The sequence below is a fragment of the Lepus europaeus genome, unplaced genomic scaffold, assembly GCF_033115175.1.
Source record: "Lepus europaeus isolate LE1 unplaced genomic scaffold, mLepTim1.pri SCAFFOLD_3_1, whole genome shotgun sequence".
NCBI lineage: Eukaryota > Metazoa > Chordata > Mammalia > Lagomorpha > Leporidae > Lepus > Lepus europaeus.
Window position 1 is genome coordinate 4,992,380 of NW_026909276.1, and position 72,089 is coordinate 5,064,468.

General features: G+C 40.0%; 1 protein-coding gene and 1 pseudogene across 1 annotated transcript; one reads left to right on the forward strand and one right to left on the reverse strand.

Annotated features, from left to right (window-relative positions):
* Positions 1-11,171: 11,171 nt before the first annotated feature.
* Positions 11,172-21,143, reverse strand: LOC133755047 (vacuolar protein sorting-associated protein VTA1 homolog; annotated as a pseudogene).
* An 18,021-nt stretch (positions 21,144-39,164) lies between these two features.
* Positions 39,165-47,029, forward strand: LOC133755333 (zinc finger protein 665-like). The gene is made up of 3 exons (XM_062185470.1): positions 39,165-39,300; positions 39,545-39,637; positions 43,044-47,029. Exons 1-3 carry the CDS (start codon positions 39,165-39,167, stop codon positions 45,671-45,673), a joined length of 2,859 nt encoding a protein of 952 aa, XP_062041454.1. The 3' UTR covers positions 45,674-47,029.
* Positions 47,030-72,089: the final 25,060 nt, after the last annotated feature.

The following is a 72,089-nucleotide window of genomic DNA, read 5'->3' on the forward strand; positions in this document are numbered from 1 at the left end:
ATGTGAGGAAGCAGTCTGATGTGTCCTTTCATCTTCCCATTAATAACTCATTGATGTCTAGCACAGGGTGGCAGAAAGCAATCCTCCTTCTGAATTGCATCAAGCCAGGAGGATTCATCTACAGTTCATCTGAGCTTTCTTTGTATGAGGGAATAACCAAAATACAACATTGTATAGGTTTTTTTTTTTTTTTATTCATTTTATTTACTTGAACAGCAGATTTACAGAGAGATGGAGAGACAGAGAGAGGTCTTCCATCCGTTGGTTCACTCCTCAAATGGCCACAATGACTTGGGCTGGGCCAGGCTAAAATGAGAAGCTAGGAGCTTCTTCTGGTTCTCACACTTGATTTCAGGGGCCCAAACATTTGGACCATCATCCTTTGCTTTCCCAGGTGAATTAGGGAGCTATATTGGAAATGAAGTAGCCAGGTCTTGAACCAGTGCCCATGTGGGGTGCTGGCACTGCCAGGGTCTGCTTAACCTACTACACCAGTCCCATGTGCATTTTTCAAAGGGGGGGAGGGGTTAAATTTTGTCTAATATGACTCTCAAAGATTATAATTTCTGGGCCGGCACCATGGCTCAACAGGCTAATCCTCTGCCTTGCGGTGCCGGCACACCGGGTTCTAGTCCTGGTCGGGGCACTGGATTCTGTCCTGGTTGCCCCTCTTCCAGGCCAGCTCTCTGCTGTGGCCAGGGAGTGCAGTGGAGGATGGCCCAAGTGCTTGGGCTCTGCACCCCATGGGAGACCAGGAGAAGCACCTGGCTCCTGCCTTTGTATCAGCGCAGCGCACCGGCCGTGGCGGCCATTGGAGGGTGAACCAATGGCAAAAGGAAGACGGTTCTCTCTGTCTCTCTCTCCCACTGTCCACTCTGCCTGTCAAAAAAAAAAAAAAATTATAATTTGTAGTAGATGATGATTTTGGTTATATTTTGAGTTTCATTACATTTCTATATTTTTTAAGTTAATGAGTACTAGTAGTTACCTTATTTTTTTTAAAGATTTATTTATTTTACTTGAAAGTCAGAGTTGAACACAGAGAGGAGGAGAGGCAGAGAGAGATAAGTCTTCATTTGCTGGTTCACTCCCCAGTTGGCTACAGTGGTCGGAGCTGTGCCAATCCAAAGCCAGGAGCCAGGAGCTTCTTCTGTGTAGTAGTTATGTTATGTTATGTTATCCTTGCTTTGGATAAACAAACTCTCTCCCATCCCTCATTTAAAATGCTTTTTAAAATAGGTTTATTTTGAGGGCTGGCACTGTGGCATGGCAGGTGAGGCCACCACCTGCAGTGCTGGCATCCCGTATGGGTGCTGGTTTGAGATCCAGCTTCCTGCTGTCTCCTGGGAAAGCAGTGGAAGATGGCCCAAGTTCTTGAGTTCTGCACTGCATGGCAGACCTAACAGAAGCTTCTGGCTCCTGGCTTCAGATAGATCCAGTTCTGGCCATTGCAGCCATTTTCAGAGTGAATCAGTGCATGGAAGACTTCTCTTTGTGCCCTGCCTCTCTGTAACTCTGCCTTTTAAATAAATAAATAAATTTTTACATGCTACACCATGGAGCTGGCCCCAAGACCTAACAGGTTTTCTGGGTGCTTATCCTGGGGTTCACTTTGAGCACTAAGCACAGTTATTCTGTGTGACTGAATATTTCATGTTTCTTATCGAAAAGTTTTTCTCATGTTCTGAGTGATTCGGCTACATCTGCCCGTAGTGGAAACTAAAACTTAATTTGGCATTTGAACACCCAGAGTGCTGATTCCTGTAATCTTCTGAATTTAATCAGAAAATGTGTTTTGAAACATTTGGTTTATGGGTAGACACGGCAGTTTTCCTGGATCCCTGTGAGAATTGATGAACTGATGGTGTGTTTCTACCCCACATTATATTCTGAAATTTACTTCCTTTTATTTTCTTAAAATAACTATATTTGAAATTTGCTCCCCCCTTCTGAAATGTTTGTGCTTCTGTCCTCCTTATAACCATGGACATGAGTAGCCCTTTTCCTTCCCTTTATGATGCTATAAGAGCAATAGGACATTGTCTCCCCTGTCAGCACATCTTCCTCAGTATATCTCTTTGAATTAGACCCTGGGTTAACTTGGCTGCACAAAAGGCATATACCTAAACCCAGTGTACCTAATGGATGAAAGTCATCATAAAATCAATATGCCTTGTAAACCTCTCATCTCTTGTTTTGAAATGTGTTTTGAATGTGTCTTATGTCAGTGTCTGTAAGCCAGAGACTTCCCACTTAAGGCAGAAGGCTGCTGAGGGACAGCACAACCGTAGCTTTGCTCTGTTACTTTACTGTGGCTACTCTCTCACCCTTTCTCTTTATTTTATTAAGATTTAAAAATTTTTATTTTAAAGCAGAGTTACAGAGAAAGAGGCAGAGACAGTAGGATGAGCATCTTGCATCTGCTGGTTCACTCAAGAGCCTGCAATGAATAATCCTGGCCCAGCCTGGAAGTCCAACTCAGTGTCCCATGTTGGTGCAAGGACCCAAGTACTTGTGCCATCTGTTTCTGCTTCCCCAGTTGTGTTAGCAGGGAGCTGGATCAGAAGCGGAACAGCTGTGACTCAAACTGGCACTCATGGGGCTGGCATTGTGGCACAATGGGAAAAGCCACCATCTGCAATGCCAGCTTCCCAGATGAGCAGCAGTTCATGTCCCAGTTGCTCCACTTCTAACCTAGCTCCCTGCTGATGGCCTGAGAAAAGCAGCAGCAGATGACTCAACTGTTTGGGCCATTATAACCCATGTGTGAGACCCAGATGAAATGCCTGGCTCCTGGTTTCTGTGTGGTTCAGCCCTGGCCATTGCAGCCATCTCAGATGGAAGATCTCTCTCTTTTTTAGCATTTATTTATTTATTTTCAAGGCAGAGATAGAGAAAGGGAGAGAATGAGAAACAGATTTTCCATCTGCTGGTGTACTCCCTAGATGGCTGCAATGGCCAAGACTGGGCCAGGCCCAAGCCAGGCACCAAGAGCTTCATCCAGGTCTCCCACTTGGGTGTCAAGGACCCAGGTATTGGATCATCTTTTACTTTTCCAGGGATACTAGCAGAGAACTGGATCAGAAGTGGAGCAGCCAGGGCATGAACTTGTACTTATAGCAGATGCCAGCACTGCAGACAGCAGCTTTACCTGCTAGTCCACAATGCCATCCCATCTGACTCTCCTTCCTCTCCATAATTCTGACATTTTTAAAAGGTTTATTTTATTTATTTGACAGAGTTATTGATAGAGATAGAGACAGATAGAGAGGTCTTAAGTCTGTTGGTTCACTCCCCAAATGGCCACAGTGGCCAGATCTGAGCTGATTTGAAGCCAGGAGCCAGTAGCTTCTTCTGGATCTCCCACATAGATATAGGGGACCAAGGACTTGGGCCATACTGTGCCACTTTCCCAAGCACATTAGCAGGCAGCTGGATTGGAAGTGGAACAGCCAAGATCCAAACCAGTGACCATATGGGATGCAGGCCAGTGTCTCAACCAGCTGTGCCACATCACCTGCCCCCAAAACTCTGACTTTCAAATAAATCTTTTTTAAAGGGTGGACACACATATTGGATCCCAGTATTTCATTTGGTGGTGGCTTAATCCACTGTGCCACAAAGCCAGCCCCACCCTTTATGCTGTGTGTCAGGATCTTGGTAATATCTGCTGAACAAATGTTGGTATTATGTTAGACTCCTGTTTTATTTTGGTTCTCATTTGTTGAGTTCATTTTGGCTGCCACTTTTGGGTAGCAAGCTGTGATGTCATCAATGGCTAAAGCTGCCATGTGTTAGGCTGGCACACATTCTACCTTTCCATTTCTTCAAATAGAAGTGGAAAATGAAATCCTCTCAAAACTAACATGCTACAAAGTAACTACTGGAAATCAAGCTTCCTTTCTTCTCACCTAACAGACCCAACTGGTCTCTGTGTTTCTCATTTTAGCCCAAACCTATATCAGATTCATAGAGCAGAAGGAAGCTTATTTTTCAAGGCAGAATTCATAGATGTGGTTGTCCATTCACCTCTGAGAATTAAAGCCATCACTCTGCTTTTTGACTGGTTTTCAGTCTGTGGAGGTACCATCCTTCACAGGAAGACAGATTCCTCACAGAAGAATACACCTAGGTGGAGAAAACTTTATGGAGTGGGCTTTCCAAAGTGAAATGGAATTCTGGCCTGGACATCCTTGAGATCATGATCAGCAGAGTGGGGAAATTCTTAGCTATGTCCATTCACATACTTTCCTTTTCGTTCAATGTATTCCTCCCTTACATAGTGCTCTGTGCTCTCCTTCTGTTGCACAACACAAGGAGTGTCTGTGATTGAGGCTGCTTGTGTACCGCTGCAGTATCTGGAGTTGCCTTTGTCTCCATCTCTAACCAGAAACTCAGATGCAGAGTGAGGAGGAGACTGCCAGCCTGCCACACAGGGTTTGGGCCCCTTGCTCCTTTACTTTTCTTCAGTGCAGGAGCAGCCTTAAACAGAGCTGTACTGGGTAGTATTGTTTCTTTTAGATTCGAGTGCTCGGATAGCAAAAGAAATACATATTTTTTTCTTATAGAACAGATTGAGGAGGCACTACATAAAGTCAGCAGCAACGTTCTTGGCTCTTGTTACATGTCAAGATGAGTCAGAATATATAGGGCCATTTGTTAAATTTTTTAAAAAATTAAAAATATTTATTTATTTGAAAGGCAGAGTTACAAAGAGAGAGAGAGACGTAAATCATTTATCCACTGGTTCACACCCCTATTGGCCACAACAGCTGCAGTTGGACTGGATTAAAGTCAGGAGCCAGTATCTTCCAAATTTCCCATGTGGGATTAGGAGCACAAGCACCATCTTTTGTAGCTTTCCTAGGCACATGAAGGAGCTGGATCAGTAGTAGACAGTTGGGACATAAATTCATGCACAATATGGAATACCAGCATCACAGGCAATGGCTTTCCCAGTATGCTCTACTGTCTGTTTTTATTATTATTATTTTTATTTGAAAGGCAGAGTTAGAGAAGCAGAGGCAGAGAGAGAGAGAGAGAGGGAGAAAGGCCTTCCATCTTCTGGTTTACTCCCAGATGGCTGCAATGGCTGGAACTACCCTGAATTGAAGCCAAGAGCTGAGAGCCTCTTGCAGTTATCCCACATGGGTGTAGGGGCCCAAGACTTGGGCCATCTTCTACTGCTTCCCCAGACCTTAGAAGAGAGCTGGATCAGAAATGGAGCAGCTGAGACTCAAAGCAGCGCCCACATAGGTTGGCGGCAGTGCAGGCAGCAGCTTCCCTGCTGGGACACAGTACCAGCCCCTCTATCATCTATTTTATGGAAATATATATTTAAGGGACATTAGAAGGCCATTCAGGCCCTTCCTACAAAACATTTTGAAATAATGATTGACAGTTTACAAGACTGCTTCCAAAGGGAGAGAGCTGCAGGAACAGAGAGGGCAGTGATATTGAAAGGGTATGAGGAACAAGGGAAGGTAAGAAGGCCAGAAGAAATCTTGAAAAGTATTCCAAAGGATAAAGTAATAGGGCACAGGTCATTTGTGAGGATTTCTATTATAGGGTTTTCCTTTTTTTTTTTTTTTTAAATTAAAGATAATTTCTAACATAATTTGTGATATACTTGACTCACTTTTCAGTTTTCTTCTTACAGATAAGATATGCTTATAAGATGTAGAGGGGCTGGTACTGTGGCTTTGTAGTTTATTCCTCTGCCTGTGGCACTGGCATCCTATATGGGCACCGGTTCTAGTCCCATCTGCTTCTCTTCTGATCCAGCTCTCAGCTATGACTATGACCTGGGAAAACAATAGAAGATGGCTCAAGTGCTTAGGCCCCTGCACCCAAGGAGGGGACAGAGAAGAAACTCCTGGCTCCTGGCTTCAGATCAGTGCAGCTCCATCTGTTATAGCCATTTGGGGAGTGACCCAGCAGATGGTATAACTTTATCTCTGTCTCTTCCTCTCACTGTCTATAATTCATCCTCTCAAATAAATAAAATCTTAAAAAATAAGATGTAGAGAAGTACTGGAATTAAATGCAATAGTATACTCCTAAATATGCAGTTAGCATTAAATTTTTGTTGAGAAAGGGATGAGCTTGGCTTTATGTGTCTTGCTTAGAGCAGAATTTTTATGACTGAATTTGAGATAATTAAAAATCAGTTTTATAATTGAAACATTGACCATTTTTACTGCTGCAGCCTCCCCCTCACTCTGTATCCCTATGCAGATAGTCCACATGAAGGTACAACAGAAAGAGAGGCCTGCATATCTGGAGTAATGCAAATATGCTCTTTGATTAAACCAGGGGATTGATTGACTGGAGTTCTTTGTGATTCAGTTTGTGTTTTTCTGTAGAGTGAAATATAGTGATTTGGGTAAAGTATCTTGTCTTCTAGTTGATGATTCCAATTGGCTTTCTTATCCATCTACCTGGTATCACAGGTGATTCCCAAGACAGGTGTTGGACTCTATGGAAAAAAAAAAAAAAGTAGCCTCTTCAGAGTTGATGTATTTCTCCTGGAAAATTGGAGAAATATTTTGTAAGAAGCAGTTCATGGAGGATGTATACTTCCCTAGAAATGAAACTGAAGTGATTCCCTTTAATTGCCCCTCCCTGAGCTAGTTCCTGAGGCTTATTGATCAGGGTAAGAATGCTAATATTTATAGGCCAATTATGAATGATCCATGTTTGTCTTACACATGAGATGTCTACAGATCTGTTTCTCAAGGCCTTTAAGATAAAATAAGAAAACTTTGCAACAAAAGAGAAGGTTGGCATTGCCTGTTGCCTTGCTCTAGGATCTGTGCATTTATTACCCACTTAGTACTCTGACTCCTATTGTGCGCATCTCCTGATGGTTCTTTTTTGGCCATTCCTGTGTCCAGATTCCTTAATGGGTGACAATCTTTGTCCAGATTTCCAGTCTGATAACTCAGCCCAAATTGAGTTGGACTAGTTTGTGTACCCACTTCAGGATTAAGGTGGTCCAAAACTGCCAGTGCCCAATGACTTGGCTGCCTTTATGCTCACTCAAGAGATAAGACTCTGGGCACGTGTTCCAAGTGGCTTTGCTTGGTCCTCTTCCCTTGATCTCCCTGGTGACAAGCTGATTCTCAGGTAGGCAGGGAACTTGTTGGCTCACAGAAGTCTCCAGATTTCTGCTTTGCACTCATCTGCAAAATATTTGAGTTTTCTCTTGGATCTCAAAAGTCCTGAGTAGAGAGTTTTATTTTGTATTGAGGTGTGTCTTTATAAAGACAGGTGTCACTGAATACTGTGTGTCCTCATAATTAACTGAACTCACCCAGGCCTGCATGGAGTTCTGGGATCCTGGCTTCAGGCTGAACATTGCCTGCTGTTAAAAAGTGCAAGAATTAAAAATTGTTATTATTTTATGCTCTTATAAAGCTGCAAAAGCATTAACATTGTGCATTTCTGGGTGATTTGAAAATTCTAAATTTGGGCCTGCACCGTGGCTTAACAGGCTAATGCTCTGCCTTGCGGCGCCGGCACACCAGGTTCTAGTCCCGGTTGGGGCGCCGGATTCTGTCCCAGTTGCCCCTCTTCCAGGCCAGCTCTCTGCTATGGCCCGGGAAGGCAGTGGAGGATGGCCCAAGTCCTTGGGCCTTGCACCCTCATGGGAGACCAGAAGTACCTGGCTCCTGGCTTCAGATCAGCAAGATGCACTGGCCGCAGCGGCCATTGGAGGGTGAACCAATGGCAAAAAAAAGGAAGACCTTTCTCTCTGTCTCTCTCTCTCACTATCCACTCTGCCTGTCAAAAAAAAAAAAAAAAAAAAGAAAATTCTAAATTTGAAATCAATTGTGTTGACTGGCTTTGCAGAGTAGGAAGAAAATAATTGGTTTATTAATTATTTATAAAGAGAGATTATGAAAGAAGCTATTCATTGGTACCAATTGTCTAAGCTTTAGTATTTATGAAACTATGATTTATTTATTTATTTGTTTGTTTATTTATGTTTGACAGGTAGAGTTATAGACAGTGAGAGAGACAGAGAGAAAGGTCTTCCTTCCATTGGTTCACTCCCCTAATGGCTGCTATGGCCAGTGCTCTGCTGATCTGAAGCCCGGAGCAGAGTACTTCCTCCAGGTATCCCATGCAGGTGCAGAGACCCAAGCACTTGGGCCATCCTCCACTGCCCTCCTGGGCCCAGCAGAGAGCTGGACTGGAAGAGGAACAAACAGGACTAGTACCCGGCACCCCAACTGGGACTAGAACCTGGGGTGCTGGTGCCACAGGCAGAGGATTAGCCAAGTGAGCCATGGCATCAACCTATGAATTATTTTATTTTATGAGCTATGTCCACTTGAAGTTGTGAAAGAAAACATACAATGATGGTTGTAATTCACTTTAAGAGACTTTTTGAAAGATTTTATTTATTTCTTTGAGAGGCAGAGTTACAGACAGTGAGAGGTAGAGACAGAGAGAAAGGTCTTCCATCCATTGGTTCACTCCCCAAATGGCCACAACAGCTGGAGCTGCTTGATCCAAAGCCAGGAGCCAGGTGCTTCTTCCCAGTTGCCCATGGGTGCAGGGGCCCAAGCACTTGGGCCATATTTTACTTCTTTCCCAGGCCATAGCAGAGAGCTGTAGTGAAAGAGGAGTAGCTGGGACTAGAACCAGTGCCCATATGGGATGCCAGTGCCACAGGTGAAAGATTAACTTACTGCGTCATGGTGCCAGCCCCACAATTCTCTTGAAAACAGAAATATTTATTCCTGAGTCTTTTGATGAGTTAGGCCAATGAAGTCCTGACAGGGCACATATGTCTCTAGAATTAGAGGAGTGCTCATCATTCTCATACTGTGTTCTGTTGCTGTTCAGCCTGTGACAGTGAGACATATAAATAAAAAAAGATATTCAGCATGTGGTTACCCCACAAGGAGGCTTATCTTGTCTGCATCTGAATAATTTTGATAGTGAGGTGTTTTTAAGTTGCTAAATATTCTCCTAATTTGTATTTATTTAAAGACTATTAACTTAGTACCATAATTTTTGTTATAATAATTTGATTGCTGATAAGGAATTTACAAAATCATACCTTGACTAGAAGTTTTACTTTGTAACAATCACAGACTAGTAGAAGTCATAAACCATTAACCCTCATTTTTCTAAAATAAGAGGTTGTAATTAATATGAATATATAAAGAATATATTTTTTAAGATTTTATTTATTTATTTGAGAGGTAGAATTACAGACAGAGAGAGGGAGAGACAGAGAGAAAGGTCTTCCTTCCATTGGTTCACTCCCCAGGTGGCTGCAATGGCCAGAGCTGCACAGATCTAAAGCCAGGAGCCAGCTGCTTCTTCCTGGTCTCCCATGTGGGTGCAGGGGCCCAAGCACTTGGGCCATCTTCCACTGCTTTTCCAGGCCATAGCAGAGAACTGGACTGGAAGAGGGGCAACTGGGACTAGAACTGGCACCCATAAAGGATGCCAGCACCACAGGCAGAGGATTAGCCTTTGCATCACATCACCAGCCCGAAGTACATGAAGAATTGAGAACAGAAAATCTACCAACCTCATGGAGTTTATCTCCCTTTCAAAACATTTAATAACCTTTGGGCTGGAGAATACTAATGTAAGGTACTGTAATTAAATTCACACAAAGAAAAGATGTTTTAGGATGTTTTACTTCATTATTTAAGTTAGATACTTTAGGAAATTCTAGATTATTTTGTGGATAAATTGTAATTTCTTTTTTCTTTTTCTTTTTTTTTTTTTTTTTTGACAGGCAGAGTGGATAGTGAGAGAGAGAGACAGAGAGAAAGGTCTTCCTTTTTGCGTTGGTTCACCCTCCAATGGCCGCTGTGGCCGGCGCATCGTGGTGATCCAAAGCCAGGAGCCAGGTGCTTCTCCTGGTCTCCCATGCGGGTGCAGGGCCCAAGGACTTGGGCCATCCTCCACTGCCTTCCCGGGCCATAGCAGAGAGCTAGCCTGGAAGAGGGGCAACCGGGATAGAATCCGGCACCCCAACCGGGACTAGAACTTGGTGTGCCGGCGCCACAAGGCGGAGGATTAGCCTGTTAAGCCACGGCGCCAGCCAAATTGTAATTTCTTTTCACAAGTGTATTTGAGTAGAAACACAAGCTTTTATAATCAATTATTTATGTTTAAAACATATGCTTATGTATGTTTTATATTAAAATAACAGCATTTTATGAAGTTTAGATACATCTTGTTCAATACAAGCCTATAGTTTTTTTTTTAATTTTATTTTAAAATAATCTTTGTATTTATTTTTTTAACACAGCAAATTTGAGTGACACAGTAAGTCCATAATTTACCACAAAATTCATAAACTTAACAACTGAGTATCTTAAGTCTTATAAATCTTCTGAATCATCCATAGTTATGCACTCAATGGAATGAACTCCTCAGCAGCTGAGAAGAATCTTAACTTAAAAGCACCAATTCTTCAGGCATCTCTACAGGCCTCTATTTTTCATTCTCTAAGACATGCAGTCAGACTGCTAGTGCAGCAAATACCAATTCACCTTAAGCTTAATGGATAAGAAAAAGCATTTGGGAAACCAACATTATTAATATTAAGTCTGAAAGCATTTCTACCTCTTTACTGAATGACTTTCCTTTCTGTCAATGTTAAACTCTAATGAATAAAAACTATGTTTTGAACATAATTTTTTTCAGGTTTATCTAGCACTTTAGGACATTTGTATTTGTTTTATAAGCCTTAAGGAAAACAAAAAGATAATCTCTAATCCAGACAATTCTGGAATCTTTCATTAGATTTAGAATTTTACAGCAAAATAATATGATCTGTTTGTCCAAATAGTATGCCTTTTAAAAAATTCTCTTCATGTATGTAAATTAATAAAGCTTATTTCCAGTATATATTTTCTGTGTTTTCATTTGCTGGAGCAGGGTTCAAAGGGTGTTTTTAGGATCTTGCCAACATCTGCCCTCTGTACCCATAAATTACCAAAGCCATTAAATGGACAATAAAAACTGGTTGAGGCTACTGATGAATGCTTCAAAAGGAATCTGATACACACAGATTTTATTGTCATATTCAACTCAACTGAAGTCTTTCTTGAAATTGTACTCTTGATAGGCTGAAGACAGTAATGGAGTTAATTCTTTATGCCAAAGAGACATGGATCTGTTGTACAAAGGCTTCATTGTCTGTCAGTCATCAGTAACTTGAGGTCTTTCTGTATATTCTGAATGGCAGTGTTTGCATCTTCATATTGGAAGGCACTGCTAGCATATTTGCAGTATTTCTGAGCTCTCACAAACTCCTCAGGTTTGAGGTGGATATAGCCTTGGGAAACCATACTGAAAAGTGCAGGATCAATGGCTGGAATAGTCTATAGAGTAGGTTGGATAGTATTCCTTGTTACACCCATGCTCTGAGGCACTTTTGCTGGTGTGTAGGCTAGGGCATGTGCACCCAGAGGACCCTGTATTCAACTATAGCTGTCTGATGGCATGCTGCCTGGGTCAAATGCTGAAGATGATGATGGCTGAGGTGTGTTGAATGGGCAGAGATGCTACTACAGCATCTTCATTTCCTTCACCATCAGTATCTTCCTCAATTGCAATAGGGCCTACTTGAGGAGTCTCCTCATTGTTTAAGCAATTATGGATATATGTTACCTTCCACCTTGCATACTTCATGTGTTTCACATTTTCATCAGTGTTATGTTAAGCACGGTTATGACATCTGTTAAAAGACTTGCAGTATAGAAGAACATGATCATGTTTTTTGTGAGATCACCCAGCACAATGTTCATTGTCTGCATATATAAACATTTTCCAAGAATAATAACCCAAATGGGCAGAACCAACTACTCCTTGGGTAATAGCTTATTATCACCCCCACTGTTTCTTTTTGTTGTTTTTGTGAAGAATCTGAGCCTGGGTCAAGGCGTAGCTATTTTAGACTAGGCCTCCATCTTGTAACTCAGGCCTGACCAGACCCTGAACCCTTTGGCAAAATCTCCTGAAAGAAGAAAAATAAACTCCCCTTGTGATAAACTCCCCTAGCAACAGCCAATCAGCAGATAGCAGGGAAATACCTGCTATCCAGATATCTTTTCCAGGTGTATTTTTAGGCCATTAAGATGATTGATAACATCCCCAAACCCTGCAGTTTGGAACATACACCCTCATGGCTTGCACCCTACACTTTAGCCAATCATTTTAAAAAGCATCAACCCCAAAGCCATCTAACCACCTTTACTAGGTCTATTCCCACTACTGGATTTACTAATCAATTTTAAGAGATGTTCTTTAAATTCTCACAGCATGAGATAATTTGCTGATGGTGCTATAATGTATCGAATGTCTCTGAAAACCCTATATAAACCCCACAAAGGAAATGGGATGGGTCCTCATCAGATGACCATTGTGATGATTGGAGGAGTGGACCCTAGATTGAGCTAGAACAATAAACCTCTTTGCTTTTGCATCATTGAAGTCTCTCATTGGGATAATTGAGTCCTATCCAAGTCCGGTCTAATAGTTGTTGTTAAGATTTATTTATTTATTATAATGGCAGAATTACAGAAAGGTAGAGAGACAGAAAGAGAGTCAGCCTCTGCCATCCACTCCCCAAATGGCCGCAATGGCCAGAGCTGTGCTGATCTGAAGCCAGGAGCCAGGAAATTCTTCCAGGTCTCCCACATGTGTGCAGGGGCCCAAGGACTTGGGCCATCTTTCTACTTCTTTCCCAGGACAGAGCAGAGAGCTGAGTCAGAAGTGGAGCAGCTGGGACTTGAACTGGAGCACATATGGGATGCCAGCACTGTAGGCCAGGGTTTTAACCTGCTGTACCACAGTGTCAACCCTCCACCTATTTATTAAGAGCTCCTAACTGACCTGTTAATTTTGATAACAATTTATGACACCCAGGAGTTTTATTATCAATCTTCATTCTAATTTGCATGGCATATAAATGACCCCCTTGGTGAAATATGTAATGATCAAACAATGACTACCAACAAACACCCCTCAGATCATTTCTTGAGCAACTGTTCAGTAATAGGCCACCACAGGGTCCTACTTGTCATGCTCCTGAACCATCAAGTGATGCTGTATGTTCTTTTATTTTTTAAATTTTTTTTATTTTATTTTTTTATTTTGACAGGTAGAGTTATAGACAGTGAGAGACAGAGAGAAATGTCTTCTTTCCAAATGTTCTTGGTATTTTGATTGAGATCACATTGAATCTGTGAATTGCTTTTGAGTGGCTGGCACTGTGGAATAGTAGTTTGAACCTCTGTGGCATTGGCATCTCATGGATGCCAGTTTGGGTCCCAGCTGGTCCTCTGATCCAACTCTCTGCTTATGGCCTAGGAAGGCAGTGGAAGATGGCCCAAGTGCTTGGGCTCCTGTATCCACATAGGAGATGAGGAGGAAGCTCCTAGCTCATGGGTTCAGATCAGCCCAGCACCAGCCATTACAGCTATTTGGAGAATTAACCAACAGGTAGAAGGCATCATTTTTTGTCTCTCCATCTCTCTATAATTTCCTCTCAAATAAATAAATGATTGTAAAAGTAAAATTAAAAATAATTTCTATTGGTAGAATGGGAATTTTGATGATATTAGTTCTTCTAATTTATGAACATCAAAGATTTTTCCTTTTTTTGTGTTTTCTTTTTTTTCTTTAATGTTTTATCATTTTTCTTATAGAGATCTTTCACACCCTTGACTAAATTTATTCCAAGGTAATAAAAAATTTTATGGTTATTGAGAATGGCACTGATCTGATAAGTTATTTTTCAGCCATGGCATTTTTGTGTATATAATGGTTATTGATTTTTGTGTGTTGATTTCATATTTTACAACTTTACCAAACTTTCTTGTGAGTTTCAATAATCTCTTGGTGGAGTCTTTTGGTTTCCCGATATTTAGGATCATATCATCTGCAAACAGGTTATTAGGCTTTCTCCTTTCTAATTTGTTTTCCTTTGATTTCTTTTTCTTGCGTTATTGCCATGGCTAAAACTGTCAGTAGTGTATTGAACAGCAGTAGTGATGGAGAGCAACTTTGGTTTCAGATCTTAGTGGAAATGCTTCCACGATTTCCCATTCAATATGATATTGGTTGAAGATTTGTCATATATTGCCTTGATTATGATAAGGAATGTTCCTTCTATTCCCAACTTGCTTAAGGTTTTTATAATGAAAGGTTGCTTTTTATCAAATACTTTCTCTTCATTTATTGATCATCATGTGGTTTTTATTCTTTAGTTTGCTAGTGTCACATATCACATTTATTGATTTGCATATATTGAACTATCCCTGCATACCCTAGGTACATTCCACTTGGTCCAGGTAAATTATCTTTATGATCTGTTGTTGGATTTTATTAGCTAGTATTTTGTTGAGAATTTTGGGATCTGTGGTTATCAGATTTAATGTTCTTTAATTCTCTTTCTCTATTGTATCATTTTCTGGTTTAGAAAATAAGGTGACGCTGGCCAAATAGAAGGAGTTTGGGAATACTCTTCTCTTTCAATTGCTTTGAATAGCTTAAGAAGAATTGGAATTAGTTCTATTTTTAGAAGTCTGGTAGACTTCAGCAGTGAAGCTTTCTGGTCTTGGGCTTTTCTTTGGAGGGTTTTTGTTACTGATTCAATATCTGTCTTGGTTTTTTGTTTGCTTAGGTTTTCTATATGTCTTCATGGCTCAATTTTTGTACCTAGCATGTGTCTTGATTTCTTCCAGGTTTTCGAATTTGTTTGTCATTGAATGTGATGCCCACATTCTATATTGCAGTGCTAATCTAAGTTTTCAGTGTTTCACTTCCAAACTAGTTTCCTGCTTAATATCTCTGGGAAGCATGGGGTAGTGGCTTAAATTCTTTAGTTCCTTTCACCTAAGTGCAAGATCTACTACTTATTAGGGGATGTGAGAGCCTGGTCCAGCCACAGCTGATGCAGACATTTAGAGAGTGAACCAACATATGGAAGACCTCTCTTCCTCTCTCTCTTCACCCACTTTCTGTGTTTCTTTGCCCTTTCTAAAATCATTTTAAAAGTTATTTACTTCTTTATTTGAAAGTCACAGTTAGAGAGAGAGAGAGAGAGAGAGAGAGAGAAAGACATAGAGAAATCTTCCATCATCTGTTTCATGCCTCTGGTGTCTCCAATGGCCAGTGTAGGGCCAGGTTGAAACCAGGAGCTTCTTTTGAGTCACCCATGGGGGTGGCAGGAGCCCAAGTACTTGGGCCATCTTCCACTCTATCAGGCCATTAGCATGAAGCTAAATCAGAAGTGGAACAAGTGTGATTTGAACTGGTGCCTATATGGGATGCCAGTATAACAGATGGCAGCTTTGTATACTGCAGCACACCAGCCCCCTCTCTGCCTTTCAAATAAACAAATCTTTAAAAAAGAAATGAAAATGTCCTTAAGATAGTAAAGGTCATCATGATTGAGCACTGAAGAATCTATTGAAATGATTGCATTTAAAAGATTTATTTATATATTTGAAAGGCAGTGTTAGAGTGAGAAAGGGAGAGACTGATCTTCCTTCTGGTTTATTCTCCTCCAAAATGGCTGCAATGACTGGGGCTAGACCAGGCTGATCTCATGAGATAGAAGCTTCTTCCAGATATCACATGGGTTCAGGGGCCCAAGCATTTGGGCGATCCTTTGCTGCTTTCCCAGACACATAAGTAGGGAGCTGGATAAGTTTGGAGCATCAATATCTGTGACATCCTCCTTGCAGTACAAGGATATAGAGCCCATCTGGCACAATTAATGTCCTATTTATGGGTGGGCCAAGTATAACAGCTTTCAACTCTCAAGGTTTGGACTAGATGGGTTCTGAGGAATTGTGTTATAACAGGTATAAATCCATAACTCTTGGTTTAAGCTTTTGTTAGCAGATAATGGCTGTGACTACTTTGGGTCTCGGGATTGTCATCAATGAAGGCATCCAGATTAATAGTAATGAGATCAACAGTCAGCAGAATGGTGTCCAGCTGAACTTAAATGGTTTTTCTTTTTTATTGTTAGAATAGTGACCTCCTGCAGTACCCTGGCATCTGGACATAGACAGTAGACATTGGAAGCCATCCCCTCTGCCAAAAGGAGTATGCCAAGTTTTGGGTCCATCATTTATTAAGGAGGCCTTAGTAGCCATTCTCACATTTTACTATTATATATCCATGGCCAAAGTCCTACTAGACATCAAGATTTGTAGAATCACAGGCTCAAGGTGTGTAGGTGACTGTTTTTCCAGTATAGCATAGTTAATAGCCATCTAATTTAATTTTACTGGCACATGGCAAGGTTCCAAGAGAGGTTATTTCTTGCATCACACCCTTGAGAAGTAATGGATATCATAGATGATGCAAAGAATTTAGAAGGCGTATGAGCTCCACAAGTGAAGAATTCACTGAGAGCACTAATGATAGTGCCTACAGAATTTAATTTGACTGAATTTTAGCACTTTTCATTGGAAGGGGGGCCAGTTAAGCTGGGCTGATTTGTAGCACCCATGACAATTAATTTTTTAAATGAGGCATGCATTGCACCAAAACCCAGGAAGGACTAAAAGGTATTAGCGTTGTATGTTCTTCACAAGTCTGTCAAATAGTCTCATTCAGGGAGGAAGTCATCAATGTGATGTGTTCTTGTGCTCCTGATGAAAGGTGAGTACAGTTAAATTCTTTGCAAAAATTGTGTTTGATGGCAAAGTCAATGAGATGCTCATGTATAGCCTAGAAGTGTCTTTTCAAAGTGAAGGCAAACTAGACTAAGGAGCTGTTGGAAAAGCTTTGAGCAAAACACATTTGCCACTTTTGTAATAGTTAAGATGGGTCATTTATCTATTAAGAGGCATCAGATATATTAATATTAGATATAAAGTATGGTGGACATAATCGATGGCATATAGCATTAAGATTTTAGTAATCTACCATGAGATGCCATTTACTTTTTTCCAGACTCAACAGGTAAAATTGGGCTGCCAAGTGGTAAAGAGCTGGAATAATCACCTTTTTTGTTAATTAAATCTAATGTAATAAATTTTAATGCATGAAGACATTGAGTTTTTTTTTTTTTATTATGTCATCTTAATTATTTTAGTTTGGGACCTGTGGAGTGTTATTTTCCCTAGTTAAGTTGTAGCTTAAAATTTTTATTTTAATAATTACTTGCTGTATTAGGCCATCTCTCCCACCTGTGGGATTTTTTGAGTACATCTGACTATTGGAAATTTAGGTAATACTATAATTAAAATGAGATGTACCAAATAAATTATTTTTTTCTTCTGATACATATTTTGGAACTTTTTTAAAATGGTATTGAGTACCCTGTTTAAATTTGGGATCCCCTGGGTAAGACTTATTTGAGCCACATTACTGATTACATCTATGAAACTCTGAATAACTGCATCTAGAACCTGGAAAAGTTGATGTCTTATGCTGAAGAGACATAAGAATCAATGTTTCTTTATCTTTTAATTATATAATGTACAAATAAATTTTAGATCTCTAAAAGGATGAAATTATGTACTTTTCAGAAATTTATACCTATATATAACTGTAATTTATACATTTTACATTTTCCTCCTTTAGGTTTTTAATAAGACTTATTAGGGCTGGCACTGTGGTGTGGGTAGAGGCCCACACATTTGGGCCGTCTTTTGCTGCTATTTTCCCAGGTTCAATAACAGGGGGCTGGATCAGGAGTGGAGAGATTGGGACACAAACTGGCACAAACATGGGATGCCATTCCCACCTAGTAAAACTTGGTCAGATAACACTGGTTGTTTCTATTAGTGACATTTCTATTAGTGATAAGTAGCTCAAGCTTGACCTCAAATTTAGTCCTTGTAGGATGCTGAATTAGTTTCACTCTGTGATCGTCACTCTCTTTATATCTTAGGGACTATATTTTTCATTATTGATTCAGTAAAATCAAGTGTTAGAGCTCCTATTTCCAAGTGTTTGAAATTATAAATGCTGGTCATTACTCAGAAGGTTTAAGTAGGGGTTGGTGCCGTGGCTCACTTGGTAATCCTCCACCTGTGGCACCGGCATCCCATATGGACACCAGGTTCTTGTCCAGGGAGGGCAGTGGAGGATGGCCCAAGTGCTTGGGCCCCTACACACACATGGGAGACCAGAAAGAAGCACCTGGCTCCTGACTTCAGATTGGCACAGTGCCGTTCATAGTGACCATTTGGGGAGTGAACCAATAGAAGTAAGAAGACCTTTCTCTCTGTCTCTCTCATTGTCTATTACTCTGCCTGTCAAATAATAATAATAATAAAAAAAGATGTATTTAAAACCAGTGAGAGGAAATGAGTTGTAAAAGATCAATCAACAACAATTGAGTGTTGCCTGCTGCCTGCCCACTTTCTTCTCAGGAATCCCCACAGAATTTACAACCGTAATTCCAAAATCACCAACTCCTGCTGTCAGAAGTGTGTGGCTACCACTATAGGGAGCAATAATTTTCAGAAAGGACAAGAGAATCCACTATTTCATGATACTATTCTTGTTTGATGCCTAAAACTTCATTTTCTGTTTACATTGTATGATGCTGGGAACTAAGTAATAATTTTCTTCTGGGTCTGAGATGAAGTTATTTAAGATAGAAGTTCAAAACTGATGTCCCTCAATTTGAAGAATGAAGTCACTGAAAGGCAATTACCAGATCAGTGATGATATAGGCATTTGAATAGCACAATTCATACACTATCCATAGAAAAAATTACTAATAGCTGTGGGCCAACAGTCAATGGCCCATGAGACCATCACTCAAATCCTCAAGAGTTTGACTATAATTTCATGCCAATTCTCATTTAGACAAGAAGAGGAGTAAAAGCAGGAGCTCCATGATACCTTTATATTTGTCTCTTGCCTAATTTTTTGGCAGAAACCGCAACTTAAGTGCAGTTTTTTTTTTTTTTTATATAGCTTTGTTCAAAATATACAGATAACTGGATTGATGGACAGATGAATTTCAGGAAGTTTTGGGTAAAGAATTACTAGATAGCACAGTTTTAAATATTCACAAAGATTTTACAAGGCATTCACCCTGTTTTCCAGCCATATTAATCCACCAAATTATTACTATTTTACTGTGAAATATGATCCACAAATTGTTTTAGTAGGTAAGATCAGGAATCATTTTAAAGGATTAAAAATGATTTATTCAGGGATATTATTTTCTTCTTTAAACACTAAAGTTAAAAAGAGTCCTTGGGTTTTTTTTTTTTTTTTTTTTTCAGGTATCTGTAGAAGTATTTGAGGTTTTACAACACTCTGGCCTCAGAATCAGCCCTTAAGGCATTCAGATCTGGCTGAAGAGCCCATGAGAGTATTGTAGACATGGAAAGCCAAGACACACTGGAGAAGAAAAAAAAAAAAAGAAGAAGAAGAAGACCTAAATGAAAGATCTCTGTGAGTGAGATCCCAGTGGAAAGAACAGGGCCATCAAAGAAGGAGGTACCTTTCTCTGAAGGGAGGAGAGAACTTCCACTTTGACTATGACCCTATCGGAATAAGACCAAAGTCAGCGAACTCCAAAGGCTTCCATAGTCCTGGCAACTCATGACTAGAGCCTAGAGAGATTACTGACGCCATGAACAGGAGTGTCAAATTGTTAAGTCAGCAACAGGAGTCACTGTGTACTTACATCCCATGTGGGATCTGTCCTTAATGTGTTGTCTAATGTGCAGTGATGCTGTAACTAGTACTGAAACAGTATTTTTACACTTTGTGTTTCTGCATGGGTACAAACTGATGAGATCTTTACTAATTATATACTGAATCAATCTTCTGTATATAAAGATAATTGAAAATGAAAAAAAAAAAAAACCTGGTGTTAAATTGGAAATGGCATAGAAAATTAATTTTTTAAAAAATATTATGTAGGATCTCTGTCTTTAATGTGCTGTACACTGTTATTTAATGCTATAACTAGTACTCCAACAGTATTTTTTTTTTTCACTTTGTGTTGCTATATGGGGGCAAACTGTTGAAATTGTTACCTAATATATACTAAACTGATGTTCTGTATATAAAGAGAATTGAAAATGAATCATGATGTGATTGGAAGGGGAGAGGGAGCGGGAAAGTGGAGGGTTTTGGGTGGGAGGGAAGTTTTGGGAGGGGGAAGCCATTGTAACCCATAAGCTGTACTTTGGAAATTTATATTCATTAAATAAAAGTTTAATAAAAAATCAAAAAAAGAAGTATTTGAGGTTTTAGAACCACAATTTAATTATGAGAATTGAAAAAATAATAAAATATTTAATGGCAATTTCCAAAAATTCTATCCACATTTTAATTTCTCCACTTATAGTGTGTTTCTTTTCTTCTTTTCTTTCTTTTTTTTGGCCAGGCAGAGTTAGGCAGTGAGAACATGAGAGAGAGAGAGAGAGAGAGAGAGAGAGAGACAGAGAGAACCGTCTTCCTTTTGCCATTGGTTCACACCCCAAGTGGCCGCCATGGCCAGTGCGCTGCGCTGATCCAAAGCCAGGAGCCAGGTGCTTCCTCCTGGTCTCTGATGCGGGTGCAGGGCTCAAGGACCTGGGCCATCCTCCACTGCACTCCCGGGCCACAGCAGAGAGCTGGACTGGAAGAGGAGCAACTGGGACAGAATCCAGCACCCCAACCAGGACTAGAACCTGGGGTGCCGGCGCCACAGGTGGAGGATTAGCCAAGTGAGCTGTGGTGCTGGCCAACTTATAGTATGTTTCTTTCAAATGTATTTGCCAAGCCAGGAATTAATGAGGAATTGGAATATTATGTGAGCACTTCATGTGGTTAGACAAGTTTTTATGTATCCCTGCTGTATCCTAAGAGGTTGATTTTCCAGCAAATTTCTTCCTAATGGAGGTATGCACTGTTTTACAGGGAAAGTTGCTTCATTAGCACATGATGTCAACAGGGAAAGATCATGAAAAGTCTCCTTTATTTTCCTTCTCAGCATATGCCATTGCAACCACTCCCACCATATTTAAAGAATTTCTGGTCCTGAAGCTGTCCTCATATTGCTCAAGGACTGTGTGATTGGTTTCTATGTCTGTGAATGTTAGTGTGGGGGTAAAAGGAACTTTGGAGAGCAGGACAGGTTCCTGTCTCTTGTTGGCATAGGTGCAGATGTAGATTGGAGGCATTATAATCTCTCATTCAGGTACACCCTATAGACCTTGGCTGGTTCAGGAAGGGATACCAATGGTAGATCCTCAGTTCCAAAGACATAGAAGAAATGAATAATGTTGAATTTTCAAGGATTTTTTTTTTTTTTTTTTTTTTTTGTCAGAAGATGAGGGGTTGGTGCTGTGGCTCAGTGGGTTAACGCCCTGGGCTGAAGTGCCAGCATCCCATATGGGCGTCGGTTTTAATCCTGGCTGCTCCACTTCTGATCTAGCTCTCTGCTGTGGCCAGGGAAAGGAGTAAAAGATAGCCCAAGTCCTTCGGCCCCTACACCCATGTGGGAGACCCAGAAAAAGCTCCTGGCTCCTGGCTTCAGATCAGCACAGCTCCATTGTGGCCATCTGGGAAGTGAAACAGTGGATGGAAGACCTCTCTCTCTCTCTCTCTCTCTACCTCTCTCTGTAACTCTGCCTGTCAAATAAATAAAAATAAATCTTTTAAAAAAAAAAGTATATGAGGTGTCTGACAGAAGACCAATGGGTGGTCTCCAGATATACAGAAAGGGGTTCTAAAATTTCTGTAGACAACTGGTCTCATACAAGATGGCCGTGGGATGTAGATGGATATTCAGACCATTTGAGCTGAATTGTATATGAGCTGAATGTAGGTTGCACCTCTGTCACTGTTTACTCATCTTTAAGATGAGTATAGCAATAATATTAGTGAAATGTCCTTATTGTGAGATGTGTGCTGGCTGACTTACACTGTATTGCAATTGCATTTATGGGGTTTCTGGTGTATCTCCTTTAAATGAAGTTTCTGGTTTCCTGCACTGTATAGCCTGTCAATAGCTACTCATTTGAGGTTACAGAACTTATACATTGCATAGTTTCTGGGAACATTGAAGTTTGGGTACTGGGGAACAGTCCCATTTCCTTTGGAAGTGAGAAGTTGTTATGGTATTTGAAGAAGAGAGCTCAATAAATAGGAATCTTTTCTAACAGAATACAACTTAATGCTCTCTGAGATAACACCTTAAGACTAAGAACAGAGACAAGAGTCATTAAAAAGTAAAGATCCTAGTTGCATTGTCCAAGCAGTTATGGATCATACTGACCAGAGTGAACAAGATATACTTGATATTAACTTACCTCATCCATTAGTTTTCAAGGCTTGGTGGTAATAGAAGTTCTGGACCAGCATTCAAAAGAGAGTTGTGAATGGATTAGAAAGACAGTGGTCTTAATGGTGCAGCCTGGGGTGGAGGGATAACCTCTCCTATCTGAGAGTCACCATCTGCATTGCTTCCTACCACATGCCCATTAATTCATTCCACTATCATGATCTCTAGAAATGGAGGTCTGTGAAACCTACTCTGTCATATACTTGGTACCTGGGCTATGCTGCCCCCTGTATTCCTTTTCTCTTTATCTTTTATTTAATAAATATAAATTTTCAAAGTACAGCTTTTGTATTACAGTGGCTCCCCCCCCATAACTTCCCTCCCACCCACAACCCTCCCATCTCCCACTCCCTCTCCCATTCCATTCACATCAAGATTCATTTTCAATTCTCTTTATGCACAGAAGACCAATTTAGTATATATTAAGTAAAGATTTCAACAGTTTGCACCCACACAGAAACACAAAGTGTAAAGTACTGTTTGAGTACTAGTTATAGCATTAATTCACATTGAACAACACAATAAGGACAGAAATCCTACATGGGGAATAAGTGCACAGTGACTCCTGTTATTGATTTAACAATTGACACTCTTGCTTATGGCCTCAGTAATCACCCTAGGCTCTTGTCATGTGTTGCCAAGGCTATGGAAGCTTTTTGAGTTCACCAACTATAATCTTACTTAGACAAAGTCATAGTCCAAGTGGAAGTTCTCTCCTCCCTTCAGAGAAAGGTACCTCCTTCTTTGATGGCCCATTCTTTCCACTGAGATCTCACAGAGATTTTTCATTTAGTTTTTTTTTTTTTTTTTTTGGCTGGATTGTCTTGGCTTTCCATCCCTAAAATACTCTTATGGGCTCTTCAGCCAGATCCGAATGCCTTATGGGCTGATTCTGAGGCCAGAGTGCTGTTTAGGACATCTGCCATTCTATGAGTCTGCTGTGTATCCTGCTTCCCATGTTGGATCATTCTCTCCTTTTTAATTCTCAGTTAGTATTAGCAGACACTAGTCTTGCTTATGTGATCCCTTTGACTCTTTATCCTATCATTATGATCAATTCTGAACTGAAACTGATCACTTGGACTAGTGAGATGGCATTGGTACATGCCACCTTGATGGGATTGAATTGGAATCCCCTGGCACGTTTCTAACTCTACCATTTGGTGCAAGTCAGATTGAGCATGTCCCAAATTGTTGCTCTCCTCCCTCTCTTATTCCCCCTCTTATATTTAACAGAGGTCACTTTTCAGTTAAATTTAAACACCTAAGAATAATTATGTGTGAATTACAGAGGTCAACCAAAGGTATTAAGTAAAACAAAGAACTACTAAAAGGGATAAAGTATTAAGTTGCTCATCAACATTCAGTACAAGGGGTGAGCAAGTCACTGTTTCTCATAGTGTCCATTTCACTTCAACAGGCTTCCTTTTAGGTGGTTGGTTAATTGCCACTGATCAGGGAGAACATATGATATTTGTCTCTTTGGGACTGGCTTATTTCACTCTGCATGATGTTTTCCAGATTCCTCTATCTTGTTGCAAATGACTGGATTTCATTGTTTTTTTTTTTTTTTTTTTTTTTTACTGCTTTATAGTATTCTATAGAGTACATGTCCCATAATTTCTTTATCCAGTCTACTGTTGATGGCATTTAGGTTGATTCCATGTCATAGCTATTGAGAATTGAGCTGCAATAAACATTAAGGTTCAGACAGCTTTGTTATGTGCCAATTTAATTTCCTTTGGGTAAATTCCAAGGAGTGGGATGGCTGGGTTGTATGGTAGGGTTATATTCAGGTTTCTGAGGAGTCTCCAGACTGACTTCCATAGTGGTTTTACCAGTTTGCTTTCCCACCAACAGTGGGTTAGTGTCCTTTTTCCCCACATCCTCACCAGCATCTGTTGTTGGTAGATTTCTGTATGTGAGCCATTTTCACCTGGGTGAGGTGAAACCTCATTGTGGTTTTGATTTGCATTTCCCTGATTGCTAGTGATCTTGAACATTTTTTCATATGTCTGTTGGCCATTTGGATTTCCTCTTTCAAAAAATGTCTCTTGAGGTCCTTGGCCCATCTCTTCAGTGGGTTGTTTGTTTTGGTGTTGTGGATTTTCTTGATTTCTTTGTAGATTCTGGTTATCAACCCTTTATCTGTAGTATAGTTTGCAAATATTTTTCCCATTCTGTTGGTTGCCTCTTCACTTTCCTGACTGTTTCTTTTGAAGTACAGAAACTTCTCAATTTGATGCAATCCCAAATGTTAATTTTGGCTTTGATTGCCTGTGCCTCTGGGGTCTTTTCTAAGAAGTCCTTGTCTATGCTTATATCTTGCATGGTTTCTCCAATGTTCTCTAATAATTTGATGGTGTCAGGTCATAGATTTAAGTCTTTAATCCATGTTGAGTGAATTTTTGTGTAAGGTGTAAAGTAGGGGCCTTGCTTCATGCTTCTGCATGTAGAAGTCCAGTTTTCCTAGCACCATTTATTGAATAGACTGTCCTTACTCCAGGTATTGGTTTTGGATCCTTGATCAAATAAAAGTTGGCTGTAGATGTTTGGATTGATTTCCAGCGTTTCTATTCTGTTCCATTGGTCTATCCATCTGTTTCTGTACCAGTACCATGCTGTTTTGATGACTATTGCCCTGTAGTATGTCCTGATATCTGGTATTGTGATGCCTCTGGCTTTGTTTTTGTTGTACAAGATTGCTTTAGCTATTTGAGGTCTTCTATGTCTCCATATGAATTTCAGCATCATTTTTTGCAGATCTGAGAAGAATGTATTCGGTATTTTGATTGATATTGCAATGAATCTATAAATCACTTTTGGAAGAATGGACATTTTGATGATATTGATTCTTCCAATCCATGAGAATGGAAGATTTTTCCATTTTTTGGTATTCTCTGCTATTTCTTGCTTTAAGATTCTGTAATTTTCATCATAGAGATCTTTAACATCCTTGGTTAAGTTTATTCCAAGATATTTGATTATTTTTGTAGCTATTGTGAAGGGGATTGATCTTAGTAGTTCTTTCTCAGCTGTGGAATTGCCTGTGTATACAAAGGCTGTTGATTTTTGTGCATTGATTTTATATTGTGCTACTTTGCCAAACTCCTTTATGCGTTCCAATAGTCTCTTAGTAGAGTCCTTTGGATCCCCTAAATAAAGAATCATATTGTCTGCAAAGATGGAAAGTTTGACTTCTTCCTTCCCAATTTGTGTCCCTTACTTTCTTTTTCTTGCCTAATGGCTCTGCCTAAAACTTCCTGAACTATATTGAATAGCAGTGGTGAGAGTGGGCATCCCTGTCTGGTACCTGATCTCAATGGAAATGCTTCCAACTTTTCCCCATTCAATAGGATGTTGGCCATGGATTTTTCATATATTGCTTTGATTGTATTGAGGAATGTTCCTTCCATACCCAGTTTGCTTAGAGTTTTCATCATGAAAGTGTGTTGTATTTTATCAAATGCTTTGTCTGCATCTATTGAGATAATCATGGTTTTTCCTCTGCAGTTTGTTAATGTGGTGTATCACATTGATTGATTTGCAAACATTGAACCATCCCTGCATACCAGGGATAAATCCCACTTAGTCTGGTTGGCTGATCTTTCTGATGTGTTATTGCATTCTATTAGCCAGGATTTTATTGAGGATTTTTGCGTCTGTGTTCATCAGGGATATTGGTCTGTAATTTTCTTTCAGTGATGCATGTTGTTCAATCTCCATGTGTTTGCATATGCTTTCAGGATTCCTGAGTTGCTAATTTCTCACTTCATTTCACTGTGGTCTGAGAAGCTGCATCCTATGCTTTTAATTCTTTTCAATTTGCTGAGACTTGCTTTATGGCCTAGCATGTGGTCAATCCTGGAGCAGGTTCCATGCACTGCTGAGCAGAATGTAAATTCTTTAAGTGTAGGATTGAAAGTTCTGTAGATATCTGTTAGATCCATTTGGGCTATAGTGTTGATTAAATCTGCTGTTTCCTTGTTGATCTTCTGTCTGGTTGAACTTTCTATTTCTGAGAGTGGAGTATGAAGTCCCCCACTACTATTGTATTGGAGTCTATGTCTCCCTTTTGAGTCCCTTAACATATATTTTAAATAAACTAGTGTCCTGTAATTAGGTGCATATACATTTATAATAGTTACATCTTCCTGTTGAATTGATCCCTTAATCATTACATAGTGCCCCTCTTTGTCTCAATAGTTTTTGTGTTAAAGTTTATTTTGTCTGATATTAAGATGGCTACACCAGCTCTTTTTTCATTTCTGTTGGCATGGAATATCTTTTTCCAGCCTTTCACTTTCAGTGTGCATGCATCTTTGTTGGAAAGATGTGTTTCTTGTGAGCAGCAAATAGATGGGTTTTGTTCCTTAATCCATTCAGCCAGTCTGTGTCTTTTAACTGGAGAGGTATGGCCATTAACATTCAATGTGACTGTCGATAAGTAGCAACTTTGTCCTGCCATTTTCCCAAAGGTATTTCTAATATATGTTTTGAACTTCATGTGATCTTTTACTGGGAGGTTTTCTTCCTTTACCTTCTTTCATATTGATGGCTGTGTTTCTATGTGTAACACATCTTTAAGCATCTTTTGCAGGGCTGGAGGAGTGGAAACAAATTCTTTCAATTTCTGTTTGCTATGAAAGGTCTCTATTTCACCTTCATTCACAAATGAGAACTTTGTGGGATATAATATTCTGGGCTGTCAGTTTTTTTCTCTTAGTACCTGGGCTATATCTTGCCATTCCTTCCTAGCCTGTAGGGTTTCTGATGAGAAGTCTGCTGTGAGTCTAATTGGAGATCCTCTAAGAGTATTCTGACATTTCTCCCTTGCACATTTTAGAATCTTTTCTTTGTGTTTCACTGTAGTGAGTTTGATTACAACGTGTCATGGTGAGGATCTCTTTTGGTCATGTTTATTAGGGGCTCTATGAGCTTCCTGTACTTGGATGTCTCTGTCCTTCTCCAAACCTGGGAAGTTTTTTGCTAGTATCTCACTAAAAAGGCCTTCTAATCCTTTCTCTCTCTCCATGCCTTCAGGAACTCCTAGAACCTGAATGTTGGGTTTTTTTTAATAGTATCCTGTAGATTCCCAACAATATTTTTTGGATTTCTCATTTCTTCTTCATTTCTTTGGTTTGACTGTATACTTTCCTGTGCTCTGTCTTCTAAGTCCGATATTCTCTCTTCTGCTTCACTGATTCTTTTTTTAAGGCTCTCAAATGCATTTGTCATTTGATCTATTGAATTCTTCATTTCATTTTAATTTCTCTTCACTATCACAATTTGATGTTCTACTAATTGCTTCATTTCATTTTGATTTCTCCTCAAGATTTCATTTTCATGAGAGAGATTTTCTACCCTGCCCAGTAAGGATTTCTGTAGTTCAAGAATTTGTGAGAACTTCCAAGTGTTCTTATCATAAATTTTTTTAGATCTGCTTCTTGCATTTCTTCTATCTCACCACCTTTATAATCTTGAATTGGGGTGTCTTATTCATTTGGGGTATCATAATGTCTTTCTTGTTCTTCTTTCCTCAGTTTCTGCATTTGTTGCTTGGTAGTGTGGATATATTCTTTGTTTTTTTTTTTTTTTTTTTTTGATGTGGTGATTTTTCTCGTGATACTATGACTTGATTAAGCGGACTGTCTGCTTTTGATGGATCCTTAGAGGCTTGTGATGGGTGTGGCCAGAGAGCTCTGTTTGGTTCTTCAGTGTTAAGGGTGACACACCCAGGTAAGGCATGGTAAATTTTTAATTTTCTCTCTTTCTCTCTCTCTCTCTCTCTCTCTCTCTCTTTTTTTTTTTTTTTTTTTTTTGATTCAGAAGGGATTAATTCTGCCCAGCTGAGCAGAATTGAAGGCAGTCAGTGTCTGAGCTCTGCCCCCTGTGGGTATTATATTAGTCTGCTCTACCCCAAGGACCACACAAAGGGTCTGTGCAGTCCTCAGTGTAAGCTCAGTTTCCCCTTCAATCTCCCACCAGCTTGCTAAGGTTACCAAGTTTCCGGCATTTCCTGAGAGTACTCACTCTCAGGCACTCCATGAATTCTCTCATACACCTTCAGGTTTTTTTTTTTTTTTTTTCCAGTCACAGTTCATAAGCTCCACTTTTCACTAGGTCCTAACCTCCTGTTATTTCTCCCCACCAGAGTCAGGTTTTTCTGCTTATTTGAGGGTGGGTGCAGCCCTGAGGTGGTGCAGCTTTTATGTATGTCCAAAATGGTGCCTGCTCTTTGTCTTGCTTGCCTTTGTAAGGTGAGTGGAGAGAATCGTATCCATACAGGTCCCTTTTATTTTATTTTTTATATTATTTTATTTTTTTTTCTTCTCTCTTCTAGTTAGCCTGTTGGACTTTCCCCCACAGGGCTTCAAACCTCGTTCCCTCTAGGCTCTTACTGCCACTTCCCCACCTGTGTCGTGGGCTACTGAGGCTTTGCCTCACCTCCCTTTCCAGTGCTGCTGTGTGGACTCGGCAGCTGGGGTCCCAATCTGTGGGCACCCATGCCCTCCACATAGATCCACTATGTCCCACTAGTTCCAGAGGAGTTTCCTCTGCAGTTTTTTTCCCTAACTCTTCCCTGAAACTACAGTATCTCCACTTTTATTAAACTATCTTTTCCCAGACTATCAGTGTGCTCCCTTCCTATTCCACCATCTTGGAGGACTCCTGCCCCCTGTATTCTAATAGTCCTTCCTGGTAGCTCAAGGAAGTTTTGCCAGTATTTCTGTAAAAAAGATGAAACAAATTGTTTTTCAGGAGAAAAGTGGTTTTTTTTTAAACTTTTATTTAATGAATATAAATTTCCAAATTACAGCTTATGGATTACAATGACTCCCCCCAATAACTTCCCTCCCACCCGCAACCCTCCCCTTTCCCAATCCCTCTCCCCTTCCATTCACATCAAGATTCATTTTCAATTCTCTTTATGTACAGATCAGTTTAGTATATATTTAGTAAAGATTTCAACAGTTTGCCCCCCCATAGCAACACAAAGTGAAAAAATACTGTTGGAGTACTAGTTATAGCATTAAATAAGAGTGTACAGCACATTAAAGACAGAGGTCCTACATGATATTTTTTAAAAATTGATTACTTTTGTATGCAATTTCCAATTTAACACCAGGTTTTTTTTTTTTTTTTTCATTTTCAATTATCTTTATATACAGAAGATCGATTCAGTATATGCTAAGTAAAGATTTCATCAGTTTGCACCCACACAGAAACACAAAGTGTAAAAATACTGTTTTAGTACTAGTTACAGCATCACTTCACATTGGACAACACATTAAGGACAGATCCCACATGAGACATAAGTACACAGTGATTCCTGTTGTTGACTTAACAATTTGACACTCTTGTTTATGGTGTCAGTAATCTCCCTAGGCTCTAGTCATGAGTTGCCAAGGCTATGGAAGCCTTTAGGGTTCACCAACTTTGATCTTATTCCGACAGGGTCATAGTCAAAGTGGAAGTTCTCTCCTCCCTTCAGAGAAAGGTACCTCCTTCTTTGATGGCCCCATTCTTTCCACTGGGATCTTACTCACAGAGATCTTTCATTTAGGTCTTCTTCTTCTTTTTTTTTTTTTTTTTGCCAGTGTGTCTTGGCTTTCCATGCCTACAATAATCTCATGGGCTCTTCAGCCAGATCCGAATGTCTTAAGGGCTGATTCTGAGGCCAGAGTTCTGTTTTGGACATCTGCCATTCTATGAGTCTATTGTGTATCCCACTTCCCATGTTGGATTGTTTTTTCCCTTTATGATTCTATCAGTTAGTATTAGCAGACACTTGTTTGTGTGATCCCTTTGACTCTTCGACCTATCAGAGCCATCAATTGTGAACTGAAATTGATCACTTGGACTAGTGAGATGGCATTGGTACATGCCACCTTGATGGGATTGTATTGGAATCCCCTGGCACGTTTCTAACTCCACCATTTGGGGCAAGTCCGATTGAGCAAGTCCCCAATTGTACATCTCCTCCCTCTATTTTTCCCACTGTTATATTTAACAGGGATCACCGAAAGTGCTTTGTGTAGTGTCACATGATTTGTAAATACCTGGCACTGTAACTTCTGTCTAATGTTCTCTATCTTGCCACACTTAATTAAAAAAACATTTATTTTTCAGATCCATTTCAGAAATTGTCACCAGTTCAAACAGTACTGCTTTAGAAAACTTTCATGAGCATGTCTTCCCTTTTGCTACTAATGCTATATTTGGAGTGTGTGACTTCAAAAAGCATATCATGAGGCTGGTGCTGTGGCACAGTAGGTTAATGCCCTGGCCTGAAGTGCCCACATCCCATATTGGCATGGGTTCAAGACTCAGCTGCTCCACTTTTGATCCAGCTCTCTGCTATGGCCTGGAAAAGCAGTAGAAGATGGTCCAAGTCCCTGGGTCCCTGCACCCATGTGGGAGACCTGCACAAAGCTCCTGGGTCCTGGCGTTAGTTGGTGCAGCTCTGGCCATTGCTGCCATTTGCAGAGTGAGCCATCAGATGGAAGACCTCTCTCTCTCTCTCTCTCTCTACCTCTACCTCTACCTCTCCTCTCTCTGTGTAACTTTGACTTTCAAATAAATAAATCTTTAAGAAAAACAAAAAGCATATCATAAAAATATTCCCCCTTTCAGTCATTCTTCTTGAACAATATGCAGTATACATGCAGCTGCAGAAAATTACTGTGAACCTTTATCTTGGTTTCTGAGATAGTAAAATTATATTAAATTAGAATTCATGTGATAATAAGCTTCTTAAAATATAAACTCAAAGTACACAATGACCATATATAAGCTGAAATGTGAAAACCAATCTTATGGTCTCCGGATAATTTATTTGTGTGAATCTCAGGACTTTTTTTTTTTTTTTTTTTTTTTTTTTTTTTTTTTTTTAGTATTAACAGCTTTTCTAAGGTCTAATTGATAGGCAAAGATTGTGTTTATAGCAGATTTTTTCTAAGTTTTTAAAAAGTTTATTTGAAAATATTGTATATAGAGGAGAGAACCAGAGAGATCTTCCTTCTGTTTGTTCACATCACAGATGGCCGCATTGAGCAGGGCCGGGACAGAATGAGGCAAGGAACCAAGATCTTCATCTGGGTCTCTCACATTGGTAGCATTTGCCCAAGTATTTGGATCATCTTTCGTTGCTTTTCTCAGGCCATCAGCAGGAAGCTGGATCAAAAGCAGAACAGTCAGAACATGAACCAGTGCTCATATGGGGTGCTTGTATTGCAGATGGCAGATTTACTTGCTATGTGACAATGCTGGCCCTGTTTTATGGGAACTTCTAAATGAAATTTTGAAGTTGTATGCATTGTAGTTTGCATGTAATTCAACTTTCTGCCATACTTACTGATATATATCAGCATTTGATGTAGGACAAATCAGAAAACACAATGGCTTAACAAATAGCCATTTGATTTGGAGTTCTGACTCTGAGTTATGGGCTGCACTCAGCTGGGCAGTTCCTATGATCAGTCCAGGAGCAGAAATGAGAGTTTAGTCATTTGGGGAACTCATTGAGGCTTCACTTAAGTGTCTGGGGTTTGTGGTGAATCTTGGCTACATATTATCTTTTTTATTTATTTATTTATTTATTTATTTTTTTGGACAGGCAGAGTTAGTGAGAGAGAGAGACAGAGAGAAATGTCTTCCTTCCAGTGGTTCACCCCCCAAGTGGCCACTATGGCCGGCATTCTGTGCTGATCCAAAGCTAGGAGCCAGGTGCTTCCTCCTGGTCTCCCATGTGGGTGCAGGGCCCAAGCACTTGGGCCATCCTCCATTGCCTTCCCAGGCCACAGCTGAGAGCTGGACTGGAAGGGGAGCAACTGGAACAGAACCAGTGCCCCAACCTGGACTAGAATGCAGAGTGCCAGTGTTGCAGGTGGAGGATTAGCCTAGTGAGCTGTGGCGCCAGCCTACATACTATCTCTTCAATAGGCAGGCCCCAGGGTTTTTCAGAAGATAACTGTCAGAAAAAGAAAATATGAGAAGGCAAATACTTTACAAATTATCTATTTCTGGGGCTGGTTCTGTGGCATAGCAGGTAAAGCCACCACCTACAGTGCCAGCATCTCATATGGGTGTCAGTTCGAGACTCGGCTGCTCCACTTCTGATCTAGCTCTTTGCTATGGCCTGGGAAAACAGTAGAAGATGGTCCAAGTCCTTTGGCCCCTGCTCCCTTGTGGGAGACCTGGAAGAAGCTCCTGGCTCATATCTTTGGATCTACACAGCTCCAGCCATTGCAGCCATGTGGCGAGTGAACCTGCAGTTCAAAGACCTCTTTTTCTCCTTTCCGCTCCCCCCCTCCTCTCTCCTCTCTCTCTCTCTCTCTCTCTCTCCCTCTCCCCCTCTCTCCTCTCTCCTCTCTCCTCTCTCCTCTCTCTCTCTTTTTCTCTGCCTCTCCTTTTCTCTTTGTGTAACTCTTTCAAATAAATAAATCTTTTAACAAATTGTATAATTCTATCACATTTACTGGTATGTCATGGGGTAAGTCAAGTGAAATTCAGGGTCTTTTTTTTTTTTTACATTGTATATATTTATATATATGACCTTTTTTTTTCATTTATTAAACTTTTATTTAATGAATATAAATTTCCAAAGTACAGCTTATGGGTTACAATGGCTTCCCCCTTCCCATAACTTTCCTCCCACCCGCAACCCTCCACTTTCCCGCTCCCTCTTCCCTTCCATTCACATCAAGATTCATTTTCAATTCTCTTTATATACAGAAAATCAGTTTAGTATATATTAGGTAAAAACTTCAATAGTTTTCCCCCATATAGCAACACAAAGTGAGAAAAATAGTGTTGGAGTACTAGTTATAGCTTTAAATAACAGTGTACAGCACATTAAAGACAGAGATCCTACATAATATTTTTTTTAAAAAAATAATTAATTTTCTATGCCATTTCCAATTTAACACCAGGTTTTTTTTTTTTCATTTCCAATTATCTTTATATACAGAAGATTGATTTTGTATATAATTAGTAAAGATCTCATCAGTTTGTACCCACGCAGAAACACAAAGTGTAAAAATACTGTTTCAGTACTAGTTATAGCATCACTGCACATTGGACAACACATTAAGGACAGATCCCACATGGGATGTAAGTCCACAGTGACTCCTGTTGCTGATTTAACAATTTGACACTCCTGTTCATGGCGTCAGTAATCTCCCTAGGCTCTAGTCATGAGTTGCCAGGGCTATGGAAGCCTTTAGATTTCGCTGACTTTGATCTTGTTCCAATAGGGTCATAGTCAAAGTGGAAGTTCTCTCCTCCCTTCAGAGAAAGGTACCTCCTTTGATGGCCCCGTTCTTTCCACTGGGATCTCACTCGCAGAGATCTTTCATTTAGGTCTTCTTTTTTTTTTTTTTCTTTTCCATGGTATCTTGGCTTTCCATGCCTACAATACTCTCATGGGCTCTTCAGCCAGATCCAAATGCCTTAAGGGCTGATTCTGAGGCCAGAGTGTTGCTTAGGACATCTGCCATTCTATGAGTGTGCTGTGTATCCGCTTCCCATGTTGGATCGTTTTTTCCCTTTTTGATTCTATCAGTTAGTATTAGCAGACACTTGTCTTGTTTGTGTGATCCCTTTGACTCTTCGACCTATCAGAGCCATCAATTGTGAACTGAAATTGATCACTTGGACTAGTGAGATGGCATTGGTACATGCCACCTTGATAGGATTGTATTGGAATCCCCTGGCACATTTCTAACTCCGCCGTTTGGGGCAAGTCCGATTGCGTATATCCCCAATTGTACATCTCCTCCCTCTCTTTTTCCACTCTGAAATTTAACAGGGATCACTTTTCAGTTAAAATTTAAACACCTATGAATAATTGTGTGTTAATTACAGAGTTCAAGCACTAGTACTAGAACAACAACAACAAGAACAACAAATACTAAAAAGCATTAAATATTACATTGTACATCTAGAGTCAGGACAAGAGCTGATCAGGTCATTGTTTTTTATAGTGTCCATTTCACTTCAAGAGGTTTCCCCTTTGGTGCTCAGGGAAAACAAATGAAATTTGTCTCTTTGGGACTAGCTTAATTCACTCAGCATGATGTTTTCCAGATTCCTTAATCTTGTTGCAAATGACCGGGTTTCATTGTTTCTTACTGCTGTATAGTATTCTATGGCGTACATGTCCCATAATTTCTGTATCCAGCCAACTGTTGATGGGCATTTGGGTTGGTTCCAGGTCTTAGCTATTGCAAATTGAGCTGCAACAAACATTAATGTGCAGATGGCTTTTTTCATTAGCCAAATGAATTTCCTTTGGGTAAATTCCAAGGAGTGGGATGGCTGGGTTGTATGGTAGGGTTATGTTCAGGTTTCTGAGGAATCTCCAGACTGATTTCCATAGTGGCTTAACCAGTTTGCATTCCCACCAACAGTGGGTTAGTGTCCCTGTTTCCCCACATCTTCTCCAGCATCTGTTGTTGGTAGATTTCTGAATGTGAGCCATTTTCACCTGGGTGAGGTGAAACCTCATTGTGGTTTTGATTTGCATTTCTCTGATTGCTAGTGATCTTGAACATTTTTTCATGTGTCTGTTGGCCATTTGGATTTCCTCTTTCAAAAAATGTCTCTTGAGGTCCTTGGCCCATCTCTTAAGTGGGTTGTTTGTTTTGTTGTTGTGGATTTTCTTGATTTCTTTGTAGATTCTGGTTATCAACCCTTTATCTGTAGTATAGTTTGCAAATATTTTTTCTCAGGGTCTTTTTTTAAAAGATTTATTTTTTTTTAAAGAGTTACACACAGAGAGAGGGAGATGCAGAGAGAGAGAAAGAGAGAGAGAGAGAGAGAGAGAGAGAGAGAGAGAGATATCTTCCATCTAATGGTTCACTCCCCAGTTTGCTCCAATGGCAGAGTTGTGCCAATCCAAAGTCAGGATCTAGGAGCTCCCACATGGGTACAGTGGCCAAAGGACTTGGGCCATCTTCTACTGCTTTCCCAGGCCATAGCAGAAAGCTGGATCAGAAGTGGAGCAGCTGGCAATCAAACTAGTGCCTATATAGGATGCTGTTTGCAGGCAGCAGCTTAACCCACTAGGCCACATTGCCAGCCCCAATCCAGGGATTTGTGAAGGGAAAAGGTCTATTTAGAATCATTACTGGTAAAGTGCACTGCATTAAATATACATTATGTGTATTTGTTAACTTTATTTAGTGTAACCTTTAGTAACAACATAATGTTTATCTCTGATAATCATTTATTGAACACTCTTAACATTTCTTTTTACTTTTACACTATTATTTTAAAAAAATCTGTAGATAATGCTTTCGTTAAACCAATGATAACTTCTGTTTAATCTCTGCCACGTAATATAGGTGGGTGCATTTTCCTATGTATTTCCATTTTTACAGGTTTATTCCTCCACAGTAAAGCTGGTGTTTTCTTGGTTAATGTATTTATTGTTATTTATGCATTCTATCATATTCTTTTTTTCCCACTGTTCAGTGCAGAAGGAAAGCACAGGTTTTTTTGTTTTGTTTTGTTTTGTTTTTTTTTTTTTTAGATTTCATTTATTTATTGAAAGAGTTGCAGAGAGAGAGAGAGAGAGTCTTCTATCTTCTGGCTCACCCTCCAAATTACTGCAAAGGCTGGAGCTGAGCTGATCCAATGCCAAGACCCAAGAGCTTCTGGGTCTCCCATGAAGGTGTAGGGGCCCAAGGACTTGGACCATGTTCCACTGCTTTCTCAGGACATAGCAGATAGCTAGATTGTACGTTGAGCAGGCAGGACTCAAACCAGCACCCATATGGAATGCTGGCACTGCAGGCAGCAGCTTTACCCATTATGCCACAGCGTTGGCCTCCAGAGTTTTCTTTGAACTCTTGTCATTCACCTTCTCTCCCAGGTATGATTCTGGGTCCTCCACATGTTTCTAAGAGGAAAGAAAATGAATATATCACCTGTAAGTGTTTTTTTTTTTTTTTAATTATCCCCCAGTTTGTCAGTACTTATTTTAGGTGTTTAATGCTAGTTTATTTATTTATTTTCTTTTTAGATTTTTTTAAATTTATTTGAAAGCCAGAGTTACAGAGAGGCAGAGGGAGAGAGAGAGAGAGAGTCTTTCATCTGCTGGTTCACTCCCCAATTTGCCACAATGGCCAGAGTTGCACTGATCCAGAGCTAGAAGTGAAGAGCTTCTTCTGGGCCTCCCATATGGGTTCAGGGGCCCAAGGACTTAGGCCATCTTCTACTGATTTCCCAGGCCATAGTAGAGAGCTGGATTGGAAGGAAAGCCACTGGGACTTGAACTGGCACCAATATGGGATGCCAGCACTGAAGGCAGTGGCTTTACCTGCTATGCCACAGTGCTGGTCCCAGTATACTAGTTAATTAAAATGGAAAATATGGGGCTGGCTCTGTGGCTCAGTGGGTTAATGCCCTGGTCTAAAGCATTGGCATCCCATATGGGCATCGGTTTGAGACCCTGCTGTTCCACTTCTGCTCCAGCTCTCTACTATGGCCTGGGAAAGCAGTGGAAGATGGCCCAGGTCCTTGGGCCCCTGAACCCATGTGGGAGGCACAGAAGAAGCTCCTGGTTCCTGGCTTCAGATTGGTGCAGTTCCAGCCATTGCAGCCAATTGGGGACTCAACCAGCAGATGGAAGACCTCTCTCTCTCTCTGCCTCTCCTCTCTCTGTGTAACTCTGACTTTCAAATAAATAAATAAATCTTTAAAAATTTTAAAATAGAAAAATAAACATAAAATTTGTTCTCATGGTATATACAGAAATGAATGATGAATTTGGCACAATTATGAAACATTACTGTCATCTATCATAATACAGTTTGGTCTCTTGTCTTTCTGTTGCTATAGCAAAATATATATTTGTTACATGAATTGAGTTGAAACTAAACACAATATGCTACATTTTTGGGGTCGTGTTGTCTGAAACAGTCTAAATGTAGATGATGTACTGAGCAGTGTTTTAGTGCTACCTATGAAGTAAACACTTAGCATTCCGCAAGTGGAAGAGTTACCTAGTGCTAAAACACAAATCAGTTAAGTTTGTTTTTGAATTGTTAGAGTAATGGAGTCCTTAATACCTTTGAGAAGCTGAATTGGATTCTGGAATAGAATAAGGAATGTGTGAAGAATCTACTGGAGGCTTATTTATTTATTTATTTATTTGGCAGGCAGAGTGGATAATGAGAGAGAGAGAGAGACAGAGAGAAAGGGGTCTTCCTTTGCTGTTGGTTCACCCTTCAATGGCCGCCGCGGCCAGCGCGCTGTGGCTGGTGCAACATGCTGATCCAAAGCCAGGAGCCAGATGCTTCTCCTGGTCTCCCTTGCGGGTGCAGGGCCCAAGGACTTGGGCCATCCTCCACTGCACTCCCGGGCCACAGCAGAGAGCTGGCCTGGAAGAGGGGCAACTGGGACAGAATCCAGTGCCCCGACCGAGACTAGAACCCGGTGTGCTGGCACCGCTAGGTGGAGGATTAGCCTGTTTAGCCACAGTGCCGGTCTGCAATACTGACTCTTGAATGGGCAATGTTAAGGAGAAGTATGTAGAAGCATTGAGAATAAAAGGCAAGAAATCATCAGTGAAACTGCAATGGGAATGAACAGAAAATAATTTCCAGGAAAACACCATGCATATCATTTCCAATATGTCACAGAAAAAATATATTAAAAGACAGGGCAGACATTTAGCTTAGTGTTTATGATGCCACCTCAGAGTGTCTATGTTTGATTTCCAATGCCCGCTCTAGTTTTTAGCTCCCAGATAATGCAGACCTGGGGAAGCAATGGTGATGTCACTAATGAAGGAGGCCTAGATTCCATTCCTCAATCCTGGCTTCAGTCCTGCCCCACCTCTGTTTGGTGTGGTTATCTAGGAAGTGAATTAATGTGTCAAAGCTCTCTATCTCTCAGTACATCAACATTTTGCTCTATCAAGCTAATAAATATTTTTAAGTAAGAGAGAAAATACAGGTAAGACAAAGAATACAAATTAGCTTTTGCCCTTGTCTATGATTATTCTACTGATAAACAATTGAAATAACATTATACCTAATTACAGTGAAAGCAATGGAAATACTGCCCAAAACATTCAAATGATAAACATTTGAAATAACATTATACATAATTAAAGTGAAAGCAATGGAATTATTTGCCCAAAAAGAGAACCTGGGAATGTCTGCAGTACAATCTGCATTTGTGACTCATTGAGAAAAATGCTTAGAGATTTGTTGAAGAACCTGCAATAGTCACCAGAATTGTAATCCAGCAGGCTAAGCCTCCACTATCAATGCTGACATCCCATGTAAACAAAGGATTTGAGTCCTTGCTGCTCCACTTCCAATCTAGTTCCCTGCTAATCTGATTGAAAGAGCAGTGAAAATGACTTGAGTATTTGGACCCTTCCATCAATATGGGAGACCCACGGAGTCCCAGGCTCCTGGCTTTGACCTGGCCCAGTCCCAGCCATTGTGGGCATTTGGGAAATGAACAGTAGATAGAAGATATATCCTTTTGTCTCCCTGTCTCTCCCAATCTCTGTAAGTCTGCCTTTCAAATAAATAATCTTAAAAAATAGGCCAGCGCCTCCACCTTGCGGTGTAGTCAGTATTGCCCCTCTTTTAGCCTGCTGTGCAATTCCCCTTGACAGATGTGGCCTTTGTGATTTGAACCTCCTGTTTCCCTCCAGCTTGGGCATTTCTCACAGCCTGTAGATAATGGGTTTGACTCTGTTGAATGCTCTGTGTGGCTTTCTAAACACTCAACAAGTCTAATGTGAAACCATATCCTTCCTTTTTCCTTCATATTCATACACAACTGTCAGTGTTTGTTTTGTGACAGAGTTAACATGTTGACTGGAAGTGTAATGTTACAGGTGATGATAGCATTTGAAGACCTGGCTGTGTACTTTACCTGGGAGGAATGGCAGAAAATGAACAATGCTCAGAAAACCCTGTACAGAGATGTGATGCTGGAGACCTACAGCAGCCTCTTCTCCTTGGGTGAGTGACACCCATCACATTCCCAGTGATAATGTTTTCTTGATATTTGACAAGCAAGGGAACACTTTATAATGTTTAATATTGGACAGGATTAGAATTTGAGTCCATGAATAATCTGAATATCTACCATCTAACAAAAGATTCAAATTGGAATATTTGTTGCATAGCTCCTTAACCAAGCTGTCGTCCTTCAAATAACCCAAGATAGTGATTTTACAAAGTCTTACTTTGTTTCCATTAATAGGGCACTGCATTACCAAACCTGACTTAATCTTCAAGTTGGAGCAAGGAGAAGAGCCATGGATGGTGGACAAATGCTTGAATCAGAGCCTTTCAGGTCAGTCTGCACATAAGAGACAGGGAGGCCAAAGCAGAAAGTGTGCATATGTTGACTAGTAGTCTTTCCATGAAATTTTCTCAAGCCTTACTCCTGATAACAGCTGGTTTTGTGGATCAGACACAGGCATTTAGAGATACCAGTATCTTTTCTAAATTTTGTTCTTAGTGAAGATGTTCTTTGATTAAAAAAAAAAAAATCCAGTCATTTCCTGATGTTACTAAGGCTTTTATTTAGGTTTGATACATTCCCCAAATTCTAACTTGTCCTTATCTATACTTTTATACCTTTTCCTTCATGCACTTATTAGTTCCTTCAGTGCTTGTTAGTTAGGCAACATACAGAAACTTATTTTTTTAATCTTAATGTTTCTGGTCTTTTTTTCTTTTTTTGACAGGCAGAGTGGACAGTGAGAGAGAGAGACAGAGAGAAAGGTCTTCCTTTACCATTGGTTCACCTCCAATGGCCACAGCACACTGTGGCTGGCATACCATGCTGATCTGAAGCCAGGAGCCTTCTCCTGGTCTCCCATGCGGGTGTAGGGCCCAAGGACTTGGGCTATCCTCCACTGTACTCCCGGACCACAGCAGAGAGCTGGCCTGGAAGAGGGGCAACCGGGACAGAATCCGGTGCCCCAACTGGGACTAGAACCAGGTGTGCCAGTGTCACAGGCAGAGGGTTAGCCTATTGAGCCACGGTGCTGCCCTGTTTCTATTCTTTTTTTTTTTTTAAGATTTATTTATTTATTTCAAAGTCAGAGAGAGAGAAGAAGGAGAGACAGAGAGAGAGAGGTCTTCCAGCCACTGGTTCACTTCCCAATTGGCTGTCATGGCTGGAGCTGTACTGATCTGAAGCCAGGAGCCAGGAGCTTCTTCCAGGTCTCCCACATGGGTACAGGGGTCCAAGGACTTTGGCCATCTTCTACTGCTTTCCCAGGCCATAGCAGGGTGCTGGATCAGAAGTGGAGCAGCTAGGACTTAAACTGGTGCCCATAAGTGATGTTGACACTGCAGGTGGTGGCTTTACCTGCTTTACCACAACGCCAGCCCCCGGAAACTTATTTCTAACTCGTTGATCAGATTGAGTTCCCTCTCATGATTTTGCCCAGGCATAGAACTTGCTCAGGACTGAATCAATAAGTGTGAACTCTCTTTTTTAGTTTCTTTTTTATTTCCCTTTGTGCCTCTCAAATAAATAAGAAAATTATAGTCTGTTGGAAACATTTGAGGAGTGAGCCTATAGTTGGCAAACCTCTGTTTCAGTCTGTCTTTATCTTTCATTCTGTCTCTCTGACTCTCAAGTAAGCAAATAAGTAAATGCTAAAAGATGGTCATGTGGCCGGTGCTGTGGTGCAGTGAATTAAAACCCTAGGCTGAAGAACCAGCATCCCATATGGGCACCAGTTCGAGACACAGTTGCTCCACTTCTAAACCAGCTCTCGGCTATGGCCTGGGAAAGCAGTAGAAGATGGTCTAAGTCCTTGCACCCCTGCACCTGAGGGAGACCCAGAAGAAGTTCCTGGCTCCTGGCTTCAGATCAGCACAGTTCTGGCCTCTGTGGCCAATTGAGGAGTGAACCATTGGATGGAAGAGCTTACTCTCTCTTTGCCTCTCCTCTCTCTTGTAACTCTGACTTTCAATTAAATAAATAAATCTTTAAAAAAAAAAAAAAAGATGGTCATGAGTAAGCCTCTGTGTTGTGACATCATAAATTATGAAGCTAGGAATGACACTGTGGTGCAGTGTGTTAAAGCTCCAGCCTGCAGCACTAGCATTGCATATGGGTGCCATTTCAAGTCCCAGCTGGTCCTCTTCTAATCCAGCTCTCTGCTAATGTACCCGAGAAAAGAGAAGAGGTTGGCCCAAGTCCTTGGCCCCCTGTACCCATGTGGGAGACAGGAAAGACACTCCTGGCTCCTAGCTTCATCTTGGCCCAGCATTGGTTTGTTGTGCCCATATGGGGAGTGAACCAGCATATGGAAGGCTTCTCTCTGTCTATCTCTTTCTATAATTCTAGCTTTCAAGTAAATAAAGTAAATCTTTGAAAGAAAAGAAATCATAAACTAAGCATGAACTTATATAAAACATGAAAATAAGTGATCCTAGACTCACCAAGAAAGTAATGAGCTTTTGAGACCCAAGCTCAAGTAGCCTCCTGGGTTTATGTTGAGTGGCTTAGATTTTGTTAAGGGTGGAGTTTGAAGTATGATTTCTCTCTTATTTTTCAGTATCATTGAAAAATATGCAAATAAAAAGATAAGAAAAGCATAGGAAATGAAGCTTTCAGTGAAAATAGGAGGCAACTGATTAAAAGCATCTAGAAATTCAAATTATCACACAGGAATGTTTACAGAAAGAATCGAGAGGAGGTAACCAGCACTGATGATTTCAGAATGAGCTAGAAAACACTTTTCAAAGAAGATGAGCACATCCCAGTTTGCAGAAACAAATTCTTCAAACTGATTGGGAGTGTTTAACTAAAGTGGTATATTGGGACTTTTCTCTACCTGTTGTATTTCTGAGAGGCTGAAGGTATTGGGTGTCCTTAGGAATTTGGGGAAGCTGGCATAGAGTAGAGACAAGGTAGTTTTTCATTTGAAAAATCCCACAAATGATGTTTACCTAGGAAGACTGAACATGAGACAATCTTAGATCCAAATCATACTCCTTAAATGTTGTCCTGCTTAAAGTACAGGCACATTTCACTCTTCTCCACCTGCAAGTAAATGATCAGTAAAACTTTTTCATGTTTATGGTTGAAATATCGGAGAATCAAAAAGCACACAATTTTTATAAAAATAAACTGGAGAAAAAGGACAGGGGAAAAATGGTTGCTAGGTAGTGGGTGAATATTTTTATTAAATATTTATCCATTCTTTAAAATATTTTATAATTATTTCATCTTTGTGAAAGGCAGAGTGATAGTGAGAGAAGAAAGAGAGAGAAAGAGGCCCTCTATTAGCTCACTTCCCAGATGTCTGCAACACTTAAGTCTAACTAGTCTGAAACCAGAACTCTAGAATTCCTCTAGTCTTCCCTGGTGTCTCACAGGTTCCCAGGCACATGAAACATTATCTGCTTCCTTCCAGTTTACATAGGCAGAGATCTGTACTGAAAGCAGAGTAGCCAGGGCAGGCATCCCACTCATCATAGCACAAATGTCATTCTACCATCCTTGACAAATTCCCATAGTAAAAAGGATCAGGTTTGAACATTGGGAAACCTCATGGTATATTAATGTATTAAAGAGAAAAACCATATAATGGTCACAAATAAGTACCTCATACTGATTCTGTGAAAATCTTATGCCACTTGGATAACAAGTAACTCCATTCTCTTTACATGAGTATGCCAGGAGAAACAGTAACATGTGATTCAGTGACATGATTGCTTTTTTCTCATTTCAGTGGTCATGAAAATGGATGACCTGATTAAGATCAACCTGGAAAGTCAGGACAAAAATCTGAATCAGGATTTTATGAAAAATAACAAGACATCAGCTCACAAGAGAGTTGAATTAAGAAAAACCCTTAGTTTAAATTCAAGCCATATTCCAACAATGATTATTAAAAAGGGAATCTATTCAGGATTGAAGCCTGAGGAATGCAATAAATGTCACACTGTGTATCCCCACAGTGGGCCTGATCAACTACAGGCTGGAGAGAAATTTGATAACACTAAGATACCTGGAAAATCTCTCCAGTTCTGTGAGCCTCTTAGTCAGTATGACAATATTCACATCATGAAGCAGCCATTTGGACCCACTGGACAAGCAAAAGTCTTCACAAGAAAGATGTTCTGTAAATCTGAGAGGGTTCATATGGCAGAAAACTGTAATAAATCAACTGTCACTTTTGGAAAAGCAACTCAAATAGAAAAAGCTATCCATGAAAATTCTAGCCTCAATATGCATCAACAAACTCACACAAGAAAGAAATTTTTTAAGTACATTAAGTATGTTGAACCTGTCATTCACCAGTCACATCTTGCAATAAATCACAGACTAAATACAAGGGAAAAACTTTACACATGTAACCCTTGTGGAAAATCACTCAGTATTAATTCACCTTATGAATGTAATGACTGTGGAAAAGACTTTGGACAAAAATCAGTCCTCAGGAAATGTCAACAAATTCACACAGGAGAGAAATCACATGAATGTAGTGATTGTGGAAAAGCCTTTACACAAAAGTCATACCTCATAAACCATCAGCAAATTCACACAGGGGAGAAACTTTATAAATGCCTTCATTGTGGAAGAGGCTTTCTGTGGAAGTCAGCCCTCATCAGACACCAGAGAATTCACACAGGGGAGAAACCTCATGAATGTAATGACTGTGGAAAAGCCTTTGGATGCAAGTCACACCTCAGGAAACATCAGCGAATTCACACAGGGGGGAAACCTCATAAATGTAATGACTGTGGAAAAGCATTTGGACGAAAGTCAGCCCTCATCATACACCAGAGAATTCACACAGGGGAGAAACCTCATGAATGTAATGACTGTGGAAAAGCCTTTGGACACAAGTCAAGCCTCATCAGACACCAGAGAATTCACACAGGGGAGAATCCTCATGAATGTAATGACTGTGGAAAAGCCTTTGGATGCAAGTCATACCTCATAAACCATCAGCGAATTCACACAGGGGAGAAACCTCATGAATGTAATGACTGTGGAAAAGCCTTTGGATACAAGTCAGAACTCATAAACCATCAGCGAATTCACACAGGGCAGAAACCTCATGAATGTAATGACTGTGGAAAAGCCTTTGGATACAAGTCACACCTCACCATACACCAGAGAATTCACACAGGGGAGAAACCTCATAAATGTAATGACTGTGGAAAAGCATTTGGACAAAAGTCACAGCTCATCATACATCAGCGAATTCACACAGGGGAGAAACCTCATGAATGTAATGACTGTGGAAAATCCTTTGGACACAAGTCATACCTCATGAAACATCAGCGAATTCACACAGGGGAGAAACCTCATGAATGTAATGACTGTGGAAAAGCCTTTGGATACAAGTCAGAACTCATAAACCATCAGCGAATTCACACAGGGCAGAAACCTCATGAATGTAATGACTGTGGAAAAGCATTTGGACAGAAGTCATACCTCACCATACACCAGAGAATTCACACAGGGGAGAAACCTCATCAATGTAATGACTGTGGAAAAGCCTTTGGACACAAGTCACACCTCATCAGACACCAGCAAATTCACACAGGACAGAAACCTCATAAATGTAATGACTGTGGAAAAGCCTTTGGACACAAGTCAAGCCTCATCATACACCAGAGAATTCACACAGGGGAGAAACCTCATCAATGTAATGACTGTGGAAAAGCCTTTGGATGCAAGTCAGACCTCATGAAACATCAGCAAATTCACACAGGGGAGAAACCTCATGAATGTAATGACTGTGGAAAAGCATTTGGACAGAAGTCATACCTCACCATACACCAGAGAATTCACACAGGGGAGAAACCTCATAAATGTAATGACTGTGGAAAAGCATTTGGACAAAAGTCACAGCTCATCATACATCAGCGAATTCACACAGGGGAGAAACCTCATGAATGTAATGACTGTGGAAAAGCCTTTGGATACAAGTCAGACCTCATAAACCATCAGCGAATTCACACAGGGGAGAAACCTCATCAATGTAATGACTGTGGAAAAGCCTTTGGACGCAAGTCAAACCTCACCATACACCAGCGAATTCACACAGGGCAGAAACCTCATGAATGTAATGACTGTGGAAAATCCTTTGGACAAAAGTCACACCTCATCATACACCAGAGAATTCACACAGGGGAGAAACCTCATAAATGTAATGACTGTGGAAAAGCCTTTGGACACAAGTCACACCTCATCGTACACCAGAGAATTCACACAGGGGAGAAACCTCATGAATGTAATGACTGTGGAAAAGCCTTTGGACGAAAGTCAGGCCTCATCGTACACCAGCAAATTCACAAAAGGGAGAAACCTCAAGAATGTAATGGCGATGGAAAGGCCTTTGGATGAAAGTCATACCTCATGAAACATCAGTGAATTCACACAGGGGAGAAACCTCATAAATGTAATGACTGTGGAAAAGCATTTGGACGAAAGTCACACCTCATCGTACACCAGAGAATTCACATGGGGCAGAAATCTCATGAATGTAATAACTGGCAAAGCCTTTGGACACAAGTCACACCTCATCATACACCAGAGAATTCACACAGGGCAGAAACCTCATAAATGAAATGACTGTGGAAAAGCCTTTGGACACAAGTCATACCTCATATTACACTAGAGAATTCACACAGGGGAGAAACCTCATAAATAATGATTGTGGAAAAGCCTTTGGCCATAAGTTAGGCCTCATGATACATCAGCGAAATCACACAGAGCAGAAACCTCATGAATGTAATGACTGTGGAAAAGCCTTTGTATGAAAGTCACGCCTCATATCACACTGGAGAATTCACACAGGGGAGAAAACCCATGAAAGTAATGACCAAGGGAAAGCCTCTGGATAAAAGTCAATCCTTTAGAAACATCAGAGAATTCACACAGGGAGGAAACCTCATGAATGTAATGACTTTGGAAAAGCCTTTTGACAAAAGACAAAACTCATATCACAGCAGAGAATTCACACAGGGTAGAAAACTCATGATTGTAATAACTGTGGAAAGCATTTAGCCATAAGTCAACCTTCATCATGCATCAGGGAATTCACACAGGGCAGAAACCTTATGAATATAATGACTGGAAAAGCCTTTGGACAAAAGTCAAACCTCATAATGCACCAGAGAATGCACACAGTGTTGAAACTTCATGAATGTAATGACTGTGGAAAAACTTGATTTTAACTTCCAACTCCAAATGCATCAGAGGATTCACACAGGGAAATAACCTTATAAATGTAATGACTATGTAAAAGCCTTTTTCTATAAGTTATATCAAAACAGAATTCACACAGGGCAGAAACCGTATAAATCTAATGAGTGTGGAAAAGCCTTTATAAATCATATGTTGTAAATCATAGCTCATATCACACCAGAGAATTCACATCGGAGAGAAACTTCATGAATGCAATGACTGTAGAAAAGCCCTTGGCAATAAGTCACATCTCAGAATGCATTAGAAAATTCACATGAAAAGAAACCTTTTGGACATAATGACTTGGAAAGCTTTTTCCCATAGTTCAGCCCTCATTGCACATCATCTAATTCATATGTGGGAAAACACTTTGTATATAATGCATATGGAAAAGCCTTTATCCATAAGTAACACCCCATAAAACATCAGAATTCACATGGGGGAGAAACCATATGAATGGAATGAGTGTTGGAAAACTATGCCAATATCACACAATATAACATCGAGAATTTATTACATGGTGGAAATCTTGTAATAAATGTGGGAAAGCCTTTTGTCAGAAGGAATACCTCATAACACATGTAGTTCAAACAAGGGATAGAACTTAAGAATATAATGAATGTGAAGGACTTTTTCCAAAATCAACATAACCATGTGACAGAGCCATTTGCTGGAAATTACATCCCATACAATAGGTACTCCCATAAGGAAGAAAGGTTGGGACCAGCGCTGTGGCACAGTAAGTTAAAGCCCTGGCCTGAAATGCTGGCATACCATGTGGGCACTGGTTCTAGTCCCGGTTGCTCCTCTTCTGATCCAGCTTTCTGCTATATCCTGGGAAAGCAGTAGAAGATGGCCCTGCACCCATGTGGGAGATGCAGAAGAAGCTCCTGACTCCTGGCTTTGGATTGTGGCAGCTCCAGCCATTGCATCCATCCAGAGTTAGGAGTTAGGAGTCTCCACTTGGCCGCTTGCCTGATGCAGACACAAGCTGGCACAGATGTTATGTATGTCCAAAATGGCTCCTGCTCTATCAGCTTGCATGTCTTTGTGAGGTGATTGGAGAGAGAAAATATGTCTGTACTGTCCCTTTTTTTTCTCTCTCCTCTAGTTTGGCTGGCACACTTTCCCTTGGATACTTAAGCCTCATTTCCTCTAGTTTCCTGCCACATTTTTGCCGGTGGCTCAGGCTACTGTGGTCTTGTCTCACCTCACTTTCCAGTTCTGGTGCATAGGCTCTCAGCTGTTGGAGTCGTGATCCGTGGGCACCATGCCATCCATGTGGGTTCACTGCGTCCCTCTAATATCAGTAGAATTCCCTCTGTCATTTTTTACCTAACTCTTCCCTGAGACTACTCTATTTCCACTTTTTAAAAACTATTTTCTCCTGGGCTAGAGCAGTAAGCTCCCTCCCTACTCCACCATCCAATTATTAGCCCATCTCTATATGCTTATGACTCTGTTTCTGCCAAATTACTAATTTATATACCATATAATCAAAATTAAATGCCTTCCATGGAGTGCATATTTATTTTGTCATTTACTACTGTCACCTGCATGTGTAATGAGTAACCTGATTTGTAACATTCCTAACACAGGGAAATGATGGGCCCCATGGTTTGATTTATAATTGTGTGGTCATCTACTCACTCTAAATGCTGGAAGTTGTCCCAGCAACTGTCATGTGTATAGGATTTGAGTACATTGCAGTGCCAGCACCATCATGGTCATCAGCATAGGATACATTCTTAATGTTTCTAGATGCTCCTGGAACTTTAAATTATTTTCTGATTGTGGAAATTTTCCAAACTACAAGTCTATATCATACTGTAATTTTTCCAGTTTATTCCAGACTGTTTTTTCACCAAATATTCATCCACATATTTGTTTTTAATTATGGCTCACATTAAAATGACATTGTTACTAAGGGCAAGACAAAGTTTTAACTTCCATGTGCATCAATTTTCTGTATTTTGTCTTTCATTTTATTAATTTCATCTGAGTATGTCTATCCACATGGAAAGCAATCTTAGCACTGCCAATGTATGATGATTCTTTTGGGCACTTATATTTTCATGTCATGAATGCACTAAATAATGTTCAAGTTGTCTTAGCAATCTCCATCTTTATGGCCTATCAAATAATTTTAGAACATTACATTCTTTTACACTTTCAAGGACACTTTTTTATAGCTTCTTTATATTTCGAGAATCAAAATTGTCATTCTCTTTAAAATTTCCATTCATTAGATCAAGACAATTTTATCTTGGTTTTAAAATTACTGAATTTAATGGCATAAACTTTCTTTGATTTAAGAAAGCACAGATTTTCTGTATTTAAATGTGTATTGAGGGCTACTTTTATTAATATCTGTTACATCTCCTTGTAACCTTATTCCTGCTTCTACTAAATTTACCATTTGTACACACAACTATCAATATAAAACATATATTGAAATGAATACATTTCTCTATTTTTCATGTTGATTCAAATTTATTATTACCACCTCAATAAATAATAACCTAATTTGTGCCAATTCTAGTGCAGGGCACTTCAGGCTACCATGATTTACTTTATCATTGTAAGGCTATCAAATTCTGGCAGATGTCCAAATTTTATTTTCACAGTATATGAGAACAATTTAGGGCCAGTTCCATCACTCATTAGCAGGAGATTTCATTCTTAGCTTTATAGACATTCATGGAACTTGAAATTAACCTTTAATTATGAAAATTTGTTATTTTTTAAATTCACTGGAGTCACTCTTTTGCACAAATACTTTAGTCTAGACCAATCCTAACCCTGTGAATCTGTGGCCATGGTGATTTAATTTTATTGTAAGATCATCATCACCCCCAACATTCTGTAAGTTGCCTTCTGGAAACTGTCAGGTACACAGTGTCTCAGGGCCATTTTAGCCAAGGGTAATAATTCTTTCTCCTCAACGTAGTATATATATGAATATATGTAACATATATAACATACATATATTTTATTCATAGATAAATTTGCCACTGTGTTTCTAGATACTAGTATATTTCCTGAAAATTATGTGGGAAAATAGTGGGATCTTAATGTTATTTTTATCCCAGAATTATGTATGTGTATTTAATTTTAGAGGCTGGTAGACTTGGAGAAACAGAGAAACAGACTTTATGAGCTACAACTTGATGGCTTACTCTTCATTCTTGTAATTTTCAGAAACTGGATCATTACAGAAATCTGAGTATTCTTTTCTGATGATAAATACATTATACAAATTTCAAAATGTTTCTCTGTGTACATTTATATTACAAATTATATATATGTGCATTTACATTGTAATGTCATAAACACACACACATATATATTATATATATAAACACCTTTAAAATTCTCCTTGTTATTGGTATAAATTTTTTGAATTTTAAATATTTACTTCCTTTTAAAATTTTAAGTAATATAAGTTTGATATATTTCATATATACAGACTAATGAATGTAAGTGACACTTCCCTCGATACCCTCCCTCCCACACACACTCCAACCCTTTCTCCTCTTCCCTCTCACATTCCCACTTAACTTTTACAAAATGATTGTATAGTTAACCCTACACTAAGTAAGAGTTCAACAATTCAGCAAATAGTATGAAGGAAAAAAATAAATTAAAAAGAATCACTGTTCCTCAATGGAAAAGACAAGTGCTCTAAACAATCATCAAATCTGAAAAAGTGTATCTAACTCCAATACATTACATTTTAGGTACTCTATTAGCTACCTCAGATCAGGGAAAACATATGATATCTGTCTTTTGGGGACTAGTTTATTTCACTAAGTATAATGATTTCCAGTTTCATCTATCTTGTTGCAAAAGACAGGGTTTCTTTTTCTTTTTTTTTATAACTGAGTAGTACGCCGTAGTGTGTATATACCATAATTTTCTTATCAAGTCAACAATTGATTGATATCTGGATTGTTCCCAGACCTTAGCTATTGTGAATTGTGCTGCAGTGAACATGGGGTTATAGATAACTCTTGCATATGCTAATTTCTTTTGGTTTGGGTAAATTCCAAAGAGTGGGATGGCTGGATCATATGGTAGGTCTGTAATCAGATTTGTAAGATATCTCCATACGGTCTTTCACAGTGGCTTGCACCAGTTTACATTCACACCAACAGTGGACCAGGGTAACTTTTTTCCACATCCTCATCAGTTTTGTCATTTGTTGATATTTTTTTTTGACAGGCAGAGTTAGGCAGTGAGAGAGAGAGACAGAGAGAAAGGTCTTCCTTCCATTGGTTCATCTCCCAAATGGCCACTATGGCTGGTGGGCTGCAGCCAGCGCACTGCAATGATCCAAAGCCAGGAGCCAGATGCTTCCTCCTGGTCTCCCTTGTGGGTACGTACTATCCTTTCTTCCCAGTTCTGACTCTTAAAAGTGTTCCAAATTATGGGATTTGATTCAATGCACCAGGTCTTTTTTTTTTTAATGTTTAAATAATATTTTTAACTTTGTAGAAATTTGCATTTTCTTTTTTTCACTTTTATTATTAAACTTTTATTTAATGAGTATAAATTTCCAAAGTACAGCTCATGGGTTACAATGGCTTCCCCCTCCCAAAACTTTCCTTCCACCCACAACCCTCCCCTTTCCTGCTCCCTCTCCCCTTCCAATCACATCATGATTCATTTTCAATTCTCTTTATATACAGAAGATCAGTTTAGTATATATTAGGTAACGATTTCAACAGTTTGCCCCCATATAGCAACACAAAGTGAAAAAAAAAATACTGTTGGAGTACTAGTTATAGCATTAAATAAGAGTGTACAGCACATTAAAGACAGAGATCCTACATAATATTTTTTTTAAAAATTAATTTTCTATGCCATTTCCAATTTAACACCAGTTTTTTTTTTTTTCATTTCCAATTATCTTTATATACAGAAGATCGATTCAGTATATAATTAGTAAAGATCTCATCAGTTTGTACCCACGCAGAAACACAAAGTGTAAAAATACTGTTTCAGTACTAGTTATAGCATCACTTCACATTGGACAACACATTAAGGACAGATCCCACATGGGATGTAAGTCCACAGTGACTCCTGTTGCTGATTTAACAATTTGACACTCCTGTTCATGGCGTCAGTAATCTCCCTAGGCTCTAGTCATGAGTTGCCAGGGCTATGGAAGCCTTCAGAGTGGGCTGACTTTGACCTTATTCCGACAAGGTCATAGTCAAAGTGGAAGTTCTCTCCTCCCTTCAGAGAAAGGTACCTCCTTCTTTGATGGCCCCGTTCTTTACACTGGGATCTCACTCACAGAGATCTTTCATTTAGGTCTTCTTCTTCTTTTTTTTTTCTTTTTCATGGTATCTTGGCTTTCCATGCCTACAATACTCTCATGGGCTCTTCAGCCAGATCCAAATGCCTTAAGGGCTGATTCTGAGGCCAGAGTGTTCCTTAGGACATCTGCCATTCTGAGTGTGCTGTGTATCCCACTTCCCATGTTGGATCGTTTTTTCCCTTTTTGATTCTATCATTTAGTATTAGCAGACACTTGTCTTGTTTGTGTGATCCCTTTGACTCTTCGACCTATCAGAGCCATCAATTGTGAACTGAAATTGATCACTTGGACTAGTGAGATGGCATTGGTACATGCCACCTTGATAGGATTGATTTGGAATCCCCTGGCACATTTCTAACTCCACCATTTGGGGCAAGTCCAATTGAGCATGTCCCAAATTGTACATCTCCTCCCTCTCTTTTTCCACTCTTAAATTTAAAATTAAAACACCTAAGAATAATTGTGTGTTAATTACAGAGTTCAAAGACTAGAACAACAACAACAAGAACAACAAATACTAAAAAGGATAAAGTATTACATTGTACATCTAGAGTCAGGACAAGAGCTGATCAGGTCATTGATTCTTATAGTGTCCATTTCACTTCAACAGGTTTCCCCTTTGGTGCTCAGTTGTCGCTGATCAGGGAAAACAAATGATATTTGTCCCTTTGGGACTGGCTTAATTCACTCAGCATGATGTTTTCCAGATTCCTCCATCTTGTTGCAAATGACTGGGTTTCATTGTTTCTTACTGCTGTATAGTATTCTATGGAGTACATGTCCCATAATTTCTTTATCCAGCCAACTGTTGATGGGCATTTGGGTTGGTTCCAGGTCTTAGCTATTGCGAATTGAGCTGCAAGAAACATTAATGTGCAGATGGCTTTTTTATTTGCCAAATTAATTTCCTTTGGGTAAATTCCAAGGAGTGGGATGGCTGGGTTGTATGGTAGGGTTATGTTCAGGTTTCTGAGGAATCTCCAGACTGAATTCCATAGTGGCTTAACCAGTTTGCATTCCCATCACAGTGGGTTAGGGTCCCTTTTCCCCCACATCCTCTCCAGCATCTGTTGTTGGTAGATTTCTGGATGTGAGCCATTCTCACCGGGGTGAGGTGAAACCTCATTGTGGTTTTGATTTGCATTTCTCTGATGTTAATTTTGGCTTTGACTGCCTGTGCTCCTGGGGTCTTTTCCAAGAAGTCTTTGCCTGTACCTATATGTTGCAGGGTTTCTCCAATGCTCTCTAATAATTTGATGGTTTTGGGTCATAGATTTAAGTCTTTAATCCATGTTGAGTGAATTTTTGTGTAAGGTGAAAGGTATGGGTGTTGCTTCAAGCTTCTGCACGTGTAAATCCAATTTTCCCATCACCATTTATTGAATAGGCTGTCCTTATTCCAGGGATTAGTTTTGGATCTTTGATCAAATATAAGTTGGCTGTCAGTGTTTGGATTGATTTTTGGTGTTTCTATTCTGTTCCATTGGTCTATCCATCTGTTTCTGTACCAGTACCATGCTGTTTTGATAATAACTGCCCTGTAGTATGTCCTGAAATTTGGTATTGTGATGCCTCCGGCTTTGTTTTTGTTGTAAAAGATTGCTTTGGCTATCCGAGGTCTTCTGTGTCTCCATATGAACTTCAGCATCATTTTTTCCAGATCTGAGAAGAATGTCTTTGGTATCTTGATTGGTATTGCATTGAATGTATAAATTGCTTTTGTGAGAATGGACATTTTGATGATATTGATTCTTCCAATCCATGGGCATGGAAGATTTCTCCATTTTTTGGTATCCTCTTCTACTTCTTTATCTAAGGTTTTGTAGTTTTCATCATAGAGATCTTTAACGTCCTTGGTTAAGTTTATTCCAAGGTGTTTGATTGTTTTTGTAGCTATTGTGAATGGGATTGATCTTAGAAGTTCTTCCTCAGCCGTGGCATTGCCAGTGTATACAAAGGCTGTTGATTTTTGTGCGTTGATTTTATATCCTGCCACTTTGCCAAACTCTTCCATGAGTTCCAGTAGTCTCTTAGTAGAGTTCTTTGGGTCCCCTAAATAAAGAATCATATCATCTGCAAAGAGGGATAGTTTGAGTTCCTCCTTCCCAATTTGTATCCCTTTAATTTCTTTTTCTTGCCTAATAGCTCTGGCTAAAACATCCAGAATTATATTGAATAGCAGTGGTGAGAGTGGGCATCCCTGTCTGGTACCAGATCTCAACGGAAATGCTTCCAACTTTTCCCCATTCAATAGGATGTTGGCCATGGGTTTTTCATATATTGCTTGGATTGTATTGAGGAGTGTTCCTTCCATACCCAGCTTGCTTAGAGTTTTCATCATGAAAGGGTGTTGTATTTTATCAAATGCTTTCTCTGCATCTATTGAGAGAATCATATGGCTTTTCTTCTGCAGTCTGTTAATGTAGTGTATTACGTTGATTGTTTTGCGAACGTTGAAACATTCCTGCATAACAGGGATAAATCCCACTTGGTCTGGGTGGATGATCTTTCTGATGTGTTGTTGCATTCTATTGGCCAGGATTTTATTGTGTTTTTGCATCTATGTTCATCAGGGATATTGGTCTGTAATTCTCTTTCAATGCTGCATCTTTTTCCGGCTTAGGAATTAAGGTGATGCTGGCTTCATAGAAAGAATTTGGGAGGATTCCCTCTTTTTCGATTGTTTTGAATAGTTTGAGAAGAATTGGAGTTAGTTCTTCTCTAAATGTGTGGTAGAAATCAGTAGTGAATCCATCTGGTCCTGGGCTTTTCTTTGTTGGGAGGGCCTTTATTACTGTTTCAATTTCTCTGTCAGTTATGGGTCTGTTTAGGTTTTCTATGTCTTCCTGGCTCAATTTAGGGAGGTTGTATGTGTCCAAGAATCTGTCCATTTCTGATAGATTTCCCTGTTTGCTGGCATACAAGTCCTTGTAGTAATTTCTGATGATTCTTTTTATTTCTGTGGTGTCTGTAGTTACGTTTCCATTTTCATCTCTGATTTTATTGATTTGGGTCTTTTCTCTTCTTTTTTTAGTTAGTTGAGCCAATGGGGTGTCAATTTTGTTTATTTTTTCAAAAACCAGCTCCTTGTTTGGCTGATTGTTTGTAATGTTTTTTTGGATTCAATCCTCTTGATTTCTTCTTTGACTTTAATTATTTCTCTTCTCCTACTGGGTTGGGTTTGGTTTGCTGCAGATTTTCTAGATCCTTGAGATGACTTGAAAGCTCATCTATTTGGTGCCTTTCCAATTTCTTGATGTAGGCACCTATTGATATAAACTTTCCTCTTAACACTGCTTTTGTTGTATCCCATAGGTTTTGGTATGTTGTGCTGTTATCCTCATTTACTTCCAGAAAATTTTTGATTTCTCTTTTAATTTCTTCTATGACCCAATGTTCATTCAGGAGCATGTTGTTCAATCTCCGTGTGTTTGCATGTGCTCTAGGGATTCCTGAGTTGCTAATTTCCAATTTCATTCCTTTGTGGTCTGAGAAGCTGCATGGTATGATTCTAATTCTTTTGAATTTGCTGAGACTTGCTTTATGGCCTAGTATGTGGTCAATCCTAGAGAAGGTTCCATGTACTGCTGAGAAGAATGTAAAGTCCTTAGATATAGGATGAAATGTTCTGTAGATATCTGTTAGATCCATTTGGGCTATAGTGTCATTTAAATCTACTGTCTCCTTGTTGATCTTCTGTCCTGTTGATCTGTCTATCTCTGAGAGTGGAGTATTGAAGTCCCCCAGTACTATTGTATTGGTGTCTAAATCTCCCTTTAAGTCCCTTAACAAATCGTTTAAATAAGCTGGTGCCCTGTAATTTGGTGCATAAACATTGATAATCATTATATCTTCCTGTTGAATGGATCCGTTAATCATTAAATAGTGCCCCTCTTTGTCTCTCCTAACAGTTTTTGTGGCAAACTTTATGTTGTCCGATATTAAGATGGCTATGCCCGTTCTTTTTTCATTTCTGTTGGCATGGTATATATTTTTTCCAGCCTTTCACTTTCAGTCTGTATGCATAATTGTTGGACAGATGAGTTTCTTGTAAGCAGCAAAAAGATGGGTTTTGTTCCTTAACCCAATCAGCCAATCATTGTCTTTTAACTGGACAGTTCAAGCCATTAACATTCAATGTGACCATTGAGAAGGAGTAACTTTGCCCTGTCATTTCCCGGATTTTTTCTAATATATGGTTTGAGACTCCTGTGATCTTTTGCTGTGAGGTTTCCTTCCTTTATCTTCTTTCATATTGGTGACCGTGTTTCTGTGTGTAACACATCTTTAAGCATCTTTTGCAGGGCTGGATGAGTGGCGAGAAATTCTTTCAATTTCTGTTAGCTGTGAAAGGTCTTTATTTCACCCTCATTCACAAATGAGAGCTTTGCAGGATATAATATTCTGGGCTGGCAGTTTTTCTCTCTTAGTAGCTGGGCTATAACTCACCATTCTCTCCTAGCTTGTTGGGTTTCTGATGAGAAGTCAGCTGTGAGTCTAATTGGAGATCCTCTGAGAGTAATCTGGCGTTTCTCTCTTGCACATTTTAGGATCTTTTCTTTGTGTTTCACTGCGGTGAGTTTGATTATGACGTGTCGTGGTGAGGATCTCTTTTGATCATGTTTATTAGGGGTTCTATGAGCTTCCTGTACTTGGATGTCTCTGTCCTTCTCCAAACCTGGAAAATATTCTGCTAGTATCTCACTAAAAAGGCCTTCTAATACTTTCTCCCTCTCCATGCCCTCAGGAACTCCTAGAACCTGAAAGTTGGGTTTTTTAATAGTATCCTGTAGATTCCTGACAGTATTTTTTAGATTTCTGATTTCTTCTTCTTTTCTTTGATTTGACTGTTTCCTTTCCTGCTCTCTGTCTTCTAAGTCCGATATTCTCTCTTCTGCTTCACCCATTCTGTTTATAAGGCTCTCTAATGTGTTTGTCATTTGATCTATTGAGTTCTTCATCTCATTGTGGTTTTTTGTCACTATCACAGTTTCTTGTTGTACTAGTTGTTTCATTTCACTTTGATTCCTCCTTAATATTTCATTTTCACGAGAGAGATTTTCTATCTTGCCCATTAAGGATTTCTGTAGTTCAAGAATTTGTTTTTGAGAACTTCTGAATGTTCTTATCAGTTTTTTGAGATCTGCTTCTTGCATTTGCTCTATGTCTTCATCTTCATAATCTTGGATTGTGGTGTCTTGTTCATTTGGGGGTGTCATAGTTTCTTCCTTGCTCTTTTTACCTCGGTTTCTATGTTTGTTGTTTGGCATGTTGGAGATAATTTATGGTTTGTTTGTTTTTTTTTTTTTTTTGGCTGTGGTGTTTTTTTCTCATTATAATATGCCTCTAAGTTGGCTGTCTGCTTTGATGGATCCTTAGAGGCTGTGATGGGTGTGGCCAGAGAGCTCCGCTTGATTCTTCAGGTTTAAGGCTGTGCAAAAAGCGCCTCACCCATATTGTTCTCTCCCTTGCTCCTTGCTGGATTGCTCTCTCTCTCTCTCTCTCTTTTTTTTTTTACTCATTTGGGAAGTAATTTGGCACAGGTGAGTGGAATTGAGGGTAGTTGAAATCTGGCCTCTGTGAGTATTCGTTTGATCCACCCCTGGGACCACACAAAGAGTTTATGCAGCCCTCATTGTGTTCTCAAGTTTCACCAAAGTTTCAAAGTTACTGAGTTTGTGAACTCGTTGGCGGCGCTTTACATATGTAAAATGGCTCCTGCTCTTTGTTTTGCTTGGTGAGTGAAGAGAGAGGCCTCTGCTTTTCCCCCGAATGTCTCGGGTTTCTGACGTCTTTGTCTTACTTTCCGTTCGTTCCCGTGCTGGTGAGATTCTGTGGCTCGTCTCCCGCGGTTGGGTTTACACACGGTGGGCTCCCAGTAGGTCCTCTGTGTAACATCCACTAGATCTGGAAGCGTTTCCTCTGTAGTTTTATTCTTGAGTCTTTTCCTGAGGCTACAGTAATTCCACTTTTATGAAACTTTATTTTCTCAAACTACGGTGCACATCCTCACTATCTGCCATCTTGGCTCCGCCCCCCCAGGTCTTAAATTTAAGGTTTTATTTTTGACTTTTGAACAACTAAAGAGACAAATTTTGTGTTATTTTAAAGTAATCTATTATGTTCTATTAATGCCTCTTAAGTTCTAATTGTTTAAAACAACTGAGTTTTAAAGAAGTTATGATTTGATTAAATCGGGTCTATACTTTGTCATGATGTTAAGGGATCTTATTTCAACCAGGTATTTTAAGCCTTCTTGTCATCTTTTTTTTTCAAACTTTTATTTAATGAATATAAATTTCCAGTGTACAGCTTATGTACTACAATGGCTTCCCCCTCCCATAACTTCCCTCCCACCTACAACCCTCCCCTCTCCCACTCCCTCTCCTCTTCCATTTGCATCAAGATTCATTTTCAATTCTCTTTATATACAGAAGATCAATTTAGTATAAAGATTTCAACAGTTTGCCCCCACATAGAAACACAAAGTGAAACATACTGTTTGAGTACTAGTTATAGCATTAAATCACAATGTACAGCACATTAAGGACAGAGATCCCACATGAGGAGCAAGTGCACAGTGGCTCCTGTTGTTGACCCAACAAATTGACACTCTAGTTTATGGTGCCAGTAACCACACTAGGCTGTCGTCATGAGTTGCCAAGGCTATGGAAGCCTTCCAAGTTTGCCGACTCTGCTCATATTTAGACAAGGTCATAAAAGACAGAGTGAGGATAGTAACCAATGATCCTAAGAGTGGCATATACCAGGTCTGAACAATTATACAGCATTAAGTGGGGAAGAGGACCATCAGTACACACAGGTTGGGAGTAGAGCCATTGGAGGTAGAGTAGAGGTTATGATTACAAAGGAATGAGGCCCAAGTGCACTAGACAGGGTCTAGAACAAAGGACAGAGTCATTATTAGAGGAGCTAAGAAAGGTGCTGTGTAAGCTACAATTAAGTTTTCTGATTGAGAGGCAAATAGAACCTGATAGAAGGGGCTTGATAATAATCTGTTGGGCTTTAGGCCTTGTAAGTTAAGAGGCCCAGACCTATCTATCTCTTCACATGGGGTATATCCTAAGGGAGGTGTGAACCTCCTAGGGGAAGGCACTCTGTTGACTTTCATTACTTGGAAGGCCTGGGAGGATAGCTGGCCAGGTCAAGGCAGGGGGCATCTCTAACAAGAAATTTACAGTTCTTCCTGCAAAGTTGCTGACCCTACTTGACCATCCCCTCAGCTACAGTGGTCACTTTGGAAGTTGGGCTGAGTGAAGGGCTTTTCAGCTTAGAGCCAATGAGATCTGTGGCTCTGACCTGGGCATCCTTCGGCTCCAGGGCAGGTCCATTTCCAGTGATCCAACTCTTGGCAGAGCTGCCAGGGCTCTTCACAAGCTGACTTCTGCTGAAGCCCAGGCTTACCACATTGAAAGCCACTGCAGTGGACTGGCCTGTTGGGTCTGCTTGAGGGCAGATCACTGTACAGATCAGCCATTAATAGGCCTGCCACCCATTGCTTCTGATGCCTAGCTTTCTTTTCCTCCTGGTTTGTGTTAAAGCAGTCCAGAGGATGCAAGTCAAGGGAGTGCCCAAGTCCCATCTCTAATCTTCGGTGGCCTGAACTACAAGTCTATAGTCACAGGCATGTTCTGTAGTAGTTTTTCTAAGGTAGACAATGCCCATGAGGAAAATTATATTCTCACTTTAAAACTTTCTTTCCCTTTGGTCTGAAAGGGAGGTTTTTTCTACTTACTGTATACTTCGCTGATGGCGAAGTAAATCTAGCTATGAGATTATTATTTAAGTTCTTATTTTGGCTATTGCTATTACAGAAAAATATTAGCCATCTCTTTGATAAGGTCTAAAGATTAAATTGTGCATCCTACAGATTCCTTCAGAATAGAATTAGTTTCCTACCTTGAAGAGAATAGAGAAATGAAAGAACAAGTTGGGCTTAGAATAGAGAAATGAGGGAGCAAGTCCTAGATTGCTTGCTGACGATAGCAATATCACATGAATACTTAGCAAACCGTTTCAACCATTAGATAACAACTTAAGAAAACATTTACCAGAATGTCCAATGCCTTCTATAAATTTTAAGAATCATGTATTTGGAAACACCTCTTAAATATCTAACATGGTGTAGTTTGTTTAGCCAGTAAACTGAAGCACAACCATCTAAAATGTTTTTAGTTTCTTTCTACCAACAAGTTTAAAACATATGATACACAGATTCAGGTCACACAAATTAAAATGTATCTTTGATTGATTTTAGCAACTTAAATTTATTGACAATCTTATCTATAAGCCATTTAAAATAAAACTCTTAATAATAATATTTTTATAATAATTTTAAATATTTTATAATAATTTTAATAATAAAATTTCCCCTTGTGGACATACACATATAACATAGCATAGTAGACCAATATAGCAATTTTAATAATAGCTTTTAAAATCTTTAACTCTTTTTGTAGATTGCCAATTGATTTGAATTGCTTTTTCTTTTTAGTAACCTCAGTTAACCATACTTTCTCTCAGTTGGTACTGTTCATACATTATTGGCTTCATCTGTTTACAGAGCCATCCCAAAGTACTGAATACAATAGAAGTGGCTGGAAAAAGTCCATAGGAACCTATAGGAGGACAGCTAAACACAGAACCAACAACACTTTAGTTTTATGAGCAGCAAATCATATATAACTGTGGATGACAAAAGACTTTAAGTCGCCATGTTTAAAATTATAAACTCATCAACCAACAAGAGGCACTTGCTTACTTCACAGTATTTTTGAAAGCACCTGTAGGATTTCACAAGTATTTAACCCTTTAGGCCTCTGGGGCTTTCTCATTAAGATAACTATCATGTCTAGTAACACAAAACCATTAGACTTTTTAATTCTCAAACATTTGTATTAATAGCATTTTCCATTATAGAAACTTAAAGTCTGGTACCACATCACATCTTGACAGTCCTTCTAATATAATCCAAATAGACTGATTAGTTGGTGTCTCTATAAGATGAGAGACATAGGTCCTTCGATTTTTTCAGTTGGGCCCAAACTGGAAAAACCAAAGTTCAGGATTTACTGGAAATTTTAGAGACCAGATTGTTTGAAACTTTGAATTTTTGAATGCCTGTCAAGAATGCCAAGAAGGCTCAAAATCCAAAATATCTGGTTGAAATAAGATTCCTTAAAATGATGACATAACAGGCCGACGCCGTGGATCAACAGGCTAATCCTCCGCCTTGCGGCGCCGGCACACCGGGTTCCAGTCCCGGTCGGGGCACCGATCCTGTCCCGGTTGCCCCTCTTCCAGGCCAGCTCTCTGCTGTGGCCAGGGAGTGCAGTGGAGGATGGCCCAAGTGTTTGGGCTCTGCACCCCATGGGAGACCAGGATAAGCACCTGGCTCCTGCCATCGGAACAGCGCGGTGCGCCGGCCGCAGCGCGCTACCGCGGCGGCCATTGGAGGGTGAACCAACGGCAAGGGAAGACCTTTCTCTCTGTCTCTCTCTCTCTCACTGTCCACTCTGCCTGTCAAAAATAATAAAAAAAAAAATGATGACATAACATAGACCAAATTTGATCATTGTTACAAGGTGATTATTCAAATCTTTGAAAATAAGCACATATTTAAATAACCCATAGCTCTTAATAAAAATTCAGCTGTTTTTGAACACTTAGAATTTAACAGACATCAAGAGAACATAATAGATTACTTTAACACATTGCTGTAACAGAGCATCAGAGTTTAATTCTATGTCAAAGAGAAATTGAGCTTCCTGTGATCTTTTGCTGTGAGGTTTCCTTCCTTTACCTTCTTTCATATTGGTGACCATGTTTCTGTGTTTCTGTGTGTAACACATCTTTAAGCATCTTTTGCAGGGCAGGATGTGTGGCAACAAATTCTTTCAGTTTCTGTTTGCTATGAAAAGTCTTAATTTCCCCTTCATTCACAAATGAGAGCTTTGCAGGATATAATATTCTGGGCTGGCAGTTTTTCTCTCTTAGTAACTGGGCTATATCTCGTCATTCCCTTCTAGCTTGTAGGGTTTCTGATGAGAAGTCTGCTGTGAGTCTAATTGGAGATCCTCTAAGAGTAATCTGACGTTTCTCTCTTGCACCTTTTAGAATCTTTTCTTTATGTTTCACTGTGGTGAGTTTGATTACAACATGTCGTGGTGAGAATCTCATTTGGTCATGTTTATTAGGGGTTCTATAAGCTTCCTGTACTAAGATGCCTCTGTCCTTCTCCAAACCTGGGAAATTTTCTGCTAGTATGTCACTGAAAATGCATTCTAATCCTTTCTCCCTCTCCATGCCTTCAGGAACTCCTAGAACCTGAATGTTGGGTTTTTAATAGTATCTTGTAGATTCCCAACAATATTTTTTAGATTTCTAATTTCTTCTTGGTTTGCCTCTTTCCTGTTCTGTCTTCTAAGTCTGATATTCTCTCTTCTGCTTCGTCATTCTGTTTTTAAGGTTCTCTAATGTGTTTGTCATTTGATCTATTGAATTCTTCATTTCATTGTGGTTTTTTGTCACTATCACAGTTTCTTGTTCTACTAGTTGTTTCATTTCATTTTGATTCCTCCTTAATATTTCATTTTCACGAGAGAGATTTTCTATCTTGTCCATTAAGGATTTCTGTAGTTCAAGAATTTGTTTTTGAGAACTTCTTAATGTTCTTATCAATTTTTTGAGATCTGCTTCTTGCATTTCTTCGATCTCATCATCTTCATAATCTTGAATTGGGGTGTCTTTTTCATTTGGGGGCGTCATAGTGTCTTCCTTGTTCTTGTTACCTTGGATTTTGCATTTATTGTTTGGCATGTTGGAGATATTTGGTTTCTTCACTGTGGTGTTTTTTCTTGTTACACTATGGCTCTATATTAAGTGGACTGTCTGCTTTAAGTGGAGCCTTAGAGGCTTGAGATGAGTGTGGACTGAGAGCTGTGTTTGGTTCCTCAGGGTTGAGGGTGTGTCAAAGATGACACTCCCAGGTTAGGTGTGGTAAATCTCTCTTTCTTTCTTTTTTTGATTCAAAAGGGAAGTAATTCTGCACAGCTGAATGTAATTGGAGGTAGTTAGCAGGCAAATGATATACCCACAGGAGCCAGAGATTGGAAGCTCTTTCCCAAGGACCACACAGGGAATCTCTGCTGCCCTCAGTGTGGGCGCCAATTCTCCTACAGTCTCCCACTGGGTTGCCGAGTTATATCCTAATCTCCTGTTATTTCACCCCTCACCCCAGAGTCAGGTTTTTCTGCTAGGCTCAGGGCCGGTGCAGACCTGAGGTCGCCCTGCTTATGACGTATGTCAAAATGGCGCCTGCTCTTTGTCTTGCTCGCCTTTGAGGGGTGAGCGGAGAGAAAGAAACTCGTGTCCGTATTGGTCACTTTTTTTTTCCTCTCTCTCTTCTAGTTAGCCTGGTGAACTTTTCCCCACAGAGTTCCAAGCCTCGTTCCCTCTAGTCTCCTCTTTCTGCTTTCCCGCTGGTGTCTCGAGCTATTGAGGTTCGGCTCACCTCGCGTTCCAGCGCTGGTGTGTTGAGTCTGCCGCTGGTGTCCTGAACTTGGGCTCCCACGCTCTCCACGCAGGTCCACTGTGAATCACTAGTTCCAGAAGAGTTTCCTCTGCTGTTTCTTCCCCTACTCTTCCTTGACCCTGCAGTATCTCCATTTTTATTAACCTGTCTCTCCCCCGGACTAATAGTGTGCTCCCTTCCTATTCCGCCATCTTGCCGCTCTCCTTTCTTGTCATCTTTTACAGGCATTCAAAAAAATCAAAGTTCCAAAGAATTTGAACTTTGATATTTCCAGTTGGGTTCCTGGAAATGTCAAAGGATATATGTCTCTCATCTTGGAGAGACACCAGCTAATTAATCAGGCTATTTGGGTTACATTACAGATACTGTTAAAATGTGAAGTCGTGCTCAATTTAAGTTTTGATAATATAAAATAAAATGCCACTGATACAAATGTCTGAAAGTTAAAAAGTCTAATGATCATGTGTTACTAGACAATCTTGTGTTACTCTTAATGAGAAAGGCCCAGAGGCCAAAAAGAATTAAATGTTTTGTAAAATCCTACAGGTGCTTTTGAAAATACTGTGTGAAGTATGCAAATGCCTCTTGTTGGTTAATGAGTTTATCATTTTAAACATAGCTATTTAAAGTCTTTACTCATCCACAGTTTTGTATATCAGATTTGCTGCTCTAAACTAAAACATTGTTGGTTCTGTGTTTAGCTGCCCTCCTATAGGTTCTGATGGACTTTTTCCAGCCACTTCTACTGAATTCAGTAGTTTTGAATTGTTCTGTAAACAGATGAAGTCAATAATGCACTACAGGTTCCAACTGGAAGAAAGTATAGTTAATCAAGTTTTCAAGAACAGAAAGTAATTTTAATTGGTTGGTAATAAAAAAAAAGCTAAAGATTTTAGGAAACTATTACTAAAACTGCTTTATTGCTCTATCTTGTATGTTGTGTTATGTGTGTGTTCATATTGTATGTCTACATGGGAAAATTTACTTTGAGCTCTGTCTTAATTGGTTTATCAAGGAAGGATTGCTCATAAATTTAATAGCTAAAATTAATTGAAGATACATTTGATTCATCTGACCTGAATCTCTTTGTCAGATGCTTTAAATTTGTTGATAGAAAGGAACTAAAAAATGTTTTATGTTTCTGTTTGTTGTTTAAACAAGCCACATCATGTTAGATATTTAAGATATATTTAAATACATGTATTCTTAAAATTTATAGAAGGCATTGGACCTACAGTAAATATTTTATAGACTATTATTTAATGGTTAAAACCACTTGTTAATATTCCATTTGACATTGTCAGTGGGCATTCAGGCAAGCCTGACTTGCTCCCACATTTCTCTATTCTCTTTAAGATGGGACACTGACTCTGTCCTGAGGGATTCCTCAGGATGTAGTTTGATTTTTAGATCTTATGAAAGGAGTGACTAACATGTTCTGTGTAACAGCATAGCCAAAATGAGAGCTTAAATCATAATTTCATGGCTGGACTTACTTCACCATGGGATCCCAAATTCCCTTGGGCTAGATGGTGAAAGTGGCATCTTAAGTTTAAAAGTGACTGTATTTGATTGCATTAAGTTTTAAGTTGGTCATGTAGGAGGCACTAATTGTTAAAGTGATCATATCAATAGAATTAATATAATTAAAGAGGAGTAAATGCTTTAACATGGGAAGCAGTCCATACAGCAGACTCATAGAATGGCAATTGCTCTAAGTAACGCTCAGTGACCTCAGAGTCATCCCTAAAGGCATTCTGATCTGGCTAAAAAGCCCACAAGAGCATTTCAGGCATGGAAAGTCAGGACACTTGTGCGAAAAGGTGTACCTACAGGGAGAGTCTCCCTGGGTGAGACTCCTGTGGAAAGAAGTGGTCATCAAAGAAGGATGTACTCTCTTCAAAGGGAGAACTTTCACTTTGCTTACGTCCTTCTCTAAATATTGACTGAGTTTGTGGATTCAGAAGGCTTCCATAGCCTAGACAGCTCATGTCAAGAGCCTTGGGTGATCACTGACCTCACACAAAAGAGTGTGAATTGTTAAATTAACCATAGGAGTCACTGTGCACTAACTTCCCATGCAGGACCTCAAGACTATGCTTAAAAAAACAGAGGGGAGAGTATGATACCCCCACTATTAGTGTATTAACTTTGCTCCTTTCACCATAAAGTTCTTATAGGTCTCACCCCCTGGAGAGCCACCAGCATTGAAATGCTGGAGACCTCTCACAGGTGGTGCAACCCAATTGCCTCTGGTTTGATGGAGGGACCCAACCACCCAACAATGGAAGGGGCCTGATCCCCTCATAATGATGGGCAAAGGTTTTGCTTGTGTTTTCCAGAGATCACTCTGCAGCCTGTGTGGATAGCAGCCTGAAATGCCAAACCCTGGACCCAGTCTCTGAAAGCTCACCCTCTGACAAGCCAACTTCAGCGCCTTTCCCTGAACAAGCCATTCACAGAAAGATCCTCTTCAGATCAGCTACAGCTTAAATGGAAGGGACCTTACCAGGTGCTACTGAACATGACTACCTCAGTAAAATTAGGATTAAATGTCTACCTCTCAAGTCCTAACAGGTGTACTCAAAAGACATGCCTGATTATTCCTGTAAGCCAGAGATCTTAAGCAAAAAGAAAAGTAAAGCCTTTGCTTTCCTCACATCAAGAGTGCTGCACCTGAAGGCAGGCATGGTGTACCTGCCTCTTTTGATTCTCTGTTATTAATAATAAAACTCCTAATGTGTTCTTCTATTATAATTCTCTATACTCAAGCTAAATGGGTTTATAATGTATCACCACCCACTATCTGGGAGTCTGTAGGATGTGGTCTTTTCATCTTAAAGGGGCACTCCACTTACAATTGGTCATGTTCCAGTTTTGCTCATACTAATTAACAAACTTACATGTTCCAGAACTCAGCAACTTCTGGGAGTAACTGACCATGCAGGGGACACAGACATTGGTAGTGACCAAGATTGCTCCAGCTCACAAAGAGAATTTGTTAAATGAGATAGGCAGAGACTTCCAGACCCAGGACAGGCAGGGCCTGCACTACATCCCTCATAAACAGGAAGCAGCTATAGAAGATGTGATTATTCTACACCCTTCAACATCCCTAGGATTAAGGGAATGGAGTCTCTGAAGGGGGAATGATGCAGGCAGTCATACATCATTAGACTTGAGAGCTGAAAGGCTATGACTTCATCACACTTTCCCCATGCCCCCTGCGTGATCTCATGCCCCTGCTTTCCCATATCTGTGCACCCGCCTGCCAATTACAAAGGCCTGAAACATGGTGGGCCTGATCTTTTTCCCTTTGCCCTTCTTTTCCTCCCTGCCCTTAATTCCCATGGTAGGCATTCTTTAATTTAAAGCTTATTATGGGTTGTAGCTTGTTGCCGTGCCACGCTAAGCAGAGTCACACTTGCCCTAAAACAAAGGGAGGAGATGTGGGTGATCCTGTGAGACTTTCTGCCTAGCCCATGTGGCTAGCCTGACTGATGGTGGGAGGTGGGAGCCTCAGGCACATTTCCTCCCACCCCCACCTTCTGCCAATTAGGTAAATTGTTGCTGGGAGTGGTCCAGGCCCACCTTGAAAGCTACCCTAACTATGAGACCTTTAAGGTAATTGGAGATGCATATTGGTGCCAGTGTTGGTTCTATCCTACAGAGTTAGGGTTGCCCTGAATTAGTTATGCCCCTTCTGCCTGCCCTTTGAAAGTGTACATGGTCATTAGTAAAGGTGGACATGTTCACTGAAGCCTGTCCCTGGTGCTTTCTGTGGAAGAACACCATTGCCTCACTCTCCCCAATGGTGGGGCCTCACAGGACAAGTCCACAGCTCTTGGCCTGCTCCCTGCTTGGTATGGACCCTACTGAATTTCCAGACTTTCCTTTCTCCTTTAGATAAAGCCCTCACTCTCCTATGTGTTTCTCTCACTGAATAAAAGCTTAAAAACTCAGCTTATCTTCTGGTCTATTTGAGCCAGTATTCAGAATTTGTCTCTGAATTCATGGCAAGAACCCACACAGATTATTAATTTCAGAAATATTAATAAGTGCTGAAGTCTTAGGGCCAAATTATGGAGTCTTTTATTTCTAAAAGCCTGTGGCTGCACAGGGGCCTGTGCTCTCCAAATCATACTGCCCTGATAGAGCTCAAGGGTAAGCTTCAAAAGGCCAAAACCATATCTTGTTGAAGTTAATTACAAAGCCAAGCATTTGTTACAGGAGCTAGAGCAAGCAACATTATGCTTATTTCAGGGGCATTAACCAGTTTTCCAGTACTTAGTGTAAATAAACTTACAAAAAACCTTTCACAAGACTAGTTTTTGAGTAGCTAGCATTTGCGGGACTGGTTACAAAAAAATAGAGGACAATCAGGGACAAAATGGAGTGACTCTGGTCAGACCATAGCTCATTTGCACTTGAAAATCAGTAAAATGTAGCCCAAGGTTCTGCAGCTCCTCCTGCATGGACCCAGAGGCCCCTCTGACTTTGACCACCTTGACCTCAGCATAACCCCAGCAGGGCTCCCCATTCTCTGTTACAGGAAACTGGGTTGCCAGCGTCACTGCAGAGAACAAGAACAGTCCCACAGTGACAGAGGTGGAGCCTGGAGCTGGAGTCTCTACAAGCGGCAAGGACCCATGGCAGTGTGGCCAGGAGTTCCCCAGGTCTCACAGAGGACAGTGAGTATGCCTCTGGTGGACTTCTTGTTGCAGGCAGAGGATTGTTCACCTGCAATCCTCACTTCAGGACTGGTTACTATGTGAATCATGCTGGCTGTGAGGCCTTAGCCCCATGCAAAACTTGGCTCATCCCTTGGCTGCCTAGAATTAATCTCAGACATGGCCAAGCAGACCCCACAGCACTGCTCAGTGCATGGCATGGCCTCTGTCAGCGAGGATAGTGTCAACATAAAGAAGCCACACCACTGCTCCTGAGCCAAGCACCCAAATCACTTGTCTGTCCCAATGTCTGAACACCAGCCTGTTTTCAAAATCAATTTCATTGTGACAGGATGAAGAAGTCAATAAAACTGGAGAAAAAGATTCTACACACTTTTCAAAAGATAAAGAGGAAGAATACATCTGGACTAATCCATGATGCAAACATTATACAACTGCAATGATTGAAGAAATCAAATTTCCACATGAGCAATAATATAAAAAATCAAACTAAATTTTGAAACAGGATATTCTTCAATAGGTGAATGTATGAGTAAACTGTGTTGTGTCTGAGAGACCTCAGCCTGGATGAAGGCGCAGCTATTTTAGAATAGGCCTCCATCTTGTAATTCAGGCCTGACCGAGCCCTGAACCCTGAAGCTCATGAAAGAAAAAATAAATAAATGAACTCCCCTTGCAATAAACCCCACCTAGCAACAGCCAATCAGCAGCTAGCAGGGAGATACCTAAAGTTTCAGGTGTCTTTTCAGGCACTTAAGGTAATTGATAATATCCTGAGACCCTGCAGTTTGGCAAGTACACCATAGTGGCTCTGACCCTATACTTTAGCCAATCATTTTTTTTTTTACTTTTTGACAGGCAGAGTGGACAGTGAGAGACAGAGAGAAAGGTCTTCCTTTGCTGTTGGTTCACCCTCCAATGGCCGCTGCGGCTGGCATGCTGCGGCCGGCGCACCATGCTGTTCCAATGGTGCCAGCCTGAGTAGTAGTTTTACCATTAATTCACATAGTACAACACACTGAGGACAGAGATCCTACATGGGAAGCAGGTGTACAGTGATTCCCATTGTGGATTTAACAATTGACAGTCAGTAATCACCCAAGGCTCTTATCTTGAGTTGCCGAGGCTATGGAAGCCTCTTGAGTTCACAAATTCCAACCTTATTTAGATAAAGCCATAATCAAAGTGGAAGTTCTCTCCTCCCTTCAGAGAAAGATATCTCCTTTGATGGCCCGTTCTTTCTGCTGGGATCTCACTCACAGAGATCTTTCATTTAGCAACCTGGTTATTTTTAAAGTAACAAGCTGATATAAGTGCATATGAAAATGCAAAGAATCTAGGATAGCCAAAATAACTGAAAAAATAATAAAATCAAAGGGATGATGATTTTTAAGTGTTATAAATTTATACTAATCTAAAGTATGCTGTTGTCATACAGAAAGCCAGACAGATGAATGGAACACAAAAGAGGTTCCAGAGAAGATCCAAACACAGTGAACAGGTTTTCTACAGAGGCACTATCACAGTGCAGGGGAGAAAGTATAGCCTTTTCAACACATGGTGTTAGCACAATGAGATACTAATTTCCAATAAAATAGCTTCTATTTACAAAATTGAAAAGAAAATATGCCACAGATCTAACTGTAGTACTGAAAACTACAATACTTCGAGAAAAAAAAATCATAGAAGAAATTTTTTTTTCACTTTAAGTTAGGCAAAGATTTCCTAGATACAAGAAAAAATTAAAATCTATAATTGAGTACAGGGATAATTAACACTTAATCAAAGCCTAAAACTTCTTTTCTTCAAGATTTATTTATTTATTTGAAAGGCAGAATTACAGAATGGCAGATGCAGAGAGAGAGAGAGAGAGAGAGAGAGAGAGAGAGAGAGAGATCGTCCATCTGCTGGTTCACTCCCCAGATGGCCACAATGACCAGAGCTGGGCTGATCTGAAGTCAGGAGGCAATAGATTCTTCTGGATTTCCCATGTGGGTGTAGGAACCCAAGCACTTGGGCCATCTTCTACTGCTTTCCCTGGCTATAACAGTGAGCTTGATCAAAAGTGGAGCAGCCAGGACTCAAAGTCATACCCATATGGAATGTTAGTGCTGCAGGCAGCAGCTTTACCTACTATGCCATAGCATGGCCCCAAAAACTTCTTTTCAAAATACTGTCTAAAGAGTGAAAGAGCAAAAAAAATCCTTTAAAAATATACTGAGACCAGCTTTGTGGCATAGTGGGTAAATCTTCTGCCTAGAGTACCGGCATCCCATATGTGCACCGGTTTGAGTACCAGTTACTCAACTTCTGATTCAGCTCTCTGCAATAGCCTGGGAAAACAGTAGTAGATGACCCAAATCCTTGGACCCCTGCACCCTCATAGGAGATCCAGAGGAAATGCTTGGCTCCTGGCTTTGGATAGGCACAGTTCTGTCCATTGCAGCCAACTGGGGAGTGAATTAGCAGTTGGAAGACCTCTCTCTCTCTGCCTCTCCTTCTCGCTCTGTGCAACTCTGGCTTTCAAGTAAATAAATAAATCTTTTTTTTAAAAAAAAGAAAAAGGAAAAATATACCTGATAAATTAAATTTTATAGTGTAATACATAAGATGCCAACAAAACAATGCTTAATTCTAAAATAGTAAGCATGTTAGAAATAGTTCACCACAGAAGACAGGAAAGGGAGCTGTTGTTTAATAATGGGTTGAGCCATCTCCTACAATACTGGGATTCTATATGAGTGCTGATTTGAATTCTGGCTGCTATACTTCCAAACCAGTTATATTAATGCTTCTGGGAAAGCAGCAGTGGATTCCACACATATTCTGACCCCCTGGCACATATGTGGGAGACTGATATGCAGCGATCCTCACCAGGTAATCAGCAAGCCCTGAGTAGATGCAACTTCCCACAGTGACTGCCCAAAGCCCCAGCCACACCCTGAGCCCTCCCACACAGCATCAGTGTTCTCACAGTCCCAGCACACAAGCCTCCCACAGTCATGGGCACCCAGCCCTCCATCAGTTCCCCCCACCAAATTCAAGTTTCTCTGCTCTGCTGTTTGCTGGGTGTACAGACACTGGTGTATCTATTACATATGTCCAAAATGATGCCTGGTCTCTATCAGCATATTACAGAATGCCAGTTTCAGGGTGATCAGGGAGACAGAAACATGACAGGTACACTGTCCTACCTAGGGCTCCTAGCTGGATTCCCACCAGGATCTTTCTGCAACTTTATCACCAGTGGCTTGGGATGCTCCAGTCTGGTCTCACTTCCTGAGCTGCTGCTGAGGTTCTTGGCTGCTGGGTTTCTGAGTTGTGCATGTCCACACCCTGCACATGGTCCACAGTGTCCCTCTAATTTGTGTGGAGTTTCCTCTGCCATTTTTTCCCTAACTCTTCCTTGAGACTGTACTCTCTCCAGTTTTTTCATACTATCTTCTACAACAGTAAGCTCCCTCTATTCCTCCATCTTAATCCAATCCTTGATTTATTTTTTCTCAAGAAATTCATTATCTGTTCAATTACTCATCTGTTCAATTGTTTATTATTGGGTTCAGCAAATACTTACTGAACAACCAATGCATGTCCTAATAGTCATGGTGGAAAGAGACATGGCTTTTAAATTTTAAAATTTTATAATAAAAATGATAATCTGTGATAGATTGCCAATATTTTATTTTCTAAAGTACATATACCAAGTCTTCTCATTTTCCCTAGAGTATAAACAACTATTATACAGTACCCTGAAAAATCATAGCCGTTTATGATAACAGGGTCAATGACACTGTTATATATATATATATATATATATATATATATATATATATAATGCTAAGGAATGCTAAATTTCATCTTTCAAATTGCTTTTATTGGATGCATGCTTGTGAGAACACTACTAGAAAGGCTTCACCCTAAGCTCATTTTCCCAACCGCACCTCCCTCCCTACAAACTGCCCTCTCTAACTTGGATTCTGTATCATCTTCACTCTCTGAAAA

Coding starts and splice junctions, on each gene's coding strand:
- LOC133755333 (XM_062185470.1), top strand. CDS start 39,165: ATGTTACAGGTGATGATAGCATTTGAAGACCTGGCTGTGTACTTTACC. Junction 39,301..39,544: donor CAGCAGCCTCTTCTCCTTGG/GTGAGTGACACC, acceptor TTCCATTAATAG/GGCACTGCATTACCAAACCT. Junction 39,638..43,043: donor CTTGAATCAGAGCCTTTCAG/GTCAGTCTGCAC, acceptor TTCTCATTTCAG/TGGTCATGAAAATGGATGAC.